Source organism: Oncorhynchus mykiss, chromosome 9 (genome assembly GCF_057628025.1).
Source record: "Oncorhynchus mykiss isolate SJ-2025 chromosome 9, ASM5762802v1, whole genome shotgun sequence".
NCBI classification, from domain to species: Eukaryota; Metazoa; Chordata; class Actinopteri; order Salmoniformes; family Salmonidae; genus Oncorhynchus; species Oncorhynchus mykiss.
The window spans coordinates 6,727,312-6,788,259 of NC_143030.1; the positions used below are offsets into that span (position 1 = coordinate 6,727,312).

Consider the following 60,948-nt stretch of genomic DNA (forward strand, 5'->3'; position numbering starts at 1 on the left):
TTCAGAGTGTGTTTCAGAGTGTGTTTCGGAGTGTGTTTCGGAGTGTGTTTCGGAGTGTGTTTCGGAGTGTGTTTCAGAGTGTGTGTTTCAGAGTGTGTTTCAGAGTGTGTTTCAGAGTGTGTTTCTGTGTGTTACAGCTCCTTCAGGCATTCTACAGACAACAAGAGGAGATCAGGGGACTGAGAGACCAGCTCAACCAGAAAAAGGTTGTATATACTGAGTGTTCTAAACATTAAGAACACCTTCCTAATATGGAGTTGCACCTCCCCCTTTTCTCCCCAGAACAGCCTCAATTCGCTGAATTCTGAGTGTTCTAAACATTAAGAACACCTTCCTAATATGGAGTTGCACCTCCCCCTTTTCTCCTCAGAACAGCCTCAATTCGCTGAATTCTGAGTGTTCTAAACATTAAGAACACCTTCCTAATATGGAGTTGCACCTCCCCCTTTTCTCCTCAGAACAGCCTCAATTCGCTGAATTCTGAGTGTTCTAAACATTAAGAACACCTTCCTAATATGGAGTTGCACCTCCCCCTTTTCTCCTCAGAACAGCCTCAATTCGCTGAATTCTGAGTGTTCTAAACATTAAGAACACCTTCCTAATATGGAGTTGCACCTCCCCCTTTTCTCCTCAGAACAGCCTCAATTCGCTGAATTCTGAGTGTTCTAAACATTAAGAACACCTTCCTAATATGGAGTTGCACCTCCCCCTTTTGCCCTCAGAACAGCCTCAATTCGCTGAATTCTGAGTGTTCTAAACATTAAGAACACCTTCCTAATATGGAGTTGCACCTCCCCCTTTTGCCCTCAGAACAGCCTCAATTGGTCGAGGCATGGACTCTACAAGGTGTCGTAAGCGTTCCACAGGGATGCTGTCCCATGTTGACTCCAATGCTTCCCACATTGTACCAAGTGGGCTGGATGTCCTTTGGGGTAGTGGACCATTCTTGATACAAACGGGAAACTGTAGAGCGTGAAAAACCCAGCAGCGTTGCAGTTCTTGACACAAACCGGTGCACCTGGCACCTACTACCATACCCTGTTCGAAGGCACTTCAATATTTTGTTTTTGCCCATTTACCCTCTGAATGGCACACATAGACAATCCATGTCTCAATTGTCTCAAGGCTTAAAAATCCTTCTTTAACCTGTCTCCTCCCCTTCATCTACACTGATTGAAGTGGATTTAACAAGTGACATCAATAAGGGATCATAGCTTTCACCTGGTCAGTCTATGTCATGGAAAGAGCAGGTGTTCTTAATAATTTGTACACTCAGTGTGTGTATGGTCTGGTGTGTGTGTGTGTGTGTGGTCTAGAGGTCGACCAATTATGATTTTTCAACGCCGAAACCGATTATTGGAGGACCAAAAAAAGCAGATGCTGATTAATTGGCAGATTTTTAAAATGTATTTGTAATAATGACAATTACAACAATACTGAATGAACACTTATTTTAACTTAAAAAAATACATCAATAAAATGTATTTAGCCTCAAATGAATAATGAAACATGTTCAATTTGGTTTAAATAATGCAAAAACAAAGTGTTGTAGAAGAAGGTAAAAGTGCAATATGTGCCATGTAAAAAAGCTAACGTTTCAGTTCCTTGCTCAGAACATGAGAACATATGAAAGCTGGTGGTTCCTTTTAACATGAGTCTTCAATATTCCAAGGTAAGAGGTTTTAGGTTGTAGTTATTATAGGAATTATATGACTATTTCCCTCTATACCATTTGTATACACATCGACAACAGCCACACTCGAAGCAGCGTTACCCATCGCTCCACAAAAGCCGCGGCATACTTCAAGTTTGCAGAGCAAAGGGAACAACTACTCCAAGTCTCAGAGCGAGTGACGTTTGAAACGCTATTAGCGTGCACCCCGCTAACTAGCTAGCCATTTCACATCGGCCTAATCTCGGGAGTTGATAGGCTTGAAACAGGCTTGAAGCACAAAGAGCTGCTGGCAAACGAACGAAAGTGCTGTTTGAATGAATGCTTACGAGCCTGCTGCTGCCTACCATCGCTCAGTCAGACTGCTCTATCACATCATAGACTTAATTAGAACATAATAACACACAGAAATACGAGCATTTGGTCATTAATATGGTCGAATCCGGAAACTATCATTTTGAAAACAAAACGTTTATTCTTTCAGTGAAATACGGAACCGTTACGTATTTTATCTAACAGGTGGCATCCATCAGTCTAAATATTCCTGTTACATTGCATAACCTTCAATGTTATGTCATAATTATGTACAATTCTGGCATATTAATGACGGTCTGTGTTAGGAATAAATGGACTTCCCACAATTCCCAACGAGCCAGGCGGCCCAAACTGCTGCATATACCCTGACTCTGTTGCACAGAACGCAAGAGAAGTGACACAATTTCCCTAGTTAAAAGAAATTCATGTTAGCAGGCAATATTAACTAAATATGCAGGTTTAAAAATATATACTTGTGTATTGATTTTAAAGAAAGGCGTTGATGTTTATGATTAGGTACACATTGGTGCAACGACAGTGCTTTTTTCGCGAATGCTCTTGTTAAATCACCCGTTTGGCGAAGTAGGCTGTGATTCGATGATAAATTAACAGGCACCGCATCGATTATATGCAACGCAGGACACGCTAGATGAACTAGTAATATCATCAACCGTGTGTAGTTAACTAGTGATTATGTGAAGATTTGTTTTTTATAAGATAAGTTTAATATTAGCTAGCAACTTACCTTGGCTTCTTGCTGCTCTCGCGTAACAGGTAGTCAGCCTGCCGCGCAGGCTCCTCGTGGAGTGCAATGTAAGGCAGGTGGTTAGACCGTTGGGCTAGTAACCGGAAGGTTGCAAAAATAAATCCCCGAGCTGACAAGGTAAAAATCTGTCATTCTGTCCCTGAACAAGGTAGTTAACCCACTGTTCCCAGGCCGTCATTGAAAATAAGAATTTGTTCTTAACTGACTTGCCTAGTTAAATAAAGATGTAAAAAAAAAATTCTGATTACCGATTGTTATGAAAACTTGAAATCGGCCCTAATTAATCGGCCATTCCGATTAATCGGTCGACCTCTAGTGTGGTCTGATTTGTGTGCTGTGTGTCTGGTCTGGTGTGTGTGTCTGGTCTGATGTGTGTGTGTCTGGTCTGGTGTGTGTGTCTGGTCTGGTGTGTGTGTATCTGGTCTGGTGTGTGTGTATCTGGTCTGGTGTGTGTGTATCTGGTCTGGTGTGTGTGTATCTGGTCTGGTGTGTGTGTGTCTGGTCTGGTGTGTGTGTCTGGTCTGGTGTGTGTGTCTGGTCTGGTGTGTGTGTCTGGTCTGGTGTGTGTATCTGGTCTGGTGTGTGTGTGTGTGTCTGGTCTGCTGTGTGTGTATCTGGTCTGGTGTGTGTGTATCTGGTCTGGTGTGTGTGTCTGGTCTGGTGTGTGTGTGTGTGTCTGGTGTGTGTGTCTGGTCTGGTGTGTGTGTGTCTGGTCTGGTGTGTGTGTCTGGTCTGGTGTGTGTGTGTGTGTCTGCTGTGTGTATCTGGTCTGGTGTGTGTGTATCTGGTCTGGTGTGTGTGTCTGGTCTGGTGTGTGTGTGTGTGTCTGGTCTGGTGTATCTGCTGTGGATGATATCAGGGGACAACCTTTGATCAGATCACTGTGTGGTTTTGTGTAGGTCCAGATCACACAGCTGGAACTGGAGATCAAGAACACCAGAAATAATATGAGAGCCACCTTCTAAATAATTCAACCAATCACATTAGAAGAGCCTTCTGAATCAACCAATCACATGAGAGCCAAATTCTGAATGATTCAACCAATCACATTAGAAGAGCCTTCTGAATCAACCAATCACATGAGAGCCATCTTCTGAATGATTCAACCAATTACATTAGAAGAGCCTTCTGAATCAACCAATCACATGAGAGCCACCTTCTGAATGATTCAACCAATCACATTAGAAGAGCCTTCTGAATCAACCAATCACATGAGAGCCATCTTCTGAATGATTCAACCAATCACATGAGAGCCATCTTCTGAATGATTCAATCAATCACATTTGAAGAGCCTTCTGAATCAACCAATTACACGGTAGCAGCTTTTGGAATCGACCAATCACATGAGAGCCATCTTCTGATTCAACCAATCACATGAGAGCCACCTTCTGATTCAACCAATCACACGAGAGCCACATTCTGATTCAACCAATTTTTTTATTTTGTATTTATTATGGATCCCCATTAGTTCCTACCAAGGCAGCAGCTACTCTTCATGGGGTTTATTATGGATCCCCATTAGTTCCTACCAAGGCAGCAGCTACTCTTCATGGGGTTTATTATGGATCCCCATTAGTTCCTACCAAGGCAGCAGCTACTCTTCATGGGGTCCAGCAAAATTAAGGCAGTTATATACAATTACAATATATTCACAAAACATTTTGTGGCTTCTACGACCACAAAAAACATGTGTGTACAACTAGGCAAGTCAGTTAAGAACAAATTCTTATTTTCAATGACAGCCTAGGAACAGTGGGTTAACTGCCTTGTTCAGGGGCAGAACGACAGATTTGTACGTTGTCAGCTCGGGGGTTTGAACTTGCAACCTTTCGGTTACTAGTCCAACACTCTAACCACTAGGCTACCCTACCGCCTCTACACTCTAACCACTAGGCTACCCTACCGCCTCTACACTCTAACCACTAGGCTACCCTGCTGCCCCAATCATTCATCTACTTTGAGCCAGGAGAGATTAGGACCTGCCTTGTTGATAGTGTTGTTAAGATGGTAGAAACTAGGGCCTGTAGGACCTGCCTTGTTGATAGTGTTGTTAAGAAGGTAGAAACTAGGGCCCGTAGGACCTGCTTTGTTGATAGTGTTGTTAAGAAGGTAGAAACTAGGGCCTGTAGGACCTGCCTTGTTGATAGTGTTTCTTAAGAAGGTAGAAACTAGGGCCCGTAGGACCTGCCTTGTTGATAGTGTTGTTAAGAAGGTAGAAACTAGGGCCCGTAGGACCTGCCTTGTTGATAGTGTTGTTAAGAAGGTAGAAACTAGGGCCTGTAGGACCTGCCTTGTTGATAGTGTTGTTAAGAAGGTAGAAACTAGGGCCTGTAGGACCTGCCTTGTTGATAGTGTTGTTAAGAATGTAGAAACTAGGGCCTGTAGGACCTGCCTTGTTGATAGTGTTTCTTAAGAAGGTAGAAACTAGGGCCTGTAGGACCTGCCTTGTTGATAGTGTTGTTAAGAATGTAGAAACTAGGGCCCGTAGGACCTGCCTTGTTGATAGTGTTGTTAAGAAGGTAGAAACTAGGGCCCGTAGGACCTGCCTTGTTGATAGTGTTGTTAAGAAGGTAGAAACTAGGGCCTGTAGGACCTGCCTTGTTGATAGTGTTTCTTAAGAAGGTAGAAACTAGGGCTGTAGGACCTGCCTTGTTGATAGTGTTGTTAAAAAGGTAGAAACTAGGGCCTGTAGGGCCTGCCTTGTTGATAGTGTTGTTAAGAAGGTAGAAACTAGGGCCTGTAGGACCTGCCTTGTTGATAGTGTTGTTAAGAAGGTAGAAACTAGGGCCTGTAGGACCTGCCTTGTTGATAGTGTTTCTTAAGAAGGTAGAAACTAGGGCTGTAGGACCTGCCTTGTTGATAGTGTTGTTAAAAAGGTAGAAACTAGGGCCTGTAGGGCCTGCCTTGTTGATAGTGTTGTTAAGAAGGTAGAAACTAGGGCCTGTAGGACCTGCCTTGTTGATAGTGTTGTTAAGAAGGTAGAAACTAGGGCCTGTAGGACCTGCCTTGTTGATAGTGTTGTTAAGAAGGTAGAAACTAGGGCCTGTAGGACCTGCCTTGTTGATAGTGTTGTTAAGAAGGTAGAAACTAGGGCCCGTAGGACCTGCCTTGTTGATAGTGTTGTTAAGAAGGTAGAGCAGCACTTTATTATGGACAGACTTCTCCCCATCTTAGCTACTGTTGTATCAATATGTTTTCACGATGACAATTTACAATCCAGTGTTACTTCAAGCAGTTTAGTCTCCTCAACTTGCTCAATTTACACGTTATTCATTTCCTTTTTTATTTTATTTCAACTTTATTTAACCAGGTAGGCAAGTTGAGAACTAGTTCTCATTTACAATTGCGACCTGGCCAAGATAAAGCAAAGCAGTTCGACACACACAACGACACAGAGTTACAAGATTTAGTTTAGGGTTTAGCGAATGACTTGTCACAAATTACAATGCTTTTAGTTTTATGTATATTTAGGACAAAATTATTTCTGAAACTGACTGCAGGTCTTTTTTAAGTGTTCCAGTGATTTCACTTGCTGTGGTAGTTTACATGTATAGTAGTGAGTCATCAGCATACACAGACACACAGGCTTTACTCAGTGCCATTGACAGGTCATTAGTAAAGATTGAAAAACACTAAGGGGCCTAGACAGCTGCCCTGGGGAACGCCCGACTCTACCTGGATTATGTTGCGAGAGGCTTCCATTAAAGAACACCCTCTGTGTTCTGTTAGACAGGGTAACTCTCAAACCACAATATATAGCAGGGGGTGTAAAAGCTATAACACAAGTTTTTCCAGCAGCAGATTCTGATCGATAATGTCAAAAGCTGCACTGAAGTCTAACACAACACTAGCTGTGGTAGCAATCAATTTTTATCATACATTAGCTCTCAGCCAATCATCACTAATTTGTATAAGTGCTGTACTTGTTGAATGTCCTTCCCTATAAGCGTACTGAAAATCTCTTGTTAATTTGGTTTACTGTGAAATAGCATTGTATCTGGTCAAACACAATTTCCCCAAAACTTTACTAAGGGTTGGTAACAGGCTGATTGGTCGGCTGTTTGAGACAGTAAAGGGTGCTTTACTATTCTGGGTAGTGGAATGATTTTCGCTTCCCTCCAGGACTGAGGGCACACACTTTCCTGTAGACTTAGATTGAAGAGATGGCCAATAGGAGTGGCAATAATATCGTCCGCTATAGTCCTCAGTCATTTTCCATCCAAGTTGTCAGACCAAGGTGTCTTGACATTGTTGATAGACATCAAAAAAATATCACCTCTTCCAGCAACTCAATTTCCAGAGTTCAAAATTACATTTGCTTTTCTTTCAGATTTTGGTCAGTTATACACAGATGTGTAGGTTCAGAATTTGTTGTTGGGATGTCACGCCTAAGTTTGCTAATCTTACCAATTAAAAAAAATGGTTGGAAATATCAACGGGTTTTGTGATGAAAAAGACATCTGATTCAATGAATGATGGCGCTGAGTTTGCCTTCTTGCCCAAAATGTTACTTAAGTTATCATTCTTTAAGTTTTAGTCGCGATTTCTCAATTTACAGTACGCTTGGCCAATCGGCTGTGCAGACAGATTTATTTGCCATTCCTTTTGCCTCATCCCTCTCAATCATAACATTTTTCAATTCTTATTAGTAACTGGAATATGTAGTTTCTTAAATGTGTAAAGCGCAGTGTCTAGTTGCTCCTCATTACACACCACAGACCAATAGATATTATGTACATCTTCAACGTAGGAATCACTACAAAACATATTGTCATTGTTATTGACCTCTAAAACACTATATTAGTGGCCCAGCCTTTGGAACTTTTTTTTTTTTTTGTTCTAGATGTGGCTACTGTATTGTGATCAATACATCCTATGGATTTGGATAGAGCAGATTTCTGCAGCATTAATAAAGATCAATCGATGTGGATTATTTAATCCCTGTGCTGTTTGTAAATAACCTGACCCAGGTTGCAGGCACTGGTTAACAGTTTGAAGCTTTTTCTTGAGCGATGAAAACCAGTAAAAAAAATGTAAGTCACCCAGAAAATATACTTCTGTTGATATCACATACGTTATCAAGCACTTCACACAGGTTATCCAGATACTGACTGTTAGCACTTTGTCTATAGCCGCTTTCCACCACTCGCTTTAGGTGAGGCAGGTGAACCTGAAGCCCCTATTACTTCAACAGCATTTGACATGAGATCCTCTCTAAGCTTTACAGGAATATGACTCATAAACAGCAACATGATATGAACATAAAACATTTAACACCTCCACTATTGGCATTCCTGTCTCTCTTCTGAAGATGGCGAAGCCATGCATCTCTACCACTGTATCAAAGGTATTATCTGAGTTTTCAGATTGTCAGTATATGAATGTTATTAGCAAGTTATTCATTTCATGAACCTGTTAATGTGGCCTATTTTGTTTAGCACTTTTCTGGGATTCTAGATTTTTTTTTATTGCTTTTATGGAAGGCTTATCAGAGATAGACATGTGATATTTATGTTTCTGTCGATAGTACAAGGTGAGCTGCACACAGTGGGTCTTCCTACTAGGGCACACTGCCTCAATGCTATCAGTATAACTCCAGTTCAAAGGCTCATAATTACTGCAAATAGCTGTAGGATCAAGAGGTATTCAGGGGAGTTAGAGACATAAATGTCTGGGACGATCTGCAGCAGGACTACGACAACGCTAGGGATTATCTGAACAGGGCTTGGCTCACTGATAAATCATTGTCTCAACGCAGCCTAAACATGAGCAGACTGGGTCAAGGAGCCAAGATGATTTGGATGGTTTCATTCCTGTCAACGTTTCTTTCGTTTCCCCAAAAAAAGTGTAGAAGTTACCAACCCAAACATCATAACGCCCTCACAAAAATAAAGTTATTGATCCAAAAGAAATGCAGATTAGCCCATTTCATATCTTTAAGATCTGTTTTCAGAATGATGCTGCTCTATAGAAACAGTTTTTTATATTTCACCATGTTTTTTAGATGTTGACAATTAAGGGCTGGTGATGAGACATACACTTCGTCCCACAACATCTGATTATTTAATATTCTAGTCAAAAACCAGCCCTGGTTGAGTGTTGGCTGGTCAGATTGAAAAGTATTTCTCTAGCTATGGTCCGTGGGATGAGGCTGGCCGGTCCCCGAGTTTGTTAACTATAAATCAGTTCTACAGTGAGTTTAAACGTAGTGGTTCTCAATCCTCTAGAATTTGTGTTCCCTCGTTCAGACATTGCACGTATCCATCCACCAAGCCGAGGGCCGTGTTCCCTCGTTCAGACATAGCACGTATCCATCCACCAAGCCGAGGGCCGTGTTCCCTCGTTCAGACATTACGTATCCATCCACCAAGCCGAGGGCCGTGTTCCCTCGTTCAGACATTGCACGTATCCATCCACCAAGCCGAGGGCCGTGTTCCCTCGTTCAGACATTGCACGTATCCATCCACCAAGCCGAGGGCCGTGTTCCCTCGTTCAGACATTGCACGTATCCATCCACCAACGGTTGTGTGCCACGGCAGACACTACAGTCGGCACCAGATTGTTAGTTCAGCAACAAAAATGTGCAACTATGGTGCAAAACAGACAGTTGGCTTTAGATTGACAAATACATTGAGCACATCTCTTCAAAATACTGAAGTTGGGTTAGCTAGTGAATTTGAACCATATTAGCATCGACACGAAATAAATCAAAACAAGACATGGTAACTAGTTGAAACGAGTCACGATTCCCCACGTCATTTTGTTATTGTTGACAGCCGTCTGGCCACACAGCACCACAGGTACTCACGGTATTCTGCCACATTGAAGCTTGCGTATATTTTCCGACGTTGTCATCCAACGTTAGCCGACACGTAAACATTTACGATGTCTCTGCTAAAGCGGGCCCACGCGTGTTGAATGTCAAAGCCCTTTGGTCTAGTTCACGGCGATACGGTCGCGTTAGAATGGTTATCGTCACTCATTAGATAATAAAATAAACAGAAATAACACAGAAGGACAAGAACAAGAAGCAAAATGTTAAGATTTTATTTACAAAGTCAATTTTTTGTACGTTTTTTTTTTTTTGCCTTACAGAAAGTAAAAAATAAACAGCCACAACCAGCCAGTGTACACAGAACGTCCCCAATTACACCCTATTCCCTAAGTAGTGCACCACTTTAGACCAGAACCCTATGGCAGCCCCATTCCCTAAGTAGTGCACTACTTTAGACCAGGACCCTATGGCAACCCCATTCCCTAAGTAGTGCACTACTTTAGACCAGGACCCTATGGCAACCCCATTCCCTAAGTAGTGCACTACTTTAGACCAGAACCCTATGGCAACCCCATTCCCTACGTAGTGCACCCTAAGGATTAGGGTGTGATTTGAGACGTAAGCCAGAGTGATGTTACCTCTGGGTCCAACCCGAACCCGAAACACAGGGAGGAGAGACAAGACAGCACTGACAAAAATACAAAACAAAAAAATCCCCTGAAAAAACGATTTTAAAAAGCTCTGACGGCAGAAACAAAACAGAAAAACTCTAGCTAATGTCTCACAAGGAACCCCATTCCGTATGTAGACCAGAACCCTATGGCAGCCCCATTCCCTAAGTAGTGCACTACTTTAGACCAGAACCCTATGGCAACCCCATTCCCTAAGTAGTGCACTATTTTAGACCAGGACCCTATGGCAACCCCATTCCCTAAGTAGTGCACTATTTTAGACCAGGACCCTATGGCAACCCCATTCCCTAAGTAGTGCACTATTTTAGACCAGGACCCTATGGCAACCCCATTCCCTAAGTAGTGCACTACTTTAGACCAGGACCCTATGGCAACCCCATTCCCTAAGTAGTGCACCACTTTAGACCAGAACCCTATGGCAACCCCATTCCCTAAGTAGTGCACCACTTTAGACCAGAACCCTATGGCAACCCCATTCCCTAAGTAGTGCACCACTTTAGACCAGGACCCTATGGCAACCCCATTCCCTAAGTAGTGCACTATTTTAGACCAGGACCCTATGGCAACCCCATTCCCTAAGTAGTGCACTATTTTAGACCAGGACCCTATGGCAACCCCATTCCCTAAGTAGTGCACTACTTTAGACCAGGACCCTATGGCAACCCCATTCCCTAAGTAGTGCACCACTTTAGACCAGAACCCTATGGCAACCCCATTCCCTAAGTAGTGCACTATTTTAGACCAGGACCCTATGGCAACCCCATTCCCTACATAGTGCACTACTTTAGACCAGAACCCTATGGCAACCCCATTCCCTAAGTAGTGCACCACTTTAGACCAGGACCCTATAGCAACCCCATTCCCTAAGTAGTGCACTACTTTAGACCAGGACCCTATGGCAACCCCATTCCCTAAGTAGTGCACCACTTTAGACCAGAACCCTATGGCAACCCCATTCCTTAAGTAGTGCACTACTTTAGACCAGGACCCTATGGCAACCCCATTCCCTAAGTAGTGCACTACTTTAGACCAGGACCCTATGGCAACCCCATTCCCTAAGTAGTGCACTACTTTAGACCAGGACCCTATGGCAACCCCATTCCCTAAGTAGTGAACTACTTTAGACCAGGACCCTATGGCAACCCCATTCCCTAAGTAGTGCACTACTTTAGACCAGAACCCTATGGCAACCCCATTCCCTAAGTAGTGCACTACTTTAGACCAGGACCCTATGGCAACCCCATTCCCTAAGTAGTGCACTACTTTAGACCAGGACCCTATGGCAACCCCATTCCCTAAGTAGTGAACTACTTTAGACCAGGACCCTATAGCAGCCCCATTCCCTAAGTAGTGCACCACTTTAGACCAGGACCCTATGGCAACCCCATTCCCTAAGTAGTGCACTACTTTAGACCAGGACCCTATAGCAGCCCCATTCCCTAAGTAGTGCACTACTTTAGAACTGAGCTTATTTATTTATTATTATTCTTTTTTTGAAAATAAAACAAGGGGCCCTTGCCAAAACCAGTGCACTAAACAGGGATTAATTTGGGACACAGCTGAGGTTGACGAGTTTGTCCCCGCCCCGGTGATGTCACGGAATGTTGCGCGGTGACGAAAGACCCGGTTGTTTCGGGATTCTACCCATACACCCCCCCCCCCCCCAAATTACCACGACACAGGGCAACTCAAGCAAAGGGGTGCGCGTGTAGGATGGAGTACCAAAAAGCACCCTATTCCCTAATACAGTGCACTACTTGTGACCCTATAGGATTTTTCAAGGCTATGGGCTCTGGTCAAAAAGTAGTGCACTATATAGGGAATAGGGTGCCACTAGGTTGGCTGGAGGGTTTGGGGGAAAAGGGGAGACGGGTGATAGCGGCAGTAAGGGGGCAACTAAAGGCCATGGAGGGGTATCTGAGATATGGAGGGGTATCTGAGATATGGAGGGGTCAGGAGATCTCAGATATCGAGGGGTGTGTGGGACGGGGGAGGGACACTCAATCGTCTTCATCCTCATCTTCAGGATCCCTCTTCCTCTTCTCTCCTTTCACAGGAGAGTCATCCTCTCCTTCTGGAGAGAGAACATTTAGATATGGGTCCCCAAAAGAACAACGTGTTTGCCTGTGTACCAAATGGCCCCTTATTCCATATGTAGTGCACTACCTTGACCAGATAGGGAATAGGGCGCCATTTGGGATCACAACCGTCATGTATGCATGTACATAGCCAAATTAAAATATTTCAATGGAAGTTGGAAGCTACTAACCGTTGTCTTCGTCGTCTTCATCATCGTCTTCGTCATCATCGTCGTCAACATCGCCGTTCACCTCCCCATCCTAGAGAGAGAAAAACAGTTCGTACAACGGACAGCATTGTGGTACCGGGGTTAAGCTAGCGCCTCCAGTCTAGTACCGGGGTTAAGCTAGCGCCTCCAGTGTAGTATCAGGTTTAGCTAACGTTAGCAGGCTAACTTGTTGCTCTTGCTTTGTGAAAATGGACCAACATGTGTCGTTCATATCAGAAACGATAACTAGGTGGCACCAGAGCCTGTACTTAATTCAATGTTTTGAATTAGGACTGGGTAATATGGCCAAAATATGTCTCGTGATATTTTTTCCGGCAAATTTTTTTTTGACAGTAATGATGCCGTTTCATGTATTTCAAGTGTGCTGAGAGTTGTTCCTGTTCATACAGTTTTGACTCCAGCACCTTCTCAAAACAATAAATAAATAAATCAAATGTTCTTGAATATTAAGACATCATGTAAAAACATCACGTGTTGCTCCCATGTTTTATAGGTGAAAAAATTAAATATAAATAATTAAAAAACAGTCAAGTTTTGTGCACAAATGTATTTGCATCCGGGTTAGTGAGCATTTCTCCTCTACCGAGATAATCCATCCAACTCAGTAAAATGGTTGAAATTGTTGTATTTATATTTTTTTGTTCAGTATAAATATGCTTTATGAGTTACCCTAGGGTGGCAACAAACTGATAAGGGATTTTAAAATTAGGTCTTCATTCTGATTGAAGTTGTATTGAACCGTATTAAACAAATCAAAATAATTTCCAGAATTTTTATACATTTCCTGGACTTTAACTACTATTTCCACACGGTGCCACGCACAGATGCATAATATGAACTGCTGTAATCTTGGAAATAGTATGACTATTTAAATTTCATAGAGCCTTGAATGCATTTGTTGTTTGACATAAATTAAGGGAAGAAATATTGACAGGGTAGGAACCAAAGTGTTGGTCAGTTTTTCCAGGTGAGCCTAATTGGATGTTTTTACATTCCATGTTTTCTAACCTCATGTAGCTGCACAAAACATGCTTATCTAGGCCTACACTGTAGTACCAGGCTGTATTAGCTAGCTACGTTTGCTCTGACTCTTGGTACATTTAGCAAGCTAGCTAGCGATTAGTGGCTAACACGATTGATTTTTAGCCACAACTTGCTACGGAAGCATGTCACCAACAGCCATCTGACCGTTCAGAGTGAAAAGCAAGAAAGTGCTTGAGACTCTCCTTGAGTGACAAGGTGACGGGGCTCGGAGTGACCGGGGACTCGGAGAGACCGGGCGACGGGGCATGGAGTGACCAGGGGGACACTAAAAGTAACTTCAGTCCACCAGCCACTGTGGCATGTAGATGGAGAAATCCACTCCTATATGTATAAATTATTATTTATTTTTTTTAAATAAAAAGACTGTGCTTAATATTAATAAAATAATAAAAAATGTATTAGTAAGAAGTAATGCGATTTATTGCCCAATTTCATGACGAGTCTTTTACCCAAAATACCAGAAGAATGATGGGTTTGAATATTCATACCACCCACACTAACCATACTATTAGTGAAGTGAGTATATAGCTCATTGGTCATAGTATGGATATAGTTACTATGCAAAAAAAAGTTCCTGGATGTCATACTAAACACAGCCAAAATATACACGCAGAGGACACTAGTTCCATACTTTAGGGCCGATAATGCAATTCAGGAAATGGGCGTGGCTTCACGGTGTTTTCAGATTTTAAGAAAATGGCGGAAGACATGCAGCCGAGAGAGGATACAAATTCATTGCTTTAGCTAATTATGACAAATGTTAAAGAAAATTGAACAATGTCATAAAAAGCTAATTACTTTTCAAATAAATTACCTTAAAACGTTTTGTTGGCTGACATTTTGTTAGCTACGTTGTCCTTATGAATTGCATATCATTACAGCAGTATGTTCCGGTATGTTAGTCGGCTACGTATACATCAAACTTGCCAGTATATTAATTTTGGGCCAACCAACTACCCAACGTTTATTCCCGTCATTCTTAGCTTAGCTAAATGCTATAGTGTGCGTTCTCAATGGACATTTTTTGCAAATCCGTTCTGGCTACCTACTCCTATTTCAGAGCACTCTCTCCCGAGTGTACCAGAGCGCACGATAATGAATGTATGGAGATCTCAACGCCAGTTGAATGTGGCCGGTTAACATCGGCCCCCCCAAAAAATGCATGATTAAATTGCCAGCAGCACAGTTAGTCACCAACACATCTGGATAACGTGATAACTGCCGAAGCAGCTCTGCTAGGGCGAGTAAAATGGTCAGAATTAGAGGTCGACCGATTATTTTTCAACGCCGATACCGATTATCGGAGAACCCAAAAAAAAGCAGATAAACAATTCAAAATTGGCCGATTTATAACTGACAATTACCACAAATACTGAATGAACACTTATAAACACATATAAAATCATATGCTAAACATGTAACATGCGTGTATTCAACATGACATCCGTGTTCTTACCTCTCCACTCTCCCCACTGTCATCATCTTCCTCTGCAACGACCTCTTCGTCGTCCTCCTCCTCTTCGTCCTCCTCCTCTTCAGACTCTCCCTCCTCCCCCTCTGTTCCACAGGACAAAAACAACATTAGACCATCCCTACTCTCTACAGACTCTCCCTCCTCCCCCTCTGTTCCGCAGGACAGAAACAACATTAGACCATCCCTCCTCTGTTCAGACTCTTATTATTTGGGGGAATTTATTGTTGGGACATAAAATACAAAAAAAAAACATCAGGAAATCAGCACCAACTGATTTTAATCGAGGAAATTTGTTCCCAAATAAAGCAGAGAGAGACGTGATCGTATCCTTTGAAATTATTGTTTTAGTCAAATACTGTATCTGTTTGGGGCTCCTTCGCAGTTCATTTGCAGACTACAAATTATTGTGTTCTGGCCCCCTGACCATCTGCTCAAAAAATAAATACATTTAAAACAACCCCGAAGGCTGAATCTAGATCATCCCTGCCCTATATAGTGTAATCTCAACATCTCCATAAAGAGACACGATAAATAATTAATCTGCCAGATTCATAGAGACACTGGGACCGCGTCCGTTTCTGCAGACAGAAACTAGCTAACTAACTACGACGTCCCCTTGGATGTTTTGCTCATTTGACAACCTTTCAGTTGGTGTTTCTTTAAGAATTTAGTTAGGGGATACCTAGTCAGTTGCGAAACTAATTTTCCGTATTTAACCGAACCCCTCTGAATCAGAGGGAAGTGTGTGTGTTGGGGGGGGGGGAGGGGGGGGGGCTGCCTTAGGGCCCAGGGAGCAGTTGTTGTTGGGGGTTAAGTGCCTTGCTCAAGGGCAGAACGACAGATTTTTTTCCACCTTGCAGCCCCTCAAGTTTCAAACCAGCATCCCTTTTGGTTACTGGCCCAACGCTCTTAACAGCTACCTCCCGCCCCATAAGTTCCCTCTCGGGAAGTCTCACCTTCATCATCTTCATCCTCGACCCCGTCTCCCTCGCCGTCCGAGTCGGAGGCCTCGCAGTCTTCGATATCGTAGCCATCCAGGTACGTGAGCTGCGGGAGGAGCTTGAAGATGCTCTCTCTGTAGTCTCCCAGGTTGGTGACCTCACAGTTAAACAGGTCCAGGGACTTCAGTATGGGAAGCTTTTTCTAACAAGGGAGAGGTTATAACAGTGTTATTCCCAGCTATAACAGTCTCATGTACAGTTATAAACAGGGGTGAAGGCAGGGGTATAAATAAAGTTATAAATGTCACAGTTATAAGTCTTATTAAGAGCTACGACAGTCTCATTCCAAGTTATAAGCGGTTATAACCTGTCATGTTCCCAGCTAGAACGGTGTTATTTAGGAACGGTTCCAACAACCACAAGTAGTCTTATTTAGGGAGGCACGATCTAAATCGGCAAACATATCGGAATCGGACGAAATTAGCTAAAAATGTCACCGTTGGTATCGGCCATTTGACAAGTAAAAAAAAAACACCATTTGCAAGCCAAGAGCCACCACTGCTATCAGTAGCACTGTCAAAAATGCACAACAACGGAAAAAGTCTGCAAACACCGGCCACGAACGATGTGTTTACAATACCACGTTGGTAATAAAGCATAACTTGTTTGGCCGCAACTTCTGGGGTAGCTAGCTTTAGCTTGGTATCTGGCTAGCACAAATACAACCAGCCTGAAAACAATGACCAGTAGAAACTGCAGTCATTTTCATTATTCTTAGCAATGATTTATGCATCCTTGTGAGTAAGTATTAGCTAGGTGGTCACTTGTTGTTCGCCAATTGAAATTGAACTTCAGTTCATGAAAATAAATAGCTAGCCAGCTACTTAGCCCGGTTGCCCAAAGCTAACGTTATAAACAGAAACTAGCTTTATCTTGCTAGTGAGGCTCGAGCGGACCGGGTTGTGAAGCTAGCCACAATAACGATTAGGCACAATAGTGGAATTTGCCTTCAAAATAAAAGTATGCCTGAAAGTGATGCAGAAGGTTACAATTGGTGGAATCACGCTATATTTAGACTAGATAATGTTAAAAAGGCTGGAATGTGAAGCAATGAAATTTGGTATCAATCTACCCGACTGATGAGTTTACGCAAATATTAACGCTGCTCTTATCGCGGGACCGTCCACCATTTATCAAATAAGAACTGTCTTATAAATTAGGGTTATTTTAGATGACACCTAGCTATATAGTTAGCTAGCTAGGATTCCCAGCTAGCTAACTATAGCTACTGAAACAGGTGTTAGCTAGCTAACTATAGCTACTGAAACAGATGTTAGCTAGCTAACTATAGCTACTGAAACAGATGTTAGCTAGCTAACTATAGCTACTGAAACAGATTGTGGTTTTAATATGTGTTTATGGGAAGAATATTGTTTGCATCTATGAGCTAGCCAGCGTTTTAAAATCATCAGCACTGTAGGAGAACGATAAAACTTTACCAGCATCATAGCATACGCATCGATGAATCGTTGACATAGGAGTGAGTGTAATCAATGTGTAATAACTACTTTAAAAAATATATATATATTGAATGCTTTAAATTAATGTGACGTGCCAGTCATATTCAGGTCCTGATTGGTCAACAAGCTTATTTGGTATAGTGTTATTTGACACGCAAAGACCCAAACCTCGTTCCATAGTGTGAGACATCCTGGTTGAGAATGAAACGGCTGAACAACGAAACAGCAAGGAAGTGAAAGAAATGGATTTGACTGGTCATGGGGACATACGTTAATGACAACAAAGTGTGGTGTGTAACCTTTATTGAACTAGACAAGCCAGTGAAGAATACATTCTTATTTACAACGATGGCCTACCCCGGGCCAACGCCAGGCCAATTGTGCGCCGCCCCATGTAACTCCCAATCACGGCCGGATGTGATGGACCCTGGATTCGACCCAGGGACTGTAGTGACACCTCATGCACTGAGACGCAGTGCCTTAAATAGTTAAAAACACACGGACGCAGCGGTTTAACTGTACCGGAAAGCTTAAAAGGCCACAACAAATGTTAATATCGGTCATCTGTGTTGTTTTTTTGAGCACTGAAAATATTGGATACCGGTTTCAGCCAAAATGTAATATCAGTGCATCACTAGTCGTATTCAGTAACAGTTCCAACACCCGACCGACCAGGGGTCGTATTCAGTAACAGTTCCAACACCCGACCGACCAGGGGTCGTATTCAGTAACAGTTCCAACACCCGACCGACCAGGGGTCGTATTCAGTAACAGTTCCAACACCCGACCGACCAGGGGTCGTATTCAGTAACAGTTCCAACACCCGACCGACCAGGGGTCGTATTCAGTAACAGTTCCAACACCCGACCGACCAGGGGTCGTATTCAGTAACAGTTCCAACACCCGACCGACCAGGGGTCGTATTCAGTAACATTGAACACCCACCAGTGGTTCCAGTGTGCTGATGTCCTTGAACTTGTTCCCAGAGAGGTTGAGGTGTGTGAGGTTGACCAGCCTCTCAGCCAGCACCTCCAAACCACCGGATATCCTGTTGTCACTTAGCTCCAACTACAGAAGAAGAAAGTCACGTTATTTATTCAGTCTAGGGGGGGGGGGGGGGGGGGACAGAAGAGTCTTGTTTGTGTCATGTGACACGGTGAAAAGCTACACTTCGTTATGACCATTAATTATGCATTTAACTGGTCTTAAAAAGGTAAACAGATTATTACGATGATCTATGATATTATTACCTATCTTCCAACGGGACTAGTTCATGGAGTCATTTAAAATTACTGTTTAATCTGGCAAAACATTTCAAAGTTTAAAAGTGAGAAGTTCAGCTGGTCTGAAGCCAAAACAGAAAGGAAATGTTTAAACCCCCCCCCCCCCCCCCCCCATAGCTACATGCCGGTTTAGTGTGATGGTTTCCCTTGGTAAAAACATCCCCCTGGTTTACAGTTATGGTTTCCCTTGTTTAAAACATCCCCTTCAACAATAGCTACATGCTGGTTTAGTGTGATGGTTTCCCTTGGTAAAAACATCCCCCTGGTTTACAGTTATGGTTTCCCTTGTTTAAAACATCCCCTTCAACAATAGCTACATGCTGGTTTAGTGTGATGGTTTCCCTTGGTAAAAACATCCCCCGCATGCTGGTTTACAGTGATGGTTTCCCTTGTTAAAAACACCCCCCTGGTTTACAGTGATGGTTTCCCTTGTTTAAAACATCCCCTTCAACAATAGCTACATGTTGGTTTAGTGTGATGCTACCTTTCCCCAGTTTGGGTATGATTGATGTGACTATGGGGATGTATGGGCCCTGTTCAGGTGTAGTGCACTGTAAAATAAACAATGGTGCCAATTGGGCCACAACCCTAGCCGTCATACCTTTTTTAATTTCCCCAGTTTGGGTATGTTTGAGACGTTGATGAGGCCGACGTTGATGAGACTCAACAGTTCCAGGTTCTCAAACTCCTCCGTTATGCCCTCCATTTTCCCCTCGTTCGACCGACAGTTATCCAGGACAAGCTCCTGAACCTAAAAGAGAAGGCCAGGGAGAGAAACGGAGTAGGGAGAAGGAAAAAAAAGAAGAGGGATAAATAAACGTTTATGTCCGTAGTTATTTTGAATATTTTACATGAATTTCTATCAAAAAGTGCAAATGGGGGAAAAAATAATTGTGTTTCGAATCTGTTTTATTTGGCACTTGGAAAGCAGCCATGTTTATAAGCAGAACTGTTTGTAAACTGTGTGCACGTGATGTAGATAGCTGGTGAGGGGACTCGATTAACCTCCCCCGGGCTGGCGTGTTTTGCACTGGTGAAATGTGGTTGCTTTCGTTTTGGAACAGGGCCTTCCGGGCATGAACCAAGTGGCCCGCTCAAAAGTCGGTTCAAAGCATGGGAGTCACGAGAAAGATTCTGTGTGCACGTGCAAAAAATAATTGCTTTTGATTTAAAAAAACAACAACAATTAAAACAATTAAAATTAAACTGCCTTCCCAATGAAAACTACATAGAAAAACAGATTTGATGGAAAAGTGATGTACGTTTCTGGACGACGCACGATGTTGCTAACATGACCCAGCGGCACAGATTATTGTTCTATTTGAGAAAGGCGCTTCTCCTCGCCGCTTTTGCCAGTTCAAATCAACGGCTATAGTCCGGTGCCCCACAGCTCAGCATAACCGAATCCCCCCCCAATGTTACCTAGCCACCTAAAGTAGCCAGCAAAGTTACGTTGCTAGCCAGCTAGCTAACGGACGGGTCTTTAACCGGTCAAAGTGTATCCAAAACAGTTCGCGGCTGTGTACATTTACTATAATTTCAAAATAAACTATTCGTAGCTATAACCGATAATTAAAAAAAAAATAGTCTATTGATTCGCTTTCTAGTTAGCCGGCATGCTAGATACGCGCCCAACAACGTTGAGTCCTATGCTAGCTAAAAAATGGCTACCGCTATGCTAGCTAAAAATGGCTACCGCTACGCTAGCTAAAAATGGCTACCACTATGCTAGCTAAAAATGACTACCGACCGCTATGCTAGCTAAAAATGGCTACCGCTATGCTAGCTAAAAATGACTACCGACCGCTATGCTAGCTAAAAATGACTACCGACCGCTATGCTAGCTAAAAATGGCTACCGCTATGCTAGCTAAAAATGGCTACCGCAATGTTCGCAATGATGTTCAGTGTGTTGGCCTTTACTTTGATAGTAAGGTTGATTGTTACAAAATATACATCTGTATTAAACAAACAAAAAAACTACAGCAGATGGCTAACAATATTTAAAAAAAAGTATTTTGTGTGATAGTAGTTAACCATTTTGTTAGCCATTTTCCTGTTTACCTCACGGGTCCGGTTTGACTTGTAAAGTGATTCAGCGAAGTTAACGTAGGCAGATAAATTAGCGCTCCTAAAAACGAATGCATCTAATGGCATTACCTAGTTAATTTACAATATACATACTTATCTCATTAGAAATTGAGTTTGAGAAAACGTAGGAGGTAAAGAAAGTATATTACCAGCAGCAGGCTTTCAGAGGACCCCATGTGCTCGACATGACTTCCACACACAGTAAACTTTGGTGTCGCATGTTAACCTAAATCATATACTTACATCCGACGGCGTCCTATTTCTCAGTTCTAGGTGAATTCTCTTTTTCATGTCCATTTTCCCCCCCTCCTCTCTTATCTCTCGGATCTGGTTGGACCGTTTTCTGGGTTTCTACAGCCTTGCTCGCTACGGTTGATGATCTTGAAGCGAAAAGAGAGAGCTGCGTTCGTGGAAGTCAGAAAGTGGGTCAAATGCGAATGATCTGTTTGCGCCGAGTAGAAACCGCGGCGAAACTAAAATACTCAACAGTGCCCGGTGTGGCCGCGTTACCGCACTACAGGCAACATGCATGACTTATTGACGAACTACGGATGCACCAAGCTTTGGGACCCAACACCTGTGATGGAAAAAGTCACGAATTGTCATACTTGGGTGAGAGTAGAAACACCCTAATAGAAAATGACTCAAGTAAAAGTGAAAGTCACCCAGTGAAATACTACTCGAGGAAAAGTATTTGGTTTAAAATATACGTAAGTATCAAAAGTAAATGTAAGTGCTAAAACATACTTAAGTATCAAAAGTAAAAGTATAAATCATTTCAAATTCATTATATGAAGCAAACCAGACGGCACCATTTTCTTGTTTTTTTTATTTGATTAAGAATAGTCAGTGTCACACCAACTCTCAGACATAAATGACAAAGGAAGCATTTGTGTTTAGCGAGTCTGCCAGATCAGAGACAGTATTGATGACCAGGGATGTTCTCTTGACAAGTGCGCGATTTTGACAATTTTCCTGTCCTGCTAATCATTCAAAATCTAACGAGTACTTTTAGGTGCCAGGGAAAATGTATGGAGTAAAACGTACATTATTTTCTTTAGGAATGTAGTAAAGTAAAAGTTGTCCAAATATATAAATAGTAAAGTAAATTAGATACTATAAAAAAACTACTTAAGTAGTCATTTAAAGTATTTTTACGTCAATTTAAACTGCTGCCAATACACAGACTCACGATTTTGTGTCCCAAAACTAGATGCAGCTTATAGCTGAAAATAAGAACTTATAATACTTGTGATGCATTAAAAAGTACAACGGATAAACAAGCAAGTGTTTGTTTCTTGGCTATTTGGGAGAGAATTTTAGCGTTATTGTTATTACCACGGTATAAATTAAATCGAACATAATTCTAATTTCAAATTCTTCGTTGCCAGCAATGTTGATGCAATATCAGTTGTTACCACACGGTGGGATTGTTGCTGTCGCATTTGCATGGCTATGGACTCTTAGGCCTTCAGTTCCCGAAGTACAATAGCCCACTATGGAACTTTCTGGAGTTAGTTCCAATTCGTAATTCTATGGTTCCATCTCCAGTTCTATGGTATGAAACTGTGATATGAAACCATTTGGCTTTTGATGTTCCACGGGGTTCCAGTATTCTGATTTGGAATATTCACCAACACTGGAGTTCTGTGCCATTTCTCCACACCTTTAGCTGTTCAAGTCTCTTTCAGTGTGCATTACTGTACTGTTGTTTATTGCTGCTGCCGCTGTTTTAAAGCTGCAGTCCGTAATTCAAACAACATTTTGTGTGAGTTTAAGAGAGACAGTAGAGATCCAATCCAGTTTTTTGTGTCATAGTGTTTATTTGAACAAGTCACATAACTATATTGTATTCATCATCTCACAACAGACATCATTCAGATCATGGGCTGGTGGTCCAGCATAGGAGGGAAACAGCAACATCAACACCTCTCTATCCCACCCTCCCTCCTCTCTATCAAAATCCTGATTGATACAACAGGCAGATGATACTGTACACACACACACACACACACACACACAGGGTGGAAACCACAGAATTAGAATTCTAATTCTGGAATCCTAATTTATTAAAATTCTGTGGTGGAACACAAACCAACACAGGTAGATATTGTCTGTACAGTCCTCACTGAGGCTCAAATACCTCAGACAAATAAATAGCTAAATACATTAAAAACAAGTCAAAACCATCACAGCAGGAAATCCTGGGTTAAAGTTCCTCCCAAATGTCCCCCCTATCTCCTGCGTAGTACACTACTTTCAACTAGTACTACGAAAAGAATAGGGAGAGATTACAGACCACTGGATTGCCTTGGACAACCACAAAAAACAGCTGCAGCTATACTCTTCACACTGAACACTCTTCGGGCTCTAATTTAAGTTGTGCTTCTAATAACACTGTTATTGTAAGGCCCTTTGGCCTATAGGTCTTAACTGTGTATTAGACCGTAAGGAAAAGTACTGACACATACGGTAGGAAGGAGACAAAAGGATGCATCCCAAATAGCACAATATTCCCTATATAGTGCACTACGTTTACCAGGGCCAAATGGCATTATATTCCCTATATAGTGCACTACTACTGACCAGGGCCCATTGGCATTATATTCCCTATATAGTGCACTACTGTTGAGCAAGGCACTGGTCAAAAGTAGTGCACTAAATAGTGAAGAGGGTGCCATTTAAAATGCAGAGAGAAAACAACATGAGACAGACAGGTGTAGAGATGCATACAGAATAGACAGAGACATCTACAGTTCGACAGCCTCACTCAAGACAGCCCTCAGTATTTCTGAGGTTATTAAAAATGTTGACATTGGTTATTGCCTCGTCATTTATTATTTTTTTATTATTGAAGATTGTCAAGTCAACTTGTTCAGAGAGAAAGAGAATGTGTATTTTCACTTAGTCTTATCGGCCTTGGAGACTATCAATAACATGTCTGTTTTCAGAGCAAAAAAAACAGCAACAACAAACCAGGGTCTAAAATGGTATCCTATTCCCAGGGGTATTCAACTCTGACCCCTACGAGGTCGGCTGCTTTTCTGTTCTAACTAATAATTAATATCACCCCACCTGGTGTCCCAGGTCTAAATCAGGCCCTGATTAGAAAGAGAATCACCCCACCTGGTGTCCCAGGTCTAAATCAGTCCCTGATTAGAGGGGAATCACCCCACCTGGTGTCCCAGGTCTAAATCAGGCCCAGATTAGAGGAGAATCACCCACCTGGTGTCCCAGGTCTAAATCAGGCCCTGATTAGAGGAGAATCACCCCACCTGGTGTCCCAGGTCTAAATCAGGCCCTGATTAGAGGGGAATCACCCACCTGGTGTCCCAGGTCTATATCAGTCCCTGATTAGAGGGGAATCACCCACCTGGTGTCCCCAGGTCTAAACCAGTCCCTGATTAGAGGGGAATCACCCACCTGGTGTCCCAGGTCTAAATCAGTCCCTGATTAGAGGGGAATCACCCACCTGGTGTCCCAGGTCTAAATCAGTCCCTGATTAGAGGGGAATCACCCACCTGGTGTCCCAGGTCTAAATCAGTCCCCGATTAGAGGAGATTCACCCACATGGTGTCCAAGGTCTAAATCAGTCCCCGATTAGAGGGGAATCCCCCACCTGGTGTCCCAGGTCTAAATCAGGCCCCGATTAGAGGAGAATCACCAACCTGGTGTCCCAGGTCTAAATAAGTCCCTGATTAGAGGGGGAATCACCCACCTGGTGTCCCAGGTCTAAATCAGTCCCCGATTAGAGGGGAACAATGCAAAGATGCATTGGAACTGGCTCGGAGGTCCAGAGTTGAGTTTGAGGGCCCTAATATATAGTGCACTACTTTGGGGTGCCATTTCAAACACAACCTAAACCCAAACCCGGGGAGCTCTTCTTAGTGATCCTTCACACTTAAGAAACCACTCTAGCAGAGAGGATGAACAGTAGGGTTTACAGCCAGGGCCTTAGTGATGATGTCACCACCACAGCAGCACAGATACTACACCAGCAAGGCACACACACTAGTCGGTGAGCTCAAGACCAACGACAATCTCACTGGAAAAAAGCACAGAAATAAGAATGTATACCAGTATTGCATCAACAACTAATATATGGTATACATACAGTACCTATGGTATACATACAGTACCTATGGCATACATACAGTACCTATGGTATACATACAGTACCTATGGTATACATACAGTACCTATGGTATACACAGTACCCACATCCAACAACATAGCCCGGCTTCCACATCCTAAAACATAGCCCGGCTTCCACATCCTACAACATAGATATCTGTGGTTCTGGGCCAGTAGATTCCAATGACAACATAGATTACTGTGGTTCTGGGCCAGTAGATTCCAATGACAACATAGATTACTGTGGTTCTGGGCCAGTAGCTTCCAATGACAACATAGATATCTGTGGTTCTGGGCCAGTAGCTTCCAATGACAACATAGATATCTGTGGTTCTGGGCCAGTAGATTCCAATGACAACATTGATAAACATCAGGATGTAACAGTTGACAGCAGAAGAAAATGGACAATGAATAGCAGAAAAAAACGAACAATACCATATCATGTACAAGCAAACACACATACAGGTAAATATCACTGTATTTTTAGAGTTGGACTCTAGCATAACACACAACACAAATAAACCTACACATTATGGAATAAACAACAATGATGTCCTACGTCATATAGTAGTATATATGTAGTAGATTATGTAGCCTGTGATTTTTCCATTGGCCTCTGAGGGGGGGGGGCTGCCAGTTGACTATGATGGTACGTGGTTTCGGCTCCTTGCTCACCACAGTCACGTCTTTTGGCTGTACGTTTTACAGGATGGTCATGTGATTCTGTGACACCTTTTTAAATATCTTGACTATAAATAGTCTGTCAGCCCTTCAAAAAGGGGGTCATTCAGTGACACACATTTACCTCATATTAGGAGTGATCAATACTCGTCAATACTTACAAATACTGAAACAGCTGTTTTGTCTGTGGTAACACAGGAAACGCTAGTATGATCATTCATTTGCATACGTCGATGACTAATAAATATGATTCTCTTCATGAATTGTATAAAGAAAAGTACTGTGGTGAACCTATTTGCTGTAAAGTCTGCTTCCAACTCACACTCTCAAATACGTAGATTCCCCCCCCCCCCCCCCCCCTTGAACGCGGCTCACTCTCCAGATCCCAATCACCTGAATTCGGATCACCTGTTCACACACACACCTGTATGTCATTATCACACACGGTTTAGTTCAGTTCTTTGCACCCCATCATTGTGAGGTATTGTTTGTTTTATGGTACACGTCTGTGAGAAGCACTTCCTGTAATTTCCACTTCCTGTAATTTACACCTCCTGTGTATGATAGTTTTTGCCTGCCTCACTAACGACGCCTTTTGCCTATTCTCCCCTGCCTGTACCTTAGCCTATCAGATTTCCTGTACCATAGCCTGTCTCCCAGACAACGTTAGTAGCCTTTTCCCTGGCTGTACTGTTACCCTTTTTGGACTCCCTGTGTATGACCTTCTGCCTACCCCTGGACCCAGCTACCTGCCTCCTGAGTATGACCTTCTGCCTGCCCCTGAACCCAGCTACCTGCCTCCTCCTGTGTATGACCTTCTGCCTGCCCCTGGACTCAGCTACCTGCCTCCTCCTGTGTATGACCTTCTGCCTGCCCCTGGACCCAGCTACCTGCCTCCTCCTGTGTATGACCTTCTGCCTGCCCCTGGACCCAGCTACCTGCCTCCTCTTGTGTATGACCTTGTGCCTGCCCCTGGACCCAGCTACCTGCCTCCTCCTGTGTATGACCTTCTGCCTGCCCCTGGACCCAGCTACCTGCCTCCTCCTGTGTATGACCTTCTGCCTGCCCCTGAACCCAGCTACCTGCCTCCTCCTGTGTATGACCTTCTGCCTGCCCCTGGACCCAGCTACCTGCCTCCTCCTGTGTATGACCTTCTGCCTGCCCCTGGACCCAGCTACCTGCCTCCTCCTGTGTATGACCTTCTGCCTGCCCCTGAACCCAGCTACCTGCCTCCTCCTGTGTATGACCTTCTGCCTGCCCCTGGACCCAGCTACCTGCCTCCTCCTGTGTATGACCTTCTGCCTGTCCCTGGACCCAGCTACCTGCCTCCTCCTGTGTATGACCTTCTGCCTGTCCCTGGACCCAGCTACCTGCCTCCTCCTGTGTATGACCTTCTGCCTGTCCCTGGACCCAGCTACCTGCCTCCTCCTGTGTATGACCTTCTGCCTGCCCCTGGACCCAGCTACCTGCCTCTTCCTGTGTATGACCTTCTGCCTGCCCCTGGACCCAGCTACCTGACTCCTCCTGTGTATGACCTTCTGCCTGCCCCTGGACCCAGCTACCTGCCTCTGGACCCAGCTACCTGCCCCTGGACCCAGCTACCTGCCCCTGGACCCAGCTACCTGCCCCTGGACCCAGCTACCTGCCCCTGGACCCAGCTACCTGCCCCTGGACCCAGCTACCTGCCTCCTCCTGGACCCAGCTACCAGCCCCTGGACCCAGCTACCTGCCTCCTCCTGGACCCAGCTACCTGCCTCCTCCTGTGTATGACCTTCTGCCTGCCCCTGGACCCAGCTACCTGCCCCTGGACCCAGCTACCTGCCCCTGGACCCAGCTACCTGCCCCTGAACCCAGCTACCTGCCCCTGGACCCAGCTACCTGCCCCTGGACCCAGCTACCTGCCCCTGGACCCAGCTACCTGCCCCTGGACCCAGCTACCTGCCCCTGGACCCAGCTACCTGCCCCTGGACCCAGCTACCTGCCCCTGGACCCAGCTACCTGCCCCTGGACCCAGCTAACAGCCCCTGGACCCAGCTACCTGCCTCCTCCTGGACCCAGCTACCAGCCCCTGGACCCAGCTACCTGCCTCCTCCTGGACCCAGCTACCTGCCTCCTCCTGTGTATGACCTTCTGCCTGCCCCTGGACCCAGCTACCTGCCCCTGGACCCAGCTACCTGCCCCTGAACCCAGCTACCTGCCCCTGGACCCAGCTACCTGCCCCTGGACCCAGCTACCTGCCCCTGGACCCAGCTACCTGCCCCTGAACCCAGCTACCAGCCCCTGGACCCAGCTACCTGCCCCTGGACCCAGCTACCTGCCCCTGGACCCAGCTACCAGCCCCTGGACCCAGCTACCTGCCCCTGGACCCAGCTACCTGCCCCTGGACCCAGCTACCTGCCCCTGGACCCAGCTACCTGCCCCTGGACCCAGCTACCTGCCCCTGGACCCAGCTACCTGCCCCTGGACCCAGCTACCTGCCCCTGGACCCAGCTACCAGCCCCTGGACCCAGCTACCAGCCCCTGGACCCAGCTACCTGCCTCCTCCTGTGGTCCTTTACCAATAAACACCTGCTGCGCCCTGCGTTTGAAACCAGCACTTTGTCTCCCTTCGTGTTCATTATAATTGCACCAGGCAGACAGCTGTATAAAGCCCAGCCTATCTCAGTAGGAGCTTAACAGACTGGGGCGTGCATACAAAATGGTGCCCTACTTTTGACCAGGGTCTATTGGGAGGGGAAGAGATCTGGTCAAAAGTAATGCATTATATAAGGAACTTGGTTCTATTGTGGATGCACGCAGGCTCCAAACCATTCTTTACCCTATTGTGAACCTGAGTGAGAGGCAGAGAGAGAGGCAGAGAGAGAGAGAGGCAGAGAGAGAGAGGCAGAGAGAGAGAGAGGCAGAGAGAGAGGCAGAGGCAGAGAGAGAGAGGCAGAGAGAGAGGCAGAGAGAGAGGCAGAGAGAGAGAGAGGCAGAGAGAGAGGCAGAGAGAGAGGCAGAGAGAGAGGCAGAGAGGCAGAGAGAGAGAGGCAGAGAGGCAGAGAGAGAGAGGCAGAGAGAGAGAGAGAGGCAGAGTGAGAGAGAGGCAGAGAGAGAGGCAGAGAGGCAGAGAGAGACAGAGCACAGGTGCTTTGGGTGTCCAGCATTGAGGGAATAGGGGACTACATTGGTATTAGGGTCCCATTTCAGACGCAGACCTGACCTTGTAAAACAGACCGGCCCGCTCAGTCTCGTCATACCATATACAAGAGGCCTGGCTTGGGCACACACTGGTTGAATCAACGTTGTGTCCACACTATTTCAATTGAAAATTATGTTGAACCCAACGTGGAATAGATGTTGAATTGACATCTTCTCCCTGTGGTAGGGGACTTTTACTCCGAAACAGTCGAATGCTGTATGGCAGAACTGGGCTCCTGAGTGGCGTCACTACAGTCCCTGGTGGTAGGTCGTCATTGACAATAAGTATTTGTTCTTATTAACTGACTTGCCGAGTTAAATAAAGATAAAATAAATCAAGCCGACTGTCAACTCACCTCCATCCATCTCAAGTCACTTTGGTCCTCTGTTGAGAAGACTAAATCAGCCAATGTGTAATAACCCCAACAACCTAGCTACTCCCCTTCCAGTCCTTCCAACCAAAAGTGTATAGGGACTAAGGTGCTATATGGGATGCGTTCGAGGGTCTGTGACTGACACAACAGGTATCTGGTGATATAGCGCGCATCACATAGGAAACACAGTCACAACAGGTGGACAGCTTTAGTGACTTCATGGCCCAGAGAAAACAGGTATCTGGCGATATAGCGCGCATCACATAGGAAACACAGTCACAACAGGTGGACAGCTTTAGTGACTTCATGGCCCAGAGAAAACAGGTATCTGGTGATATAGCGCGCATCACATAGGAAACACAGTCACAACAGGTGGACAGCTTTAGTGACTTCATGGCCCAGAGAAAACAGGTATCTGGCGATATAGCGCGCATCACATAGGAAACACAGTCACAACAGGCCTATAAAACAACAAGCATCTGTAACACCACCATCATCATTACAACGCAGGTTGACGTTTGTTGTCGTGAATCTTGCCTCGGAGGCAGAACTGAGCGATTTCCACTAGACGGACCAGCTGCAAAGTCAAAATTGCCTATATATACACACATATATAAATAATTTAAGGTTAGGCATTAAGGTTTTCAATGTGCTTAAGGTTAAGTTCGAAACTCAGATGTTATGACTTTGTGGCTGGTGACCATTCTGCAGAGCTGCCTCCAGAACAACATTCATGCCAAGAAAAGAAAAAACCCCATTAGCATTACAACTGCCGCCATGTAACAGTTTGATTTATTCAACCTTTTAAAACGTCAACCTTTAAATGGCTTGTCCCAGCATGCAATACATTGGAACCTATTACAGTACACATAACCATAGACACGTACTGTATATAGATATCTATCCATCTATGACCTTTTACACAATACTCTGATTCCACCAGTTAGTTCAACCAGCTCACTACTCTGATTCCACCAGTTAGTTCAACCATCTCACTACTCTGATTCCACCAGTTAGTTCAGTTAGTTCAACCATCTCACTACTCTGATTCCACCAGTTAGTTCAGTCAGTTCAACCATCTCACTACTCTGATTCCACCAGTTAGTTCAGTTAGTTCAACCATCTCACTACTCTGATTCCACCAGTTAGTTCAGTTAGTTCAACCATCTCACTACTCTGATTCCACCAGTTAGTTCAGTTAGTTCAACCATCTCACTACTCTGATTCCACCAGTTAGTTCAACCATCTCACTACTCTGATTCCACCAGTTAGTTCAGTTAGTTCAACCATCTCACTACTCTGATTCCACCAGTTAGTTCAGTCAGTTCAACCATCTCACTACTCTGATTCCACCAGTTAGTTCAGTTAGTTCAACCATCTCACTACTCTGATTCCACCAGTTAGTTCAGTTAGTTCAACCATCTCACTACTCTGATTCCACCAGTTAGTTCAGTTAGTTCAACCATCTCACTACTCTGATTCCACCAGTTAGTTCAGTCAGTTCAACCATCTCACTACTCTGATTCCACCAGTTAGTTCAACCATCTCACTACTCTGATTCCACCAGTTAGTTCAACCATCTTACTACTCTGATTCCACCAGTTAGTTCAGTTAGTTCAACCATCTCACTACTCTGATTCCACCAGTTAGTTCAACCATCTCACTACTCTGATTCCACCAGTTAGTTCAACCATCTTACTACTCTGATTCCACCAGTTAGTTCAACCATCTCACTACTCTGATTCCACCAGTTAGTTCAGTTAGTTCAACCAGCTCACTTATCCCTCATTCTTCTTCTTCTTCTTCTTCTTCTTCTTCTTCTTCTTCTTCTTCTTCTTCTTCTTCTTCTTCTTCTTCTTCTTGCAGAATCCTATACAATTGTAGTCCCTTGTTCCTCACAGTTGTAGTTCTTTGTGAAAAAAAGCAGTTGCACTCACACAAGCACAAAGAAGAAGGCGTGGATTAGGCTGGGCAGAGGCTGGGCAGAGGCTGGGCAGAGGCTGGGCAGAGGCTGGGGCCCCCGGCAGGGAGTGGGGTGAAGATTGGGTGGGGGTGGGTGGCCTAATGAGGAAGTGGAACCAGGATATCCACGTAGTTGATGGGGAAGAAACCTGATTGGCCGTTGACCATTCCCTCGTACCAGTTATCATCGATCTGATTGGTTAGGGTGATGATATCGCCCTCTTTGAAACCCAGCTCACCCTCGTTCTCCGGCACAAAGTCATACAACGCCCGGCAGCACGGTTGGTCCATAGGAGCTGGGGGAGAGAGGGGAAGGGTGGAGAGAAGGAGACGAAGAGAGAGAGGGGGAGAGAGGGGAAGGAGACAAAGAGAGAGAGGGGGAGAGAGTGAGACGAAGAGAGAGAGGGGGAGAGAAAGAGAGAGACCGACAAAGATAAAGACCGACAGAGAGAGAGAACGACAGACAGAGAGAGAACGACTGAGTGTGTCTGTACGTGGATCTGTGAGTCTGTGTCTTAATTTGGATCTGTAAGTCTGTGTGTCTGTATGTGGATCTGTGAGTCTGTGTCTGTACGTGTATCTGTGAGTCTGTGTGTCTGTACGATGATCTGTGTGTCTGTACGTGGATCTGTGTGTCTTTACGTGGATCTGTGTGTCTGTACGTGGATCTGTGTGTCTGTACGTGGATCTGTGTGTCTGTACGTGGATCTGTGTGTCTGTACGTGGATCTGTGTGTCTGTACGTGGATCTGTGAGTCTGTGTCTGTACGTGGATCTGTGAGTCTGTGTGTCTGTACGTGGATCTGTGTGTCTGTACGTGGATCTGTGAGTCTGTACGTGGATCTGTGTGTCTGTACGTGGATCTGTGTGTCTGTACGTGGATCTGTGTGTCTGTACGTGGATCTGTGTGTCTGTACGTGGATCTGTGTGTCTGTACGTGGATCTGTGAGTCTGTACGTGGATCTGTGTGTCTGTACGTGGATCTGTGTGTCTGTACGTGGATCTGTGAGTCTGTACGTGGATCTGTGTGTCTGTACGTGGATCTGTGTGTCTGTACGTGGATCTGTGTGTCTGTACGTGGATCTGTGTCTCTGTACGTGGATCTGTGTCTCTGTACGTGGATCTGTGTCTCTGTACGTGGATCTGTGTGTCTGTACGTGGATCTGTGTGTCTGTACGTGGATCTGTGTGTCTGTACGTGGATCTGTGAGTCTGTACGTGTATCTGTGAGTCTGTACGTGTATCTGTGAGTCTGTACGTGTATCTGTGAGTCTGTACGTGTATCTGTGAGTCTGTGTGTCTGTACATGTATCTGTGAGTCTGTGTGTCTGTACGTGGATCTGTGAGTCTGTGTGTCTGTACGTGGATCTGTGTGTCTGTACGTGGATCTGTGTGTCTGTACGTGGATCTGTGTGTCTGTACGTGGATCTGTGTGTCTGTACGTGGATCTGTGTGTCTGTACGTGGATCTGTGTGTCTGTACGTGGATCTGTGTGTCTGTACGTGGATCTGTGAGTCTGTACGTGGATCTGTGAGTCTGTACGTGGATCTGTGTGTCTGTACGTGGATCTGTGTGTCTGTACGTGGATCTGTGAGTCTGTACGTGGATCTGTCAGTCTGTGTGTCTGTACGTGGATCTGTGAGTCTGTGTGTCTGTACGTGGATCTGTGAGTCTGTGTCTGTACATGGATCTGTGAGTCTGTGTCTGTACATGGATCTGTGAGTCTGTGTCTGTGCATGGATCTGTGAGTCTGTGTCTGTACATGGATCTGTGAGTCTGTGTGTCTGTACGTGGATCTGTGAGTCTGTGTGTCTGGACGTGGATCTGTGAGTCTGTGTCTGTACATGGATCTGTGAGTCTGTGAGTCTGGACGTGGATCTGTGAGTGTATGTCTGCACGTGGATCTGTGAGTGTATGTCTGCACGTGGATCTGTTCGTACGTGGATCTGCGAGTACATAGGCACAGATCCACGTACAGACTCAAATCTGTGTGTTTGTACTTGGATCTATGTTTCTGTGTGTGGGTCTGTGAGTCTGTGTGTCTGTACGTGGATCTGTGAGTCTGTGTGTCTGTACGTGGATCTGTGTGTCTGTACGTGGATCTGTGTGTCTGTACGTGGATCTGTGTGTCTGTACGTGGATCTGTGTGTCTGTACGTGGATCTGTGTGTCTGTACGTGGATCTGTGTGTCTGTACGTGGATCTGTGTGTCTGTACGTGGATCTGTGTGTCTGTACGTGGATCTGTGTGTCTGTACGTGGATCTGTGAGTCTGTACGTGGATCTGTGAGTCTGTACGTGGATCTGTGTGTCTGTACGTGGATCTGTGTGTCTGTACGTGGATCTGTGAGTCTGTACGTGGATCTGTCAGTCTGTGTGTCTGTACGTGGATCTGTGAGTCTGTGTGTCTGTACGTGGATCTGTGAGTCTGTGTCTGTACATGGATCTGTGAGTCTGTGTCTGTACATGGATCTGTGAGTCTGTGTCTGTGCATGGATCTGTGAGTCTGTGTCTGTACATGGATCTGTGAGTCTGTGTGTCTGTACGTGGATCTGTGAGTCTGTGTGTCTGGACGTGGATCTGTGAGTCTGTGTCTGTACATGGATCTGTGAGTCTGTGAGTCTGGACGTGGATCTGTGAGTGTATGTCTGCACGTGGATCTGTGAGTGTATGTCTGCACGTGGATCTGTTCGTACGTGGATCTGCGAGTACATAGGCACAGATCCACGTACAGACTCAAATCTGTGTGTTTGTACTTGGATCTATGTTTCTGTGTGTGGGTCTGTGAGTCTGTGAGTCTGAGTCTGTACGTGGATCTGTGCGTATGTACGTGGATCTGCGAGTCTGTGTGTCTGTATGTGGATCTGTGAGTCCTATGTCTGTACGTGGATCTGCAAGTCAGTACGTGGATCTGCGAGTGTGTGCATCTGTGCGTAGATCTGTGAGTCTTTACATGGATCTGTGAGTCTTTACGTGGATCTGTGTGTCTGGACGTGGATCTGCGAGTCTGGACGTGGATCTGCGAGTCTGGACGTGGATCTGCGAGTCTGGACGTGGATCTGCGAGTCTGTGTGTGAGTCTGCGAGTCTGGACGTGGATCTGTGAGTCTGTAAGTGGATATGTGAGTCTGTGTGTGAGTCTGCGAGTCTGTGTGTGAGTCTGCGAGTCTGTGTGTGAGTCTGCGAGTCTGTGTGTGAGTCTGCGAGTCTGGACGTGGATCTGTGAGTGGATCTGTAAGTCTGTATTTGGATCTGTGTGTTTGTACTTGGATCTATGTTTCTGTGTGTGGGTCTGTGAGTCTTTGTTTTGTACGTGGATCTGTGAATGTGAGCGTCTGCGTCCGTCCCGTGTTGTGTGTTCTCACCGGGGGTGCGCGTGGGGCCTGGGGACAAGGCCGGGACGGGGGACTTGGTGGTGTTGAGCCCCCCATTGTGGCTGTCGCTGGGGGGGAGCAGCTCCAGGACCATCCGGGGTTTAGGAACATACTCCTTCCTGGGTTTATCCTGCGCCTCCCTGATCCTGGAGAGACAACACAGAGGTCAGAGGTCAACACACCACAATGTCAGTGTAAAACACAGGGCAGGGTTCAAGGGGTGTTACAGCGAGACTTTCAAGGCTCGTTTCACATTTGAGCCGACATGCACAGGGTTAACCATGAACACGAACTCCTTGAACGTAGGAAGAAAATGCCTTTAAAAATGTTCAATGTCAACACTACAGTGTCCCAGCCCTCTGTCTGTGTCTGTCTGTCAACACTACAGTGTCCCAGCCCTCTGTCTGTGTCTGTCTGTCAACACTACAGTGTCCCAGGCCTCTGTCTGTGTCTGTCTGTCAACACTACAGTGTCCCAGCCCTCTGTCTGTGTCTGTCTGTCAACACTACAGTGTCCCAGCCCTCTGTATGTGTGTCAACACTACAGTGTCCCAGCCCTCTGTCGGTCTGTCTGTCAACACTACAGTGTCCCAGCCCTAGTGTCTGTCTGTCTGTCTGTCAACACTACAGTGTCCCAGCCCTAGTGTCTGTCTGTCTGTCTGTCAACACTACAGTGTCCCAGCCCTCTGTCTGTGTCTGTCTGTCAACACTACAGTGTCCCAGCCCTCTGTCTGTCTGTCAACACTACAGTGTCCCAGCCCTCTGTCTGTCTGTCAACACTACAGTGTCCCAGCCCTAGTCTCTGTATGTCTGTGTCTGTATGTGTCTGTGTCTGTATGTCTGTGTCTGTATGTCTGTGTCTGTATGTCTGTCTGTCTGTATGTCTGTATGTCTGTCTGTCTGTGTGTCTGTGTCTGTATGTCTGTGTGACTGACCTCTCGTGCAGCTTGCTGGAGAGCTGCTGTAGTATTTCTGTGGCTTGTCTGTGATACTCCACCTGGGCCTGGACCAACGCTGTTAGCTGACTCACCTGCTCAATCTGCACAAACACACACACACACACACACACACACACACACACACACACACACACACAGGGAAAAAAGTGTCTCAAAGTTAGTTTTAGCCTACTCAAACAGATCCAACAACAGACAGAGATGGTGAGGAGAGACAGAGAGGAGAGAGGGACAGAGAGGAGAGAGAGAGAGAGACAGAGAGGGGAGAGAGAAGAGAGGGACAGAGAGGGGAAAGGGACAGAGAGGGTGAGGAGAGAGGGATAGAGAGGAGAGAGAGAGAGAGGGTGAGGAGAGAGGGACAGAGAGGGTGAGGAGAGAGGGATAGAGAGGAGAGAGGGACAGAGAGGGTGAGGAGAGAAGGATAGAGAGGAGAGAGGGACAGAGAGGGTGAGGAGAGAGGGATAGAGAGGGTGAGGAGAGACAGAGAGGAGAGGGACAGAGAGGAGAGAGGGACAGAGAGGGTGAGGAGAGAGGGATAGAGAGGAGAGCGGGACAGAGAGGGTGAGGAGAGAGGGACAGAGAGGGTGAGGAGAAACAGAGAGGGTGAGGAGAGAGGGACAGAGAGGGTGAGGAGAAACAGAGAGGAGAGAGAGAGGAGAGAGGGACAGAGAGGGTGAGGAGAGAGGGATAGAGAGGGTGGGGAGAAACAGAGAGGAGAGAGAGAGGGACAGAGAGGGTGAGGAGAGAGGGATAGAGCGGGTGAGGAGAGAGGGATAGAGAGGAGAGAGGGACAGAGTAGGTGAGGAGAGACAGAGAGGAGAGACAGAGAGGGGGAGGAGGAGGAGGAGGAGAGACAGAGAGGAGGAGAGACAGAGAGGAGGAGAGACAGAGAGGAGAGAGAGAGAGAGAGAGAGAGAGAGAGAGAGAGAGAGAGAGAGAGAGAGAGAGAGACAGAGACAGAGAGACAGAGAGACAGAGAGAGAGAGAGAGGGAGGAGAGAGAGAGGGAGGAGAGAGGGAGAGAGAGAGAGGAGGAGAGAGAGAGAGGAGAGAGAGAGGCGGAGGAGGAGAGACAGAGAGGGACAGCGAGGAGAGAGGGACAGAGAGGGACAGGGACAACCTACATCACTCTCCAGCAGACAGAGACAGAGACAGGGACAACCTACATCACTCTCCAGCAGGTTGAACATGCTCAGACAGACAGACAGACAGAGAGGGACAGAGAGGAGAGAGCAGACAGAGACAACTTACATCACTCTCCAGCAGGTTGAACATGCTCAGACAGACAGACAGACAGACAGACAGACAGACAGACAGACAGACAGACAGACAGACAGACAGACAGACAGACAGACAGACAGACAGAGAGGAGAGAGGGACAGAGAGGAGAGAGGGACAGAGACAACCTACATCACTCTCCAGCAGGTTGAACATGCTCTGCTCTGCCACTTCTTTGGACTCATCAAACTTCTCCAGCGCCTGTCTGATCTCCTCCTCCAGGACTCCTTTACCTACAATTATATAACAAGTTATTATAATGACATCAACGTTTCTATTTGAGAGAGTAATAATAACAAAAAACATACCGAACAAAAATATAAACACAACATGTAAAGTGTTGGTCCCATGTTTCCTGAGCTGAAATAAAAGATCCCAGAAATGTTTCATATGCAAAAAAAAATGCTTATTTCTCTCAAATGTTGTGTTTACATCCCTGATCATTACACAGGTGCACCTTGTGCTGGGTACAACAAAAGGCCACACTAAAATATGCAAATTGGTCACACAACACAACGTCACATTCGGCTTCTACACCTGCGGGATCGTCTGAGACCAGCCACCCGGACAGCTGATGAAATGTATTATTTCTGTCTGTAATAAAGCGCCTTTGTGGGGAAAAACTCATTCTGATTGGCTGGACCTGGCTCCCAAGTGAGGTGGGCCTATGTCCTCCCAGGCCCACCCATGGCTGTTTCTCCATCCAGTCATGTGAAATCCATAGATTAGGGCCTAATAAATGTATTTCAATTGACTAATTTCCTTATATAAACTGTAACTCAGTAAAATCTTTGCATGTTAATAATAATGATAAATAATAATAATGATAATAATGATAAATAATAATGTTAATAATAATAACAATAATAATGATAATAATAATAATAGTAATGATAATAATGCTAATAATAATAACAATAATAATGATAATAATAATAATAATAATAGTAATAATAATAATAATAATAATAATGATATTAATAATAATAATAATGATAATAATAATAAATAGTAATAATAATAGTCATAAATAATAATAATAATAATCCCATCTCCTTTACCGTGACGTTTCTTCTTATAGTCAAAGTCCAGGCGGCGTCCCTGCATCTTCTTCAGGTGGTGCTGCAACAACATCTTTCATTCACTTCATTTATTTTTAAATGATTTATTTCCGATTCATTGAAATTAATTTAAGATGGATTGAAATTAATTTAATATTTTATTTACTTAACAATAACTTCCTGTAAGTAAGTTCATCAACATGTACTGTATTTATAATTCAATAATTTACTTCATAATAATTAAACCTTTATTTAACATATATATTTATTTAACACACACACACACACACATACATATATATATATATATATAATATCATAAATTGAACATTTATCTAACATATTTAATATTTATTGATGTCGTCTTTTTTTCCTGTAGGTTCTGTCGTGGATCAATAAAGTTCTGATATCTACCTGTATTTCTTTGATGTCTTTTTCCTGTAGGTTCTGCAGTGGATCAATAAAGTTCTGTTTGACCTCCATATCCAGGGCATCCTTCACCGCCCCCAGCTCACCCATGGCCTCCCCAGCATCTAGGAGAGCCAGACCTGGAGGAGGGAGAGGGGACAAGGAGAGAGGGAAGGGTAGGGAGAGGTGGAGGGAGAGAGGGGGGGAGGGAGGTGGAGGGAGAGAGGGGGGGAGGGAGGGGGGGGGGAGAGAGGTGGAGGGAGGGAGGGAGGGACAGAAAAGGAATGGGAGGGTAGACGGCGAGAGAGTTGAATTGTTTGTATGTTCCATCAGAGAGATTGACCAAGATGTTGACTTATTGATGCTGTATTGTCAATACAGTAGGTGTGTGTGTCTTTATATGTCTGTGTGTGTCTGATGCAGCGTGTGTGTGTGTGTGTGTGTGTGTGTGTGTGTGTGTGTGTGTGTGTGTGTGTGTGTGTGTGTGTGTGTGTGTGTGTGTGTGTGAACACACGTACCAAAGCATGACTCCTCTCCCAGCTCTCGTCCGAAGCGCTGCATGGCCTCACCCAGTACAGTCTCAGCCTGGGGGTAACCCGGTCCCTTCTCCTGTCCTCTGATCTTAGACATGGTCCCTATCAGACTCAGCTTAGCCCTGGATGCTGGGGAAGAGAGAGAGAGTCTGTGAGAGAGAGAGAGAGACTGTCTGTGAGAGAGAGAGAGTCTGTTTGTCTGTCTGTGAGAGAAAGAGACAGAGAGAGAGAGAGTCTGTGAGAGAGAGAGAGAGGGCTTGTTCTCACCTGGGTTGGGCTGTAGGTATTCTGTAGTTTTGGTCATGATGTCTAGCACTGCCCTACCGGTGGTGTCCACCTTCTATACACACACACACACACACACACACACACACACACACACACACAAGTTGTGAATCCGGTTGTCCTGACAGTGTGAGAGAGCAACTAACAGTCAGTACATTCAACTAAGGTAGGTAAGACCGTAGTAGTAGTAAGTAAGTAGTAGTAACAGTAGTAGTAGTAGTAGTAACAGTAGTAGTAGTAGTAGTAGTAATAGTAGTAGTAGTAGTAACAGTAGTAGTAACAGTAGTAGTAGTAGTAGCAGTAGTAGTAGTAGTAGTAGTAGTAGTAGTAACAGTAGTAACAGTAGTAGTAACCGTAGTAAGAGTAGTAGTAGTAGTAGTAGTAACAGTAGTAGTAGTAGTAGTAGTAACAGTAGTAGAAGTAGTAACAGTAGTAGTAGTAGTAACAGTAGTAGTAACAGTAGTAGCAGTAGTAGCAGTAGTAGTAGTAGTAGTAGTAGTAGTAGTAACAGTAGTAGTAGTAGTAGTAGTAACAGTAGCAACAGTAGTAGTAGTAGTAGTAGTAACAGTAGCAGTAGTAGTAGTAACAGTAACAGTAGTAACAGTAGTAACAGTAGTAGTAGTAGTAGTAACAGTAGTAGTAGTAACAGTAGTAGTAGTAGTAGTAGTAGTAACAGTAGCAGTAGTAACAGTAACAGTAGTAACAGTAGTAGTAGTAACAGTAGCAGTAGTAGTAGTAACAGTAACAGTAGTAGTAGTAGTAGTAGTAGTAGTAACAGTAGTAGTAGTAGTAGTAGTAACAGTAACAGTAGTAGTAGTAACAGTAGTAACAGTAACAGTAGTAGTAGTAGTAACAGTAACAGTAGTAGTAGTACCAGTAGTAGTGGTAGTAGTAGTAGTAGTAACAGTAGTAGTAGTAATAGTAACAGCAGTAGTAGTAACAGTAGTAGTAGTAGTAGTAGTAACAGTAGTAGTAGTAGTAGTAACAGTAGTAACAGTAGTAGTAGTAGTAGTAACAGTAGTAGTAGTAGTAGTAGTAGTAGTAGTAGTAGTAGTAACAGTAGTAGTAGTAACAGTAGTAGCAGCAGTAGTAACAGTAGTAACAGTAGTAGTAACAGTAGTAACAGTAGTAGTAGTAACAGTAGTAACAGTAGTAGTAGTAGTAGTAGTAACAGTAGCAGTAGTAACAGTAGTAACAGTAACAGTAACAGTAGTAACAGTAGTAGTAGTAGTAGTAGTAACAGTAGCAGTAGTAACAGTAGTAACAGTAACAGTAACAGTAGTAACAGTAGTAGTAGTAACAGTAGTAGTAGTAGTAGTAGTAGTAACAGTAGTAGTAGTAGTAGTAGTAACAGTAGTAACAGTAGTAGTAGTAGTAGTAGTAACAGTAGTAGTAGTAGTAGTAGTAACAGTAGTAGTAGTAGTAGTAGTAGTAGTAGTAGTAGTAACAGTAGTAGTAGTAACAGTAGTAGCAGCAGTAGTAACAGTAGTAACAGTAGTAGTAGTAACAGTAGTAGTAGTAGTAGTAACAGTAGTAGTAGTAGTAACAGTAGTAACAGTAGTAGTAGTAGTAACAGTAGTAACAGTAGTAGTAGTAGTAACAGTAGCAGTAGTAACAGTAGTAACAGTAACAGTAACAGTAGTAACAGTAGTAGTAGTAACAGTAGTAACAGTAGCAGTAGTACTAGTAACAGTAGTAGTAGTAGTAACAGTAGTAGTAGTAGTAGTAGTAACAGTAACAGTAGTAGTAGTAGTAGTAGTAGTAGTAACAGTAGTAACAGTAACAGTAGTAGTAGTAATAGTAACAGTAGTAGTAGTAATAGCAGTAACAGTAGTAACAGTAGTAGTAGTAGTAGTAGTAACAGTAGTAGTAGTAGTAGTAGTAGTAGTAGTAGTAACAGTAGTAGTAGTAGTAGTAGTAGTAGTAGTAGTAGTAGTAACAGTAGTAACAGTAGTAGTAGTAACAGTAGTAGTAGTAGTAGTAGTAGTAGTAACAGTAGTAGTAGTAGTAACAGTAGTAGTAGTAGTAGTAACAGTAACAGTAGTAATAGTAACAGTAGTAGTAGTAGAAGTACTAGTAACAGTAGTAGTAGGAACAGTAGTAGCAGTAGTAACAGTAGTAGCAGTAACAGTAGTAGTATTAGTAACAGTAGTAGTAGTAGTAGTAGTAGTAGTAACAGTAGTAACAGTAGTAGTAGTAACAGTAGTAGTAGTATTCCTCGGGCTATGAGTGAGTGATTCTGACCCACAGTATTCCTCAGGCTATGAGTGAGTGAATCTGACCCACAGTATTCCTCAGGCTATGGGTGAGTGAATCTGACCCACAGTATTCCTCGGGCTATGAAGGAGTGAATCTGACCCATAGTATTCCTCAGGCTATGAGTGAGTGAATCTGACCCACAGTATTCCTCGGGCTATGAGTGAGTGAATCTGACCCACAGTATTCCTCAGGCTATGAGTGAGTGAATCTGACCCACAGTATTCCTCGGGCTATGAGTGAGTGAATCTGACCCACAGTATTCCTCTGGCTATGAGTGAGTGAATCTGACCCACAGTATTCCTCGGGCTATGAGTGAGTGAATCTGACCCACAGTATTCCTCTGGCTATGAGTGAGTGAATCTGACCCACAGTATTCCTCAGGCTATGAGGGAGTGAATCTGACCCACAGTATTCCTCAGGCTATGAGGGAGTGAATCTGACCCACAGTATTCCTTGGGCTATGAGTGAGTGAATCTGACCCACAGTATTCCTCGGGCTATGAGTGAGTGAATCTGACCCACAGTATTCCTCGGGCTATGAGTGAGTGAATCTGACCCACAGTATTCCTCTGGCTATGAGTGAGTGAATCTGACCCACAGTATTCCTCAGGCTATGAGTGAGTGAATCTGACCCACAGTATTCCTCAGGCTATGAGTGAGTGAATCTGACCCACAGTATTCCTCAGGCTATGAGTGAGTGAATCTGACCCACAGTATTCCTCAGGCTATGAGTGAGTGAATCTGACCCACAGTATTCCTCGGGCTATGAGTGAGTGAATCTGACCCACAGTATTCCTCGGGCTATGAGTGAGTGAATCTGACCCACAGTATTCCTCAGGCTATGAGGGAGTGAATCTGACCCACAGTATTCCTCTGGCTATGAGTGAGTGAATCTGACCCACAGTATTCCTCGGGCTATGAGTGAGTGAATCTGACCCACAGTATTCCTCGGGCTATGAGTGAGTGAATCTGACCCACAGTATTCCTCAGGCTATGAGTGAGTGAATCTGACCCACAGTATTCCTCAGGCTATGAGGGAGTGAATCTGACCCACAGTATTCCTCGGGCTATGAGTGAGTGAATCTGACCCACAGTATTCCTCTGGCTATGAGTGAGTGAATCTGACCCACAGTATTCCTCTGGCTATGAGTGAGTGAATCTGACCCACAGTATTCCTCTGGCTATGAGTGAGTGAATCTGACCCACAGTATTCCTCAGGCTATGAGTGAGTGAATCTGACCCACAGTATTCCTCGGGCTATGAGTGAGTGAATCTGACCCACAGTATTCCTCGGGCTATGAGTGAGTGAATCTGACCCACAGTATTCCTCAGGCTATGAGTGAGTGAATCTGACCCACAGTATTCCTCAGGCTATGAGTGAGTGAATCTGACCCACAGTATTCCTCAGGCTATGAGTGAGTGAATCTGACCCACAGTATTCCTCGGGCTATGAGTGAGTGAATCTGACCCACAGTATTCCTCGGGCTATGAGTGAGTGAATCTGACCCACAGTATTCCTCAGGCTATGAGGGAGTGAATCTGACCCACAGTATTCCTCTGGCTATGAGTGAGTGAATCTGACCCACAGTATTCCTCGGGCTATGAGTGAGTGAATCTGACCCACAGTATTCCTCGGGCTATGAGTGAGTGAATCTGACCCACAGTATTCCTCAGGCTATGAGTGAGTGAATCTGACCCACAGTATTCCTCGGGCTATGAGTGAGTGAATCTGACCCACAGTATTCCTCAGGCTATGAGTGAGTGAATCTGACCCACAGTATTCCTCTGGCTATGAGTGAGTGAATCTGACCCACAGTATTCCTCAGGGTATGAGTGAGTGAATCTGACCCACAGTATTCCTCAGGCTATGAGTGAGTGAATCTGACCCACAGTATTCCTCTGGCTATGAGTGAGTGAATCTGACCCACAGTATTCCTCTGGCTATGAGTGAGTGAATCTGACCCACAGTATTCCTCAGGCTATGAGTGAGTGAATCTGACCCACAGTATTCCTCAGGCTATGAGGGAGTGAATCTGACCCACAGTATTCCTCAGGCTATGAGGGAGTGAATCTGACCCACAGTATTCCTCGGGCTATGAGTGAGTGAATCTGACCCACAGTATTCCTCTGGCTATGAGTGAGTGAATCTGACCCACAGTATTCCTCGGGCTATGAGTGAGTGAATCTGACCCACAGTATTCCTCTGGCTATGAGTGAGTGAATCTGACCCACAGTATTCCTCAGGCTATGAGTGAGTGAATCTGACCCACAGTATTCCTCAGGCTATGAGTGAGTGAATCTGACCCACAGTATTCCTCGGGCTATGAGTGAGTGAATCTGACCCACAGTATTCCTCAGGCTATGAGTGAGTGAATCTGACCCACAGTATTCCTCTGTACAGAATTCAACAGAATGATGACCTTTTCCATCTGAAGGAAGTCATCATCAAGTTTGGTTCCTTCTGCTCCTCCAACCTTCTCACTGACTTTCTACAGGGAGAGAGAGAGAAAAACAGAGACAGACAGAGACAAAGAGATGGGGGAGCGAGAGAGACAGAGAGAGAGAGAGAGACAGAGGGGGGAGAGAGGGAGAGGGAATAGAAACAGGAGTCTTAGTTAACGATATTAACAACTCATCAACCTCTTGTGAGAATATGCAGTGTGTGCATGTGTCCGTGTGTGTGTCAGTGTGTGTAGAGTTGCACATTTTGGGGAATATTCAGAGGTGGAAACTTTCCATGGGAATTAACGGGAATATATGGGAATTAACGGGAATATATGGGAATTAACGGGAATATATGGGAATTAACAGGAATATATGAAAATTAACGGGAATATATGGGAATTAACGGGAATATGTGGGAATTAACGGGAATATATGCAAATTAACGGGAATATATGGGAATTAACAGGAATATATGCAAATTAACGGGAATATATGGGAATTAATATTAATACCATTTAAATGTAGATGTTTTTTGCATTGGAAATATTTACCATATTAAATGGAGACAGAAACATAAACCTTTTACCTCTTAAGTAGACATCATTACAAATGATTAAATCCTTCCAATATATATATATATATATATATATATTTTATTTTTTTTAGTCATTAATTGAAATTTAATTAAATGAGTTGACTCTTCACATGGGATGATTTCACTGACAAACAAAAGAAAGGGAATATTGAATGATCCCCAATGATCCATCACATCTCCCAAAAACATTTTCAACATCTGTAAAATGACAGTCTAGAAACTAAAGCTTTGGTTGTCTTTCTCTCAGGCTTCCATGTCTTCTCCCTGGACCTCCTCAACGTCCACCTCTTGAACATCAGACTCTGAGGCCTCATCTTCCATGTCTTCTCCCTGGACCTCCTCAACGTCCACCTCTTGAACATCAGACTCTGAGGCCTCATCTCCACTGTCACTTTCCAACCTTGTTGAGGATGGCTTGTTGTCAGGCTCAAAAAGCCTCAAATCTGCCCGGATGGACACCAATTTTTCAACCCTTGTATTGGTCAGCCTGTTGCGTGCTTTGGTGAGTGTGTTCCCAAACAAGGACCAGTTGCACTCTGAGGCGGCTGATGTTGGTGGGATTTGGAGGATGATGGAGGCAACAGGGGAAAGAGCCTCAGATCCACAAAGTCCCTTCCACCAGTTCGCTGATGAGATATGTTGGCACGACTGCCATATTGCATCTCCGTCCCAAAGCCCTTGCTTTTAGAAGTGTACATTGCCAGACTGCCAAGAACCTTGCCCTCATCCAGGCCAAGGTGGCGAGACACGGTAGTGATGACACCATAGGCCTTGTTGATCTCTGCACCAGACAGGATGCTCTTGCCAGCATACTTGGGGTCCAACATGTACGCTGCGGTGTGTATGGGCTTCAGGCAGAAGTCTTCATGCTTTGTGATGTATTTCAGAACTGTAGTTTCTTGTTTCTTGCTAATCAAATTAGTTAAAGAGAAGCAGAGAGAAAGAGAGAGAGGCAGAGAGGGAGTGAGAGAGAGAAGAAATAGATAGAGGTAGTCGCTATGGAGACAGAGGTTGCAATCCAATCTCTCCCTCTCATGTTCCTGAACAACAATCCCAACCCCCACCACACACACACACACACCTTGTGTTTACATAGGCCGCAAAATGTTGATTCATTTTCCACTAATTTGTCTTTTGACCAATCAAATCAGCTCTTTTGCCTAATAATTGGGCAACATATTTAAATTTGGCTGCCTGTGTAAACACAGCCAAAGAGGTAATCATATCAAATAAATAAAAGTGAAATAAACAACACAAATTAATACATAACACTCACAAAAGTTCCAAGAGAATAAAGACATTACAAATGTCATATTATGTCCAAATAGTTAAAGTACAAAAGGGAAAATAAATAAACATAAATATGGGTTGTATTTACAATGGTGTTTGTTCTTCACTGGTTGCCCTTTTCTCGTGGCAACAGGTCACACATCTTGCTGCTGTGATGTCACACTGTGGTATTTCACCCAGTAGAAATGGGAGTTTATCAACATTGGATTTGTTTTCGAATTCTGCAGGTGATGGCTTTGTTATGGAACGGAACGTTTGGGAATCGCTTCCTTTTAGGTGGTTGTAGAATTTAACGTCTCTTTTATGGATTTTTATAATTAGCGGGTATCGGCCTAATTCTGCTCTGCATGCATTATTTGGGGGATATTTTTGCAGAATTCTGCATGCAGAGTCTCAATTTGGTGTTTGCCCATTTGGTGAGCGGACCCCAGACCTCACAACTCTAAAGGACAATGGGTTCTGTATTTTTAGCCAGACCCAAGAATAGCCTGCCCACTGATCCTAACAGGGATGTCGAATTTCTTGCCTTGTCTCTCAGCTCATTCACAGCTCTGTATAAGTTACCTGTGGCGCTGATGTTTATAGGGTGAGGTATGTATAGTTTTTTGTGTGCTCTAGGACAACCGAATTTGTATTTGTAGTAGACTACTGTAGACTATAGCTGGGCCTCTAGTCGACTATAGCTGGGCCTCTAGTCGACTATAGCTGGGCCTCTAGCAGACTATAGCTGGGCCTCTAGCAGACTATAGCTGGGCCTCTAGCAGACTATAGCTGGGCCTCTAGCAGACTATAGCTGGGCCTCTAGCAGACTATAGCTGGGCCTCTAGCAGACTATAGCTGGGCCTCTAGCAGACTATAGCTGGGCCTCTAGCAGACTATAGCTGGGCCTCTAGCAGACTATAGCTGGGCCTCTAGCAGACTATAGCTGGGCCTCTAGCAGACTATAGCTGGGCCTCTAGCAGACTATAGCTGGGCCTCTAGCAGACTATAGCTGGGCCTCTAGCAGACTATAGCTGGGTCTCTAGCAGACTATAGCTGGGACTCTAGCAGACTATAGCTGGGCCTCTAGTAGACTACTGTAGACTATAGCTGGGCCTCTAGCAGACTATAGCTGGGCCTCTAGCAGACAATAGCTGGGCCTCTAGCAGACAATAGCTGGGCCTAAAGTAGACTATAGCTGGGCCTCTAGTAGACTACTGCAGACTATAGCTGGCCCTCTAGTAGACTACTGTAGAATATAGCTGGCCCTCTAGTAGACTACTGTAGACTATAGCTGGACCTCTAGTAGACTATAGCTGGGCCGCTAGTAGACTATAGCTGGGCCGCTAGTAGACTACTGCAGACTATAGCTGTGCCTCTAGTAGACTACTGCAGACTATAGCTGGGCCTCTAGGCGACTATAGCTGGGCCTCTAGGCGACTATAGCTGGGCCTCTAGGCGACTATAGCTGGGCCTCTAGGCGACTATAGCTGGGCCTCTAGGCGACTATAGCTGGGCCTCTAGGCGACTATAGCTGGGCCTCTAGTCGACAATAGCTGGGCCTCTAGTCGACTATAGCTGGGCCTCTAGTCGACTATAGCTGGGCCTCTAGTCGACAATAGCTGGGCCTCTAGTCGACAATAGCTGGGCCTCTAGTCGACAATAGCTGGGCCTCTAGTCGACTATAGCTGGGCCTCTAGTAGACTACTGTAGACTATAGCTGGGCCTCTAGTAGACCACTGCTGACTATAGCTGGGCCTCTAATGGACTACTGTAGACTATAGCTGGACCTCTAATGGACTACTGTAGACTATAGCTGGGCCTCTAATGGACTACTGTAGACTATAGCTGGGCCTCTAATGCACTACTATAGACTATAGCTGGGCCTCTAGTCGACTATAGCTGGGACTCTAGTCGACTATAGCTGGGCCTCTAGTAGACTACTGTAGACTATAGCTGGACCTCTAATGGACTACTGTAGACTATAGCTGGGCCACTAATGGACTACTGTAGACTATAGCTGGGCCTCTAATGCACTACTATAGACTATAGCTGGGCCTCTAGTCGACTATAGCTGGGACTCTAGTCGACTATAGCTGGGCCTCTAGTCGACCATAGCTGGGCCTCTAGTCGACCATAGCAGGGCCTCTAGTCGACCATAGCAGGGTCTCTAGTCGACCATAGCTGGGCCTCTAGTCGACCACTGCTGACTATAGCTGGGCCTATAATGGACTACTGTAGACTATAGCTGGGCCTCTAGTAGTCTATAGCTGGGCCTCTAGTAGACCACTGCTGACTATAGCTGGGCCTATAATGGACTACTGTAGACTATAGCTGGGCCTCTAATGGACTACTGTAGACTATAGCTGGGCCTCTAATGGACTACTGTAGACTATAGCTGGGCCACTAATGGACTACTATAGACTATAGCTGGGCCTCTAGTTGACTATAGCTGGGCCTCTAGTAGACTATAGCTGGGCCTCTAGTAGACTATAGCTGGGCCTCTAGTAGACTATAGCTGGGCCTCTAGTAGACTATAGCTGGGCCTCTAGTAGACTATAGCTGGGCCTCTAGTAGACTATAGCTGGGCCTCTAGTAGACTATAGCTGGGCCTCTAGTAGACTATAGCTGGGCCTCTAGTAGACTATAGCTGGGCCTCTAGTAGACTATAGCTGGGCCTCTAGTAGACTATAGCTGGGCCTCTAGTAGACTATAGCTGGGCCTCTAGTAGACTATAGCTGGGCCTCTAGTAGACTATAGCTGGGCCTCTAGTAGACTATAGCTGGGCCTCTAGTAGACTATAGCTGGGCCTCTAGTAGACTATAGCTGGGCCTCTAGTAGACTATAGCTGGGCCTCTAGTAGACTATAGCTGGGCCTCTAGCAGACTATAGCTGGGCCTCTAGCAGACTATAGCTGGGCCTCTAGCAGACTATAGCTGGGACTCTAGCAGACTATAGCTGGGACTCTAGCAGACTATAGCTGGGCCTCTAGTAGACTACTGTAGACTATAGCTGGGCCTCTAGCAGACTATAGCTGGGCCTCTAGCAGACAATAGCTGGGCCTCTAGCAGACTATAGCTAGGCCTCTAGCAGACTATAGCTGGGCCTCTAGCAGACTATAGCTGGGCCTCTAGCAGACTATAGCTGGGCCTCCAGTAGGCTACTGCAGAACTATAGCTGTGCCTCTAGTAGACTACTGTAGAATATAGCTGGACCTCTAGTAGACTATAGCTGGGCCGCTAGTAGACTATAGCTGGGCCGCTAGTAGACTACTGCAGACTATAGCTGTGCCTCTAGTAGACTACTGCAGACTATAGCTGGCCCTCTATTAGACTACTGCAGAATATAGCTGGACCTCTAGTAGACTATAGCTGGGCCGCTAGTAGACTACTGCAGACTATAGCTGTGCCTCTAGTAGACTACTGCAGACTATAGCTGGACCTCTAGTAGACTATAGCTGGGCCGCTAGTAGACTATAGCTGGGCCGCTAGTAGACTACTGCAGACTATAGCTGTGCCTCTAGTAGACTATAGCTGGCCCTCTAGTAGACTACTGTAGAATATAGCTGGTCCTCTAGGCGACTATAGCTGGGCCTCTAGGCGACTATAGCTGGGCCTCTAGGCGACTATAGCTGGGCCTCTAGGCGACTATTGCTGGGCCTCTAGGCGACTATAGCTGGGCCGCTAGGCGACTATAGCTGGACCTCTAGTAGACTATAGCTGGGCCGCTAGTAGACTATAGCTGGGCCGCTAGTAGACTACTGCAGACTATAGCTGTGCCTCTAGTAGACTACTGCAGAATATAGCTGGCCCTCTAGTAGACTACTGCAGAATATAGCTGGACCTCTAGTAGACTATAGCTGGGCCGCTAGTAGACTACTGCAGACTATAGCTGTGCCTCTAGTAGACTACTGCAGACTATAGCTGGACCTCTAGTAGACTATAGCTGGGCCGCTAGTAGACTACTGCAGACTATAGCTGTGCCTCTAGTAGACTACTGCAGACTATAGCAGGCCCTCTAGTAGACTACTGTAGAATATAGCTGGGCCTCTAGGCGACTATAGCTGGGCCTCTAGGCGACTATTGCTGGGCCTCTAGGCGACTATAGCTGGGCCTCTAGGCGACTATAGCTGGGCCTCTAGGCGACTATAGCTGGGCCTCTAGGCGACTATAGCTGGGCCTCTAGGCGACTATAGCTGGGCCTCTAGGCGACTATAGCTGGGCCTCTAGGCGACTATAGCTGGGCCTCTAGGCGACTACTGCAGACTATAGCTGGGCCGCTAGTAGACTACTGTAGACTATAGCTGGGCCTCTAGTAGACCACTGCTGACTATAGCTGGGCCTCTAATGGACTACTGTAGACTATAGCTGGACGTCTAATGAACTACTGTAGACTATAGCTGGGCCTCTAATGGACTACTGTAGACTATAGCTGGGCCTCTAATGGACTACTATAGACTATAGCTGGGCCTCTAGTCGACTATAGCTGGGCCTCTAGTCGACCATAGCTGGGCCTCTAGTCGACCATAGCTGGGCCTCTAGTCGACCATAGCTGGGCCTCTAGTCGACCATAGCTGGGCCTCTAGTCGACCATAGCTGGGCCTCTAGTCGACCATAGCTGGGCCTCTAGTCGACCATAGCTGGGCCTCTAGTCGACCATAGCTGGGCCTCTAGTCGACCATAGCTGGGCCTCTAGTAGACCACTGCTGACTATAGCTGGGCCTATAATGGACTACTGTAGACTATAGCTGGGCCTCTAGTAGTCTATAGCTGGGCCTCTAGTAGACTATAGCTGGGCCTCTAGTAGACTATAGCTGGGCCTCTAGTAGACCACAGCTGACTATAGCTGGGCCTATAATGGACTACTGTAGACTATAGCTGGGCCTCTAATGGACTACTGTAGACTATAGCTGGGCCACTAATGGACTACTATAGACTATAGCTGGGCCTCTAGTTGACTATAGCTGGGCCTCTAGTAGACTATAGCTGGGCCTCTAGCAGACTATAGCTGGGCCTCTAGCAGACTATAGCTGGGCCTCTAGTAGACTATAGCTGGGCCTCTAGTAGACTATAGCTGGGCCTCTAGTAGACTATAGCTGGGCCTCTAGTAGACTATAGCTGGGCCTCTAGTAGACTATAGCTGGGCCTCTAGTAGACTATAGCTGGGCCTCTAGTAGACTATAGCTGGGCCTCTAGTAGACTATAGCTGGGCCTCTAGTAGACTATAGCTGGGCCTCTAGTAGACTATAGCTGGGCCTCTAGTAGACTATAGCTGGGCCTCTAGTAGACTATAGCTGGGCCTCTAGTAGACTATAGCTGGGCCTCTAGTAGACTATAGCTGGGCCTCTAGTAGACTATAGCTGGGCCTCTAGTAGACTATAGCTGGGCCTCTAGTAGACTATAGCTGGGCCTCTAGTAGACTATAGCTGGGCCTCTAGTAGACTACTGTAGACTATAGCTGGGCCTCTAGTAGACCATAGCTGGGCCTCTAGTAGACTACTGTAGACTATAGCTGGGCCTCTAGTAGACTGCTGTAGACCATAGCTGGGCCTCTAGTAGACTATAGCTGGGCCTCTAGTAGACTATAGCTGGGCCTCTAGCAGACTATAGCTGGGCCTCTAGTAGACTACTGTAGACTATAGCTAGGCCTCTAGTAGTCTACAGCTGGGCCTCTAGTAGACTATAGCTGGGCCTCTAGTCGACTATAGCTGGGCCTCTAGTAGACTGCTGTAGACTATAGCTGGGCCTCTAGTAGACTGCTGTAGACCATAGCTGGGCCTCTAGTAGACTATAGCTGGGCCTCTAGTAGAATATAGCTGGGCCTCTAGCAGACTATAGCTGGGCCTCTAGTAGACTACTGTAGACTATAGCTAGGCCTCTAGTAGTCTACAGCTGGGCCTCTAGTAGACTATAGCTGGGCCTCTAGTAGACCATAGCTGGGCCTCTAGTAGACCATAGCTGGGCCTCTAGTAGACTACTGTAGACTATAGCTAGGCCTCTAGTAGACTACAGCTGGGCCTCTAGTAGACCATAGCTGGGCCTCTAGTAGACTACTGTAGACTATAGCTAGGCCTCTAGTAGACTATAGCTGGGCCTCTAGTAGACTACTGTAGACTATAGCTGGGCCTCTAGTAGACCATAGCTGGGCCTCTAGTAGACTACTGTAGACTATAGCTGGGCCTCTAGTAGACTGCTGTAGACCATAGCTGGGCCTCTAGTAGACTATAGCTGGGCCTCTAGTAGGCTACTGTAGAATATAGCTGGGCCTCTAGCAGACTATAGCTGGGCCTCTAGTAGACTACTGTAGACTATAGCTAGGCCTCTAGTAGTCTACAGCTGGGCCTCTAGTAGACTATAGCTGGGCCTCTAGTCGACTATAGCTGGGCCTCTAGTCGACTATAGCTGGGCCTCTAGTAGACCATAGCTGGGCCTCTAGTAGACTACTGTAGACTATAGCTAGGCCTCTAGTAGACTACAGCTGGGCCTCTAGTAGACCATAGCTGGGCCTCTAGTAGACTACTGTAGACTATAGCTAGGCCTCTAGTAAACTATAGCTGGGCCTCTAGTAGACCATAGCTGGGCCTCTAGTAGACTACTGTAGACCATAGCTGGGACTCTAGTAGACTACTGTAGACTATAGCTGGGCCTCTAGTAGACTGCTGTAGACCATAGCTGGGCCTCTAGTAGACCATAGCTGGGCCTCTAGTAGACTACTGTAGACCATAGCTGGGCCTCTAGTAGACTACTGTAGACTATAGCTGGGCCTCTAGTAGACTACTGTAGACTATAGCTGGGCCTCTAGTAGACTACTGTAGACTATAGCTGGGCCTCTAGTAGACTACTGTAGACGATAGCTGGGTCTGAGAGATTTGGTGTAACAGGCAGGTACTGACAAAGCAACAAATGATCAGACAGTGTAAAGACAGACAGTGTAAAGACAGACAGTGTAAAGACAGACAGTGTAAAGACAGACAGTGTAACGACAGTGTAAAGACAGACAGTGTAACGACAGGCAGTGTAACGACAGGCAGCGTAAAGACAGACAGTGTAAAGACAGGCAGTGTAAAGACAGACAGTGTAAAGACAGACAGTGTAACGACAGACAGTGTAACAACAGACAGTAACGACAGACATTGTAAAGACAGACAGTGTAACAACAGACAGTGTAAAGACAGGCAGTGTAAAGACAGACAGTGTAAAGACAGACAGTGTAACGACAGACAGTGTAACAACAGACAGTAACGACAGACATTGTAAAGACAGACAGTGTAACAACAGACAGTGTAACGACAGTGTAAAGACAGACAGTGTAACGACAGTGTAACGACAGACAGTGTAACGACAGACAGTGTAAAGACAGACAGTGTAAAGACAGACAGTGTAACGACAGTGTAAAGACAGACAGTGTAACGACAGACAGTGTAAAGACAGACAGTGTAACGACAGACAGTGTAACGACAGACAGTGTAACGACAGTGTAAAGACAGACAGTGTAACGACAGACAGTAACGACAGACAGTAACGACAGACAGTGTAAAGACAGACAGTGTAACGACAGACAGTGTAAAGACAGACAGTGCAACGACAGACAGTGTAAAGACAGACAGTGTAACGACAGACAGTGTAAAGACAGACAGCGTAACGACAAGACAGCGTAACGACAGACAGTGTAAAGACAGACAGCGTAACGACAGACAGTAACGACAGGCAGTGTAACGACAGACAGCGTAACGACAGACAGCGTAACGACAGACAGTGTAACGACAGACAGTGTAACGACAGCGTAAAGACAGACAGCGTAACGACAGACAGTGTAACGACAGACAGCGTAACGACAGACAGTAACGACAGACAGTGTAACGACAGACAGTGTAAAGACAGACAGCGTAACGACAGACAGCGTAACGACAGACAGCGTAACGACAGACAGTGTAAAGACAGACAGTGTAAAGACAGACAGTGTAAAGACAGACAGTAACGACAGACAGCGTAAAGACAGACAGTGTAAAGACAGACAGTGTAAAGACAGACAGTGTAACGACAGACAGTGTAAAGACAGACAGTGTAAAGACAGACAGTGTAAAGACAGACAGTGTAACGACAGACAGTGTAAAGACAGACAGTGTAACGACAGACAGTGTAACGACAGACAGTGTAACGACAGACAGTGTAAAGACAGACAGTGTAACGACAGACAGTGTAACGACAGACAGCGTAACGACAGTGTAAAGACAGACAGCGTAACGACAGACAGTAACGACAGACAGTGTAACGACAGACAGTGTAAAGACAGACCGTGTAACGACAGACAGTGTAACGACAGACAGTGTAAAGACAGACAGTGTAAAGACAGACAGTGTAAAGACAGACAGTGTAAAGCAAATAGCACTTCCACTAATAAGAGATTGAGTGAGACGGTGAGTGGGTGATACAGGAACCGTAGATAGCACCTCTCTGTCATATTGCCCTCAAGGACAATCAATTATTGAGTGAGCTAACCAGCTCCGAGCCCTGTGTGTGTGTGTGTGTCTGTGTGTGTGTGTGTGTGTGTGTGTCTGTCGTAGTGAATTTGTGTGTGTGTGTATTTGTGTGTGTGTATTTGTGGTGTGTGCAGTTTGTGTGTGTGTGTGTGTGTATGTATTTGTGGTGTGTGTGTGTGTGTATTTGTGGTGTGTGTGTGTGTGTGTGCGGTTTGTGTGTGTCTGTCGTAGTGAATTTGTGTGTGCATTAGTGGTTTGTGTGTGTCTATTTGTGGTGTGTGTGTATTTGTGGTGTGTGTGTGTGTGTGTATTTGTGGTGTGTGTGTGTGTGTGTGTATATTAGAGGTTTGTGGTGTGTGTGTGTATTTGTGGTGTGTGTGTGTGTGTGTGTGTATTAGAGGTTTGTGGTGTGTGTGTGTATTTGTGGTGTGTGTGTGTGTGTGTATTAGAGGTTTGTGGTGTGTGTGTGTATTTGTGGTGTGTGCGTGTGTGGTGTGTGTGTGTGCGTGTGTGTGCATCCCGCTCCTCTGAGCAGCAACATTGGGTCTATTTTCAGACAAAGACAGCACACATGTAGGGTTTCCATGCCAACCGGTTCCCAAAAGGACTGGGAAAGGAGAGATGGAGATGGAGGGATGGAGAGTGTTTGAGTGTTCAGTCCTCCCCTCATCTTCCCCCTTTGTGTATTAATGTATTGATGAAAGATAAGTGTGCATGTGTGTGTGTCAGTCCAGAGTAATGAAAAACTTATAATTAATTCAGGTGAATCCATCTCAGGAATCAGTTGTCACATGCGCAAGATACAACAGGTGTAGCAGACCTCACAGTGAAATGCTGAATACAACAGGTGTAGTAGACCTTACAGTGAAATGCTGAATACAACAGGTGTAGTAGACCTTACAGTGAAATGATGAATACAACAGGTGTAGTAGACCTCACAGTGAGATTATGAATACAACAGGTGTAGTAGACCTTACAGTGAAATGCTGAATACAACAGGTGTAGTAGACCTCACAGTGAAATGCTGAATACAACAGGTGTAGTAGACCTTACAGTGAAATGCTGAATACAACAGGTGTAGTAGACCTTACAGTGAAATGCTGAATACAACAGGTGTAGTAGACCTTACAGTGAAATGCTGAATACAACAGGTGTAGTAGACCTTACAGTGAAATGCTGAATACAACAGGTGTAGTAGACCTTACAGTGAAATGCTGAATACAACAGGTGTAGTAGACCTTACAGTGAAATGCTGAATACAACAGGTGTAGTAGACCTCACAGTGAAATGCTGAATACAACATATGTAGGTAGACCTCGCAGTGAAATGCTGAATACAACAGGTGTAGTAGACCTTACAGTGAAATGCTGAATACAACAGGTGTAGTAGACCTCACAGTGAAATGCTGAATACAACAGGTGCAGTATATACAGGGTATTACGGTACAGAGTCAATGTGGAGGCTATATACAGGGGGTACCGGTACAGAGTCAATGTGGAGACTATATACAGAGGGTACCGGTACAGAGTCAATGTGGAGGCTATATACAGGGGGTACCGGTACAGAGTCAATGTGGAGACTATATACAGAGGGTACCGGTACAGAGTCAATGTGGAGGCTATATACAGGGTATTACGGTACAGAGTCAATGTGGAGGCTATATACAGGGGGTACCGGTACAGAGTCAATGTGGAGGCTATATACAGGGGGTACCACACACACGTTACGACCCTTACAGCACGTTTCTACTGCCAATGTTTGTCTATGGAGATTGCATGGAGATTGCATGGCTGTGTGTCATACTTTTGGATATATAAAGTGTATCAAGTTCTCTTCATTCGTCCTCATTCCTCCATATTTATTAGCAAACCGTGCGTAGAAGATCAGTAGGTAGATCAAACTCAGTTGTACTAAGTGGAATGCTGTCCATGGGACTGAGGCACTTACTGATATCTCTGTCTGTCTCTGTCTGTCTCTCTCCCTCTCTCTCGATGCCAGGTCACACCCCGCTCCGTCAGACCCCGCCCCACTCTAGTCTGTGACTACAGTTGGCTCTAGTCTGTGACTACAGTACCACTGCAGTGCTCCGTTAGGCCACGCCCCACTGCAGTGCTCCGTCAGGCCACGCCCCACTGCAGTGCTCCATCAGGCCCCGCCCCACTGCAGTGCTCCGTCAGGCCCCGCCCCACTGCAGTGCTCCGTCAGGCCCCGCCCCACTGCAGTGCTCCCTCAGGCCTCGCCCCACTGCAGTGCTCCCTCAGGCCTCGCCCCACTGCAGTGCTCCGTCAGGCCACGCCCCACTGCAGTGCTCCGTCAGGCCCCGCCCCACGGTTGGAACATCCGTTGTTGTCGATTCTTATCTATTTCCGTTCTGTCTGTCCCCCCGTTACTGTCACGCAGTGACCCGTTGCTGTGGATGGGTTCTTTTAAGTCTAGATCAAACACATTTAATTCCCAACATTCCTTTCAGATCCTCACCACAGAGAGGTCCTGGGGAATAGGCCTGGTGTATACCAGAAACCAACCGACCTCCTTATAAATGTAGCCTCAGTGCCGATGGCATGAAATCTTCTCATCCCAAACATAGAAATAAGCTGTTTTTCAAATGGTATCTCTTGGAGTGTTTTTGTTTTAGCTTTATTTCACTGTAGTCACAGACTAGAGCCAACTGTAGTCACAGACTAGAGAGCCAACTGTAGTCACAGACTAGAGAGCCAACTGTAGTCACAGACTAGAGAGCCAACTGTAGTCACAGACTAGATCCAACTGTAGTCACAGACTAGATCCAACTGTAGTCACAGACTAGAGAGCCAACTGTAGTCACAGACTAGAGAGCCAACTGTAGTCACAGACTAGAGAGCCAACTGTAGTCACAGACTAGATCCAACTGTAGTCACAGACTAGAGAGCCAACTGTAGTCACAGACTAGAGAGCCAACTGTAGTCACAGACTAGATCCAACTGTAGTCACAGACTAGAGAGCCAACTGTAGTCACAGACTAGAGAGCCAACTGTAGTCACAGACTAGAGAGCCAACTGTAGTCACAGACTAGAGCCAACTGTAGTCACAGACTAGAGTCAACTGTAGTCACAGACTAGAGAGCCAACTGTAGTCACAGACTAGATCCAACTGTAGTCACAGACTAGAGTCAACTGTAGTCACAGACTAGATCCAACTGTAGTCACAGACTAGAGCCAACTGTAGTCACAGACTAGAGCCAACTGTAGTCACAGACTAGAGCCAACTGTAGTCACAGACTGGAATCAACTGTAGTCACAGACTAGAGTCAACTGTAGTCACAGACCAGAGAGCCAACTGTAGTCACAGACTAGATCCAACTGTAGTCACAGACTAGATCCAACTGTAGTCACAGACTAGAGCCAACTGTAGTCACAGACTAGAGTCAACTGTAGTCACAGACTAGAGAGATAACTGTAGTCACAGACTAGAGAGCCAACTGTAGTCACAGACTAGAGAGCCAACTGTAGTCACAGACTAGATCCAACTGTAGTCACAGACTAGATCCAACTGTAGTCACAGACTAGAGAGCCAACTGTAGTCACAGACTAGATCCAACTGTAGTCACAGACTAGATCCAACTGTAGTCACAGACTAGAGAGCCAACTGTAGTCACAGACTAGAGAGCCAACTGTAGTCACAGACTAGATCCAACTGTAGTCACAGACTAGAGTCAACTGTAGTCACAGACTAGATCCAACTGTAGTCACAGACTAGAGCCAACTGTAGTCACAGACTAGAGCCAACTGTAGTCACAGACTAGAGCCAACTGTAGTCACAGACTGGAATCAACTGTAGTCACAGACTAGAGTCAACTGTAGTCACAGACCAGAGAGCCAACTGTAGTCACAGACTAGATCCAACTGTAGTCACAGACTAGATCCAACTGTAGTCACAGACTAGAGCCAACTGTAGTCACAGACTAGAGTCAACTGTAGTCACAGACTAGAGAGATAACTGTAGTCACAGACTAGAGAGCCAACTGTAGTCACAGACTAGATCCAACTGTAGTCACAGACTAGAGCCAACTGTAGTCACAGACTAGAGAGCCAACTGTAGTCACAGACTAGATCCAACTGTAGTCACAGACTAGAGAGCCAACTGTAGTCACAGACTAGAGAGCCAACTGTAGTCACAGACTAGATCCAACTGTAGTCACAGACTAGAGAGCCAACTGTAGTCACAGACTAGAGAGCCAACTGTAGTCACAGACTAGAGCCAACTGTAGTCACAGACTAGAGCCAACTGTAGTCACAGACTAGAGTCAACTGTAGTCACAGACTAGAGAGCCAACTGTAGTCACAGACTAGAGCCAATACAGACTAGAGAGCCAACTGTAGTCACGGACTAGAGCCAATACAGACTAGAGCCAACTGTAGTCACAGACTAGAGCCAATACAGACTAGAGCCAACTGTAGTCACAAACTAGAGAGCCAACTGTAGTCACAGACTAGAGAGCCAACTGTAGTCACAGACTAGAGAGCCAACTGTAGTCACAGACTAGAGAGCCAACTGTAGTCACAGACTAGAGAGCCAACTGTAGTCACAGACTAGAGCCAACTGTAGTCACAGACTAGAGAGCCAACTGTAGTCACAGACTAGAGAGCCAACTGTAGTCACAGACTAGAGAGCCAACTGTAGTCACAGACTAGAGAGCCAACTGTAGTCACAGACTAGAGAGCCAACTGTAGTCACAGGCTAGAGAGCCAGGGTCAGGTGTTATAGTTCAGCTGTTGAGGGCTCAGGGTCAGGGGTTATAGTTCAGCTGTTGAGGGCTCAGGGTCAGGGGTTATAGTTCAGCCATTGAGGGCTCAGGGTCAGGGGTTATAGTTCAGCCATTGAGGGCTCAGGGTCAGGGGTTATAGTTCAGCCGTTGAGGGCTCAGGGTCAGGGGTTATAGTTCAGCTGTTGAGGGCTCAGGGTCAGGTGTTATAGTTCAGCTGTTGAGGGCTCAGGGTCAGGTGTTATAGTTCAGCTGTTGAGGGCTCAGGGTCAGGGGTTATAGTTCAGCCATTGAGGGCTCAGGGTCAGGGGTTATAGTTCAGCTGTTGAGGGCTCAGGGTCAGGGGTTATAGTTCAGCTGTTGAGGGCTCAGGGTCAGGGGTTATAGTTCAGCCGTTGTTGGTCTATCATTCCATGTGGGTGTATTCATTCATGGATGAGAAAACACACTGAACGTTGCAGATAAAAATATAAAATAGACAGTAACAGGAATGGTGTCTGTCAGCTATGTAACAGAAAAGCACGATACATTTCTAACTGATCGTAAACGTTCTGTAACGTCATGTCCTTTTGAACAGACTTCTGGCTTGGTGACTGCCTGGAAGGGAGGAATGAAGGAAGCGACGGAGGAAGGGAGGGGAGCTGTCAAATTGGTCCATATTGGGGCACGGATCTGTAGCCTGTGTGCTTCTAAGCAATTTTATCGTGCTTCTTCTATTAGTATTTGATTAGGATCCCCAACTGCTGTAAAAGCAGCGGCAGCTACTCTACCTGGGGACCACGAACGACTTCATGCGGCGCTGACCCGTCTATAATGTCAACCTGAGAGAGAATGCGATGCATGCCTCGCTCAAGAGATGAGATAGACAGGCCTTTATTAAACTACAGGTCTATAGCTGGACAAATGACAGGCTGTGTCTGTAGGCTAGTGGTGGTAGCCTAGGCCTATGGGCTTGGGAGCCAGGCACAGATAGACAATGTAGCCTAATGAGATTGTGCCTGAAAACCTCTATCACAATTCTCCTTTTTGAGATTAAGCCCAGACAATTATTTAAGAATAGCAGCCATTGTATTCACTGTAGCTGTTTTGATCACCTTTCATCACCGAAGAAATAGTCTACCCCGATAAAAGCACCGAAAAAAACAATGATTCGTTAACCGAAATCTACCTGAGTGGCTTTGTGGAACTGCTTTTTCAGCCCCGCGACAGACATCGCTCCGGTTCGACGAGACGACCTCGCGCGTTGACCGGTAATCCACAATTCTTCGGCCTCTGGGTTTCAAAACAATGACTATAATCCGCCCTTCTTTCTTTAATGATTTATTTCTTGCTATCAAGTGTTCTTCGTTCCGTAGACTAACCTAGACTACCGTGGTGTCTTCTCTATAAAGTGACCGAGGTAAAATTCGTTTTATACTGGATATTCGGGTTTCTCTTGTCAACAGCCATTGAACCACGCGTGCCATGACTATGAAGATGGTATATTCTGAATCAAGGATAGATGCAGAAAAATCCACACCTTAATTTTTTTTTTTTTTTAAATAATACGATTTCAGATTTCAAACATCAATGGCTCTTACACAAAGCATGTCATGACAATGATAATTATTTATTCTGAGTCAGTGCTTTTTGTTGTTGAAATTTCATTATTTATTTTTTGCTTTCAATCTTCAATAGCTATTAGACAAAGTATATATATATATATATATATATATATATATATATATCGTCATGGGCACATATGCACATATATATATATATATAAAGTAGTCATGACATGAATTGTCCAATAGCTATTAACCTTATATCCACAGAATATCCATTGAAAAACCAATTTTACCTCTGTAATACGCCCATTGAGTTCATTCCAAGTGGCATTCTACAGTTGTGGCAGCAGGCATATGCATGAGAGGAGGTTGCTGTCCGTGAGCTAGGTGATCACCTAATGGGTTTTTTAGATTCTTCTATTAGCCTATGATAAGAGGGAGATCAAGATGTGCGCATTTATTAGCTAACCATTTTGAGAATAATATGCATTTCGTAAAGAGAGACCGAGAGAGAC

The 60,948-nt window shown here is 45.2% G+C and overlaps 3 protein-coding genes across 6 annotated transcripts in view; 1 reads left to right on the top strand and 2 right to left on the bottom strand.

The window, feature by feature from the left end:
• LOC110531341 (coronin-2A-like) overlaps positions 1–3,831 on the top strand; it is a 27,471-nt gene extending 23,640 nt beyond the window's left edge. The window contains exons 12-13 of the mRNA XM_090183365.1: positions 138–206; positions 3,653–3,831. Of these exons, the coding sequence (XP_090039491.1) occupies positions 138–206; positions 3,653–3,718 (135 nt within the window). The 3' untranslated portion in view covers positions 3,719–3,831. The remainder of the gene's footprint in view (positions 1–137; positions 207–3,652) is intronic.
• A 5,953-nt stretch (positions 3,832–9,784) lies between these two features.
• On the bottom strand, positions 9,785–21,484 carry LOC110531333 (acidic leucine-rich nuclear phosphoprotein 32 family member D). Of its 4 annotated transcripts, none has more exons than XM_036987056.2 (7): positions 21,124–21,484; positions 19,392–19,541; positions 18,453–18,575; positions 16,003–16,189; positions 15,029–15,129; positions 12,490–12,559; positions 9,785–12,294 (listed from the first exon to the last, which is right to left on the bottom strand). In XM_036987056.2, the coding sequence occupies exons 1-7, from the start codon at positions 21,175–21,177 to the stop codon at positions 12,221–12,223; spliced, it is 759 nt and encodes a 252-aa protein (XP_036842951.1). In that variant the 5' UTR covers positions 21,178–21,484; the 3' UTR covers positions 9,785–12,220. The 4 variants fall into 4 exon arrangements, with proteins under 4 accessions (XP_036842951.1, XP_036842952.1, XP_090039490.1 ...); XM_036987057.2 differs by having other exon boundaries at positions 9,785–12,291; positions 21,124–21,355; XM_090183364.1 differs by having other exon boundaries at positions 9,785–12,291; positions 15,029–15,195; positions 21,124–21,349.
• Positions 21,485–29,433: 7,949 nt separating this feature from the next.
• LOC110531343 (endophilin-A1) lies at positions 29,434–60,374 on the bottom strand. The gene is made up of 10 exons (XM_036987054.2): positions 60,055–60,374; positions 43,778–43,846; positions 39,082–39,154; positions 38,800–38,943; positions 38,288–38,421; positions 37,874–37,934; positions 36,945–37,045; positions 35,515–35,618; positions 34,572–34,726; positions 29,434–31,507 (listed from the first exon to the last, which is right to left on the bottom strand). The coding sequence occupies exons 1-10, from the start codon at positions 60,097–60,099 to the stop codon at positions 31,311–31,313; spliced, it is 1,083 nt and encodes a 360-aa protein (XP_036842949.1). The 5' UTR covers positions 60,100–60,374; the 3' UTR covers positions 29,434–31,310.
• Between the last annotated feature and the right edge of the window lie 574 nt (positions 60,375–60,948).

Bases quoted from the DNA above. Each gene is read 5' to 3' on its own strand.
- LOC110531333 (XM_090183363.1), bottom strand. From the start codon at position 21,177: ATGGACATGAAAAAGAGAATTCACCTAGAACTGAGAAATAGGACGCCG. The intron at 18,576-19,391 runs GTATGACGGCTA...CTTCTTCTGTAG, and splicing joins AACTGGGGAAATTAAAAAAG to TTGGAGCTAAGTGACAACAG. The intron at 12,295-12,489 runs GTTAGTAGCTTC...TTCTCTCTCCAG, and splicing joins TGAAGACGACGAAGACAACG to AAGGAGAGGATGACTCTCCT.
- LOC110531343 (XM_036987054.2), bottom strand. From the start codon at position 60,099: ATGTCTGTCGCGGGGCTGAAAAAGCAGTTCCACAAAGCCACTCAG. The intron at 38,944-39,081 runs GTGAGAACAAGC...TCTCTTCCCCAG, and splicing joins ATACCTACAGCCCAACCCAG to CATCCAGGGCTAAGCTGAGT. The intron at 31,508-34,571 runs GTGAGAACACAC...TCTCTCCCCCAG, and splicing joins AGGCCCCACGCGCACCCCCG to CTCCTATGGACCAACCGTGC.